We start from the raw sequence: 64,412 nt of genomic DNA on the forward strand, positions 1-64,412 counted from the left end.
CTTGTCCGACTAGGGTTGCTACCTGGCCGGTATTTAAACGGCCTGGCCGGTAAGAATGATGGTTGATCCCAATGTTATTAATAGGTAAAAAAGATAAATACATAGGAAGGCCGGTAATTTTTTCCAGAAAAGGTGGCAACCCTAAGTCCGACTAGGGTTGCCACCTGGCCGGTAAAAATGATGGTTGATCCCAATGTTATTAATAGGGAAAAAAGATAAATACATAGGAAGGCCAGTATTTTTTTCCAGAAAAGGTGCCAACCCTAAGTCCGACACTGCTGGAAAGAATCAATAGAAAAAGACAAACTATTTAAAAAAAAAAAAACATAAAAAATAAATAATGAAGACCAACTGAAAAAGTGCTTAGAATTGGCTATCCTATAACATACTAAAAGTTAACTGAAAGGTGAACCCTTTAAATGTTCAGAACAAGAATCTATCCTTGGAAACTAAGGACAGCTAGGTGGCTCGTTGCTTGCTGATAACCTACGAAATAAGCTGCCTATTCAGCCAACCAGCTGAAAAGACTCATTTGTGAAAGGCCCGCTAACCACTAAAACAACAACTTAATAGAGACAGTTCAAACAGACGCCTTGACATGTAATGTTGTGTAGACAATCCACCTTCACTTCCTCCTAGTGACAGGAAGTGACGCACAGAGTTGATCGCCGGCAAAGGAAGCGGGGCGAGGCAGTCGACAAGGGAAAAGAAGCAGACAGCTTGGTGCGAGAGGGGGAGATTCTGTGCCGGCTGCACCATGGGCTGCACATTGAGTGCCGAGGATAAGGAGGCTGCCGAGCGAAGTAAAATGATCGATCGGAACCTTCGGGAAGATGGGGAAAAGGCATCCAAGGAGGTGAAACTGCTGCTACTCGGTGAGAAAGATTGGGGAAAGGGTAGTGTCCGGTTGATGAGAGGGAGGGGACCCTGGGCAGCTGAAGGAGAGAGCAGTATATTGTTAAGTTAGCAATGGATCCCGTATGAGCAGTGTGTATAGTTTAGTTCTGCACAGACAAGACCCTCCTTTCTGACATTCTGAATCTATCGGGAAAGCACCTCAAGGCCATTCATGCCCCACTTGTCCTGCACTTTATTTGCTTCTCGCTGACAAACTGGACTGCCTGCTGTAAATCGCAGTTCCCCAGTATAAAGAGGAAGGATTACTATTGTCGTTGTACTGCTGCAGACACTTTTACCATTGTTTCGCCCAGTCGGATTTATCGTCCGTAGTTTTGTGCATAGTCTTCAGAAAAGTGATCAAACTACTACAAATGACTAAAATGTTCCTTTTGTTGGTTTGTGAACACTAAGCTTTAATGTGGATTAGTGTATGACCCTTGTTCCAGTCACTTCTATTATTTTGCTGCTTGTTGATTGTCAGGGGTGTAACTATAGAGGAAGCAGACCCTGCGGTTGCAGGGGGGAGGGGGGCAGGAGTGTAGAGAGCCCAGTGAGCCCCTAATTAAAGGGGAACACCACACAAACATAACAAGCAATTTGAAAAGTAAACATAATTGCAAGCAACTTTGCAATATACATCAATTAGAAAATATGCAGACTTTTCATGATTTTTAATAGTTTGGAACAGTTCCCTAAGCCAAGCCCCTCCTGCTGATCTGTCTGACGACTTTGTTGAGCTGGCTGACTACTGTTACTTTGTATCAACAGCCATCTGTCCTCAGCCTGCATCCTCCAAAACCCACAATTCCCTACAAATGTGATTTCAATAAGGATAGGAACATCACAGTGCAATGCATTGTGGGTTATGTAGTTCATGCATGCTGTCTGTAAGCTTCGGAGTAGTTTTTACAATTTATAACATCAGTGTTTAGTACTTCCTTCCCTGCCAGGATTTCAAATGATGCAGAAAGAGTTAAACAGCTGGATTTCAGCATAGAAAATGGCATTTATTCATGCTTTTTGAAGAAACTGGTAACTGTGATGTGGATATTAGGGGTGTCTGTGTTATGTGGGCCTCTATCAAATTTTGGTTTGGAAGCCAGGGTTCCCCTTTAATGAGCAATTTCAATATATCATAGTAGCAAAAAGTTCTTACCAATATTTGAGGCCCTAATTAAATCTGAATTGCTGCAGGGCCCAGTATTATCTATTTACGCCACATTGTTGTTATCGTAGCATAATCTTACATTTATTCTGCTGATTTGTACAACATTTAGGTTTAGGCTTAGCTTTGGTGAGCCAGCACATCTGGAACATTACCTTGCAAACACGGTTGATTTTAAGCTCATCAGCTGGCAAGTTTAAAAGGGCCACTATCTCCTTTCCATAATTGTATTCCCCACTGTTCTTGTGTAAAGTTTTATGAACCTCTTGTGTTATGGTTCTTAATCTTGTTTCACCTTTACACATTGGGTTAAACCATGGTGGGAGGTGCAGTCCAGCAGCATCTGGGAAACAAAGTTGAAAGAATGTGCTCTCACAAACTGGTATAGAACTGGTGCACCAGTGTCTATAACAGTTTACTTGTCTACCTCCATCTCTGTACAGTGGGTGAAACAATTGTATACTGGGACATCTGACCAACAAGATCATCCAGGACAAATATACCATGAGTGAAAAACCAACTTTGCCAACCCTTGTGTTGTCAGATGTTTCAAGCACACAGTAATAACATATGCAAGGTCTGTCAAATGCATTGTTATGCTGTTGGTTCCTTCTTTCACAGGGCTGTAGATTGTAGGGATGAACCAAATTTACTACTTTAGGATTTGGCGAAATCCCAAATCCTTGACAAAAGATTTGGCCGAATATCGAACCAAATCTGAGTCCTAATTTGCATATGCTGGAAAGTGAAAGGGAAAGTGATTTTTAGTATTCACTTTGGCCATGCACTTGGATTTAGCTGAATGATGGACAAATCTTGAACCGAATCCTGGATTTGATGCATCCCCAATAGAAAGACAATTTAGTTTTGTGTTTTAGCTATCCAGGAGGATTATAAAATAAACAGCAGATGACAAGTAGAATTTAAAGTTCCCTGTACTTTGTCCTTTATGGGATCCCAGCACCCAGTGAATGCTATATTACCTGTGCTCACATAGTAATGTGAATTAGGAAGAGGCACTATGTACAAATTTAAATAGTCATTCTCTCTGTTTCTAATGTATTAATTTAGCCTCTGATTATGAAAACTTGCATACAGATTGTTATACTTTATTTGTAGAGAGAAGTATCCTGTAAGAGGAAGGAAGGATTGCTTAAAAGTGTCTGAGTTTCCCAATGACAAATCTTTGAAAACTGTTTTTCTAGATGTTTTGTTTTTGTTTGTAGTTCCAGAAAGTGCAACGCGAGGGTTCAGCTACAAGTAAAATATATATTTATATATACTTGTAAAAATTAAGATGCAGTTTCCTTTGATCAAAGTACCTCCATAATTGCCTAAACATTTTTCAGGTTTCTTTTTACTTGCAGACATAGTCACTTTTAATTAATGAATAATGTGGTTCAATGTATAGAGTAGCGGGACATTCAGTACCAGTGGATATTAGGTGAAAATTTGCTTGACGGTTGTGTATTGTAATTTTATGTTTCTTAACCTTTTATTTCCCAGGTCATACTTAATTCTGGGTATCCTCTTTAGATATTTATGAATTGGTATAGAATTATATATAGCAGTCCCTTAATGGGGCTGCGTACCCCACTTATCAAAACTAGTTTAAGTAATAGTGCTCGTGCCAAACGTGCTTTTTGTCATTCTAATTAGGAAATATGTATGTTAGACTTGGATTATAGACCTCCTTCCTACTGTGTTTCTTACTACATGACACTTAAAGGCTTATTTACTAAAACTCTACTTTTTCTCAATCTAAAAAAAGGAAAATCAGCCAAGCTTCCAAACCAGAATCCCCTTAATTTGCCAATAATTATTCACGAAAAAATTGCAGCAAGAAAAGTTGCAGCAAAATGTTGCAACAATTTGAATCATGCAACGTTTTTGATTTGCTACTTGAATCATACGTCTTTTTCGAATTGTCACCTGAAAAACTCGAATTTATTGTATTTTCGAACAAAAACCAGCGCAAACTAAAACTATTGAGAATCCTGAAGGTTAAAAACATGTTCCAATTGTTAAAAGGTCCACCTGCCATTGACCTCTACATAATTTCTACAGGTTTTAGCTGGAGTTTTTTCGGATTCAAATTTTTAGCAACTTCAGGGCAGTTTGCGTCAGGCAGATTCAGCCCAACCTCTTTGCACATTTTGCGTCTCTGGGTTGAGCCCTTCTGCAGGGTGCGGGTCAAGAAAACCTTGACCCGCACATCACTAGTTCATTAATCATAATGCATTTATCCTTTAATGCACAGATTCAGTCCTTACCTGGTGTGACTTTTAAACCTACCCAATAAAGGCCCATGACAGATGCCTATTTATGGACAAATAAGCTGCCAACTTGATCTGGAGGTGCAAATGTGGCAGCTTTTTTCCGAATGTGGAAGCCGAGCCTAACCCGCAACAGCTAAGTTTATTATTTGCAATTATTTTAGGTCCATCTCATCAAGTCTTATGAATGGGTGACTTGTACTTTTTTTAAAATTCCTTTTGCATAATCTTACATTTATCAACATTGAGGGGCCTATTAATGAAGCCTCAAACTTTTCTGGTGAGTTTTAAAGGGAAAAAAATCTAATTTTTTTGAGGGAAAAAAAAAAAGCTCAAATCTTTGAAAGCTGCTAAAATCAGAATCTGAAAATTCTCCATCTAAAACCTGTTGAAATTATGTAGAAGTCAATAGCAGATGGTCACTTTAACAATTGGAACATGTTTTTTATCTTTAGGTTTCTCTACAGTTTTTAGCTGTTTGCTTTGATTTTAGTTCATATAATCTGAATTATTCGAGTTTTATGGGCAGCGACTCAAAAAAAAGAAAGTTTTGAAGTGCCAATTTGTAAACAGCGCAGGATTCGAATTGACCATTGGTTTTGTTGTTTTTATTGCACTGATTTTTTCGAGAAAAATTATTGTTAAATTAAGGGGTTTAGGAGTATCAGTCAGATGTTTTAAAAACAGAGTGAGAAAAAGTAGAATTTTAGTAAATAACTCCCCCCTAATCTCATCTGTCACTTAGCTACACATATAATCAGTTTGTCCAGATCCTGCGGCAAGGATTTCTTACCCTGGATGGAAGTAATCGTCATCATAGTTTTGTGTCATCTGCAAATACTGATACATTGATTACTTTGCCTTCCCCAAGTTATTAATGATCAAATTAAATAAAAGTGGAGCCAATACAGCACACTACTCTATATTCTCTGTTTCATGTGGCCATACTGATTACTACTGCCATTTTTCAGAACTTATTTTTGAATGCGCCTAGCTGCAGATGTGAAATGCAGGAGCATGTAAAAGCCACCTTGAATTCATAATCCCTTGTTTAAATATTGGAATTGCATCAACGATACATCGTTCACAAAAGATTTAGCCAGGTCCCTTTAAAAATAAAGATTAATTTGCTGTGCCGTTTGCAGTTGTCTCCTTTAACATTAGAAACTTAAATCCATTGTAAATAAGCCTTTTTTGTGAAATTAAGGCATAAGCCGTAAGGAGTATATGTTAGAGCACCTAATTATCTGCCCCAAAGGAGAACACTGTAAGATGGGCTTTGTGTGTCACATTGATTTACATTCAACCTGCTGAACTATACTGTGGTGAGGATGCTTTATGCTTCGTTTCTCCACCCTTTAGCTTGGAGGACTGAATTTGCTGCAGTGTAATAATGTATATTGGTAGAATTTTTGTTCATGCCCTTTATGTGTTTAACCTAGAAAGCTTCCCTACATGTTTTTCTCATCCAGTTTAACAAAATGAAAAGTCATGAGCGTTTTAATCTCTGCTAACTGGAGCAGAAATGAACAATAATGGTATTTCATAATATCTTGCCTCTTCCACACTCCTCTTGATAAATCCAATATTCCTTCTTCTCTAGGGTCTTCATGATATTGCCTCATGAACCCCACATTCAAGCTCTCTCCTTCTTCCCTTAAATTTATATTTGTTATAATTCCTACCATTCCTATTTGCATTACTGTATCTTTATATGTCTTATATATCTTTATATCTTTCTACTTGACACACAGAAAACATCACAGTCTATAAACAGTATCGACTTATCTCTGGTGTGAATTACTCTTTCAAGAAGTGTGCTTTGTTCCATGTAATGGGACTGGTTTTGTACATGGCAAATATTAATAGTTATTACCTCCCTGCAACTTCTCTGGGTGGCTGAGGAAGGCAGCAGCTCTTTGGCTAGGGACATATGGGGGGCTGAAATCTGCTAGCTGGAATCCACTGGCTGATTCCAGCCCTACTGCAGGCAGTAGCCTCCTCTCTTTTTCATGTTGAATTGGCTTGTCTTGGTTTGGCGAGTTTCAGCGAATTACCGTGAGTCTTGGCATTTTTAGTAGAAATCCGACAGCTTGTTCTCAACAAGTTGTTTCAATATGGAAAAGAGAGGAGGCTACTGCCCGTGGTAGGGCTGAAATCAGCCAGTAGATTTTTCTAGCCGATTTCAGCACTCGTGTGGCCCAAGCCTTTGACAATGTGTCAGTGAAGTCTTGCAGTATACTGCTGCCTCAATCCCAGAATACAGGGTGTTTACATCTCTTTCCAACTTTACAGAGGTGGCTATCAACTCTATGATAATAGAAAAATCTATGATTTGTTCTGGGAGTTCAAATAAATATCTGATAAAGGGACTTTATCAGGCCTTCTAATAAAAAAGAAAGGAAAAAGGCCTTTACCAGGAAGCAGAATGCCCATTATGGTTATGCTGCTCACTTTACTTATTATAAATATACAAAATTTGTATTAGTTGAGGTAAATACATAACAAAACCAATTTCTTAAGTCAACTATGGATAGATATTGTGAATGTTATGACATGCTAAATATGAATATATTGGGTTTGTATTGGACATGGTATTTTTGTTAAGGCTGTCTGATACCATTTCTGGGCAACATTGACAAGCATCGGAGGTTAATTTACAACATTTTCTTTATACCCTGTCTACTATAAAAAAAAAAATAAGCACTAATTAAGCACGGTGGGGTTGTTTTGCCTCCAATATGGATTAATTATATCTTAGTTGAGATCGTTTTTTTCCTGGAGCATCTGTCTGTCAGTGCAGACAATGTGCAGAATTCGGTGTGCATTTTCACACCAAAATCTGGCCTGTATGTGCATTGACAAAGCAGATGCTGTCTGCCTGTGCTTTCTAAAGACTGGGCGTAAGGAGCGTGATATGTTCCTGTACAGGAAGCATGACTAAAGTGTAAAGGGAGAGAAACAATAACAGGATGTGGGACTTTCAGGAAAGATGCCCCTTTAATATATATAATACATAGAAAGTGCTTAGCAAATAAATTGCATAGACTATAACAAGTATTTTAAAATAGTTTGGTCTTAGAACTGGGAAATAACAGTGTTCATAGTTTTATGGTGTCACCTGTTCAGGCTATAACATCTTAGGGAGATCATGATGTTTTGTCCGTGGCAAACAATTCGTTACTTTTTATAATGGATGCCCCATCAGTGTTCTTAAGCCACTCCTTTAAATTATGTCACATGTGGCGTCGAACATACAGTGTATGGAAAACAATGCTGTTTTCTATTAAACTCTGTTAGGGTCCTATCAGACAAGGAGATTAATCGCCTGTGATAAATCTATACTATCAAGGGCAACTAATCTACAGGTATGGGATCCTTTATCTGGAGACACATTATCCAGAAAGTTCTAAATTACAGAAAGGCCTCCTCCCATAGACTCCATTATAATCAAATAATCCACATTTTTAAAAATGATTTCGTTTTTCTCTTTAATAATAAAACAGTAGCTTGTACTTGATCCCAACGAAGATATAATGAATCCTTATTGGAAGCAGAAACAGCCTATTAGGTTTATTTAATATTTATATGATTTTCTAGTAGTCTTTAGGTATGAAGATCCAAATTACGGAAAGACTTGTTATCCAGAAAACACAAGGTCCCGAGCATTCTGGATAATAGGTCTCATACCTGTATATTCTTTTTGCCAATGCTGCATATTTTATGTATTTATTTGCAACAGTTGATTGTTCTAAAGAAACATAGCCTGTAATGTTTCACAGCTGACAATGAGGCCGTGACCACAAAATTCATACACATACAAGGGTAATCATTTGTCAACACTGGGCAAATTTGCCTGTGGGCAGTTACCCATGGCAACCAATCAAATTGTCATATTCATTGTTCTACCTTCAGCTGCGTGAAAAAAGCCAAGTACTGTTTGGTTGCTATGGGTTACTGCCCATGAGCAAATTTACACAATGTTAATAAATGAACCCCAAGACGTCCTCTACACTCACCCATATCTATATTTTTAGTATGTATGTAAGACATTTTATGGCTAAAGCTACTAAAAATGCTCTGCCTATTAGGGTGGTGGCACACAGCGAGATTTAGTTGCCTGCAATAAATCTTCGATACTGTGGGCGACTAATGGGACGATGGGATGGCACAAGCGTTGCTTTGGTTTTCCAAAGTTGCCTCACAAGGAAACTTTGGCAATTGGAAAACGGAAGCGACACGTATACCATCCCTCTAGCGATTCACAGTCTTGCTGGTGGGAAGGCATTTCAGGGTTCAGATCAGTCGCCCGCAGTAGAGAAGATTTAATGCAGACAACTAGATCTCCCCATGTGCCACCACATATATTGTATATTCAAGCTGACCAGCTGCATCAGTCATCCATGTATCTGCCAAGAGATTGCCCTTTTTATTGGATACCACAGGAATGACCTGACACAAGCTGGAATGATCAGAGCTAGTCTAGCACTGCTCTGCTATAGTCTATGACAGGAGCTCACCACTGAATTTAATGAATAGTCTGTAATCCAATGAGGGTGTGACCGCAAAATGCATACAGGCAGTATACTGTTAAGTTCTTTTGGAAACATTCTCACAGTGTTCAAATTGCATTAAAAGGTCCCCAGATTACATTTTATTTGTGCCTAATATCACACAAAAAATCTTAAAAGAATGTCCATATATATGGTTGTATATGGAGCATCTAAAATCATCAGTTCTAAATAAAGTAGCTTTGTGGTGTTGGGAAAAAATGTTATTTGGGCTTTCACCTTATCTGGGGAAACAGTTATCCTTGTACAGCATTGTCCCTTTTTCTGAAAAAATGTACAATCCTGCCAGACTTTGATGATTGACTAAGCCATATTAACAAACTGTACAGTTTTGTTCATTAAATAACAGATAAGAAAATACCAAGTTTAACATCAGTGCTGCCCTTCTTGTTAAAGGAAAGGTAACATCAAAAAAGAAAAGCATTTAAAGTAATACAAATATAATGCACTGGTAAAACTGCTTTGGTTCAGAAATACTACTATTGTTCTATAAATAAGCTGCTGTGTAGCAATGGGGGCAGCCATTCAAAGGAGAAAAGACTCGTGTTACATAGCAGATAAAGATGAACTCTGTAGAGCAAAATGGTGTTATCTGTTGTCCACTATTTAACCTGTGCCATATAGCCTTTTTTCAATTTCCACCATTGCTACACAGCAGCGTGTTTATATTAAACTATAATAGTGTTTTTGAAGCAAAAAGATCAGTTTTTTTAGTGCAGGTAACAGTATATTATATTTTCATTACTTTAAAACACTTTTAATTGTTTTGTGTTACCTTTAGTTCTGTCAGGGTTGTGGATTACTTACAAAAGGGGGCTATATTTGATCTTTATTTAGTAGCACAACCTTTGGAAAGAATAACTAAAATTAAGATATTCTAATGAGTTTCTACCTACCACTTTTTGCAAACTACTCCAGTTCTCCCAAGCTTAAAGAATGTCTTCTCCCAACTGTAGTTTTCCATGCTATTTAGATCTGAACTCTATTGCTGGCTGCTTGACAACAATCCAGAATTTAATCTTAATCGTTACTGAGTGCTTTATGAACTATGCTGTAGGTCATTGGCCTGGTTAAAGCCCTGTGATTTGTGATGGCGGTCCAGCTTTCTGGCACTGGATTCAATATTGCACTGCAAAACTCATTGGCAATCTCTTGATGCCATGCAGGGTTGGCAGGGCAACCCCCAACACATCAGCAGTGGCAAAGCTGGCATAAAAAGATGCCTATATTTTTGGCCACTGCTCAGTAGGAAAACATTGCTGCATGAGAAAATCTGATGATGGCATTCAGTCTGGGCTTCCAGAACAATCTAGGAGAACAAGCTGGCATCCATCAAAAATCTCAACCCATCCTAACACAAAATGATCATAAGTAGTAATGAGCAAAATATTTTTCCACCAAAATAATGCCTGAGTGACAAAAATTGTCACACAATAAAAAAAAAAAAAAAAGCATTTAGGCGAATTCTCACTGTTTGCAAATTTTTGACAAAGCGAACGGGTCAGATTCGACCATCACAAATCACAAGTAGAGTTGAACTGTTCTTTCGAAAATAAATGAAGCTAACCAGAGTTGACTACGCTTCCTCTGGCACATTACATTTGACTGACAGCATGAATTATTATATGCAGCCAGGCCTACTATCTGTCAGCATAGCACCACCCACTGCTTGTGCTCAATAGCAAGCTCCACCCTCCACACTGTAGAATATAGGCAAGGTTTCACTGTATGTGAGGGGAAAAAAACACATTCTACAAATTTGCTTTCTGGAATCTGTTTTTACGTTTGGGTGTCTGTGTAATGTAATTTCAAGTGATCTGAAATTAAATGAATCTTTTGTGATTGGTAGGAATGAATACATAATAAATATGGGACGATAAATGTTGCTATTCTGTAACCATTATTACCTTAGACATATTAGAAACAATTGCATTTTGTGAAAACGTTGTTTCCGCTTCATATAAACTTGTGAAATCATTAAGCCAGAAAGACCAGTAGTATAACAACTGTCCATTTTAACATTTTTCCTGTAGGTGCTGGTGAGTCTGGGAAAAGCACCATTGTGAAGCAAATGAAGTAAGTATCGATCTCTTTTAGGTACTGAAAAGTGCTCTTCTGTCCATGGGTTTAACAGTTTTAAGTTTGTCCTATTGATGAACTGGTTTGCTATGGTAGATGGGAAAAGTAATTTATTCGCACCTAGACTCACTGACACTTAAAGCTGAAGGCTCATTGTTTGTCAAACCCTGTTTTAAAGCAATCTGTCTTTCATTTTGGAAAGTACATTAGACCAGCAGAGTGCTATGAATATATGTAGTTCATCACAAGGCTTGCTCAGATCACTCTCAATATCTCTCAATGACTTGATGTGAGACTTAAGGACATATTTATTAAGTCGTAATAAGCCTCAGCCAGTATAAAATGTGGTATACTTTGGTATTGTTGTCCTTATGTATTCTATAATATACTGCAGTAAGATCATGGAAAATATTAAAGCCTGATTTAACCCTGGGTTAAAAGCCAATCGAACACTTTGTTGCGGTAAATCTGATGTAAAAATAATTTACACCTGCAACACACATCAAAATGAATTGTTTTTTTTAAAAACATGCATGGAGATGCATGGTGTATTTTAGTGATACTCGTTACCCAGCTTTTTGAATATGACTTAGGGGGTTATTTATCAAGATCTGTTTTTTGTTTTGTTTTAAAGGGGTGGTTCACCTTCAAACAACTAGTTGGTTTCAGATAGATCACCAGAAATAACAACTTTTTCCAGTGACTTTCTATTTTCTGTTTTTTAATATTGAAGTGTAAAGTGTAATTTTTCACCTTCTGAAGCAGTCCTGGGAGGGGGGGGGGGGTGTTGTGGACCCTGTAAACTGTTTTAAATTGATACATTTAGTTGATACATTTCTTATCTTTGTCCCTGCTGAGCAGAATCTCTGGGTTTCATTACAGGCAACTGTTTTGAATTGAACTGATACAATAGTTGCTGATACTCCAGAGATGCTGCCAAGAAATGTATCAACTAAATGTTGCAATATTGTAACAGTTCAGGGCCTGCACCTGAGTTGCCAGACAAACACCACAGACAGGAACATTCAACTTATATTTTGGAAAAACAGTAAAAAATAAATAATGGAGAGTAATTGAAAAAAAGTCTTTATTTCTGGGGAACAATCTGAAAGCAACTGAAATGAAAAAAGTGTTTGGAAGGTGAACAACCCCTTTAAGTAAAAAAAAGTCTGACCAAACTAGAATCCATGATTTGACTTTATTTATCATTGAAAAAACTCGATAAAACCTGTTCAGGAAAAAAACTTGAAAAATTTGGGTTTTATGCCCGAGATGCTTGAATTTTTCGTTAAATTGCTCTAACCCCCGTTTTTTTTGGGGGCGATTTTTGGCCAAAACTCTGTGCAGACCATGATATCTTTAAATTGCACTTCTACAGGACTCCAACATCTTGGAGAAGGAGTATTTTTGTATTCTGACTTTTAGCAGACTCTGGGTATAATAAATCGTGAAAGAAAATTCGATTTTTTGTTTTTTTGTTGTTGTTTTTTTTAATTTTTTGAGTTGTGGGCATTTGGACTTGAAAAAATAACCCCCTTAGCATGCTTCATTCAATTATTTTGCCTATTGCTTTATTACCCTGGTTTATATTAAAAGAGAACTGGAAGCTGAAATGTAATTGGATGTTAAATAAATAAATCATGCCTACAGAATACACATTTTCTCAAGCAGTGAAGAAAACACAATTCCAGGCTATTTCTTCTACATATCTGCACATTGAGAGCACTGCAATACCCTTGTGAGTGTGTACATGGAGTAGATCAAACAGAGAATGCACATTTCCCAGTATTGTTTTAGCATAAGAAAGCTCACTAATGAACCATTTATAGCTCAAAAAACTAAAGGAAACCTGTTTTTAAAAGTAATCCTTTAAAAACCATTACATAGTTAATGCAATGATAGTTCCATTTTAAGGTCTTTACAATTTTACTTGCAATTCAGCCTTGCGTAAGCCAGGGGAAGTTGTGCTTATCACTAAGCTTTTTAATTTAAAGTGACCCTGACTTGAAAAAAGCTTTGTGTTTCTGTATTATGTAGCAGCGTGAAAGCCAGGATCCAACATCTTATTTTTCCACTAAAGATGAGTTTAGAATTGTATTCAACATGTACGGTACTCTATAAATTAGGCTTGTGTTTGGAAAGGATTCTGCTAGTTAATTGAAGAAAAAATTATTTTGGTAACATTAAAGAAGAACTATAGGTGCAATACATACCAGTAATCAACATAAACTCCTAAAAGAATTCTGATTTGGCCCCTTTGAGGGCTGAGTCTGCTCTTATTGTATACAAAGAAAGTTATTGTGATTTATTAGCCTGTCAAAACCTCTCCAAATATATTTTTGGTAGGTTATGTGAATGCAGATCTACCTTTATATAAATGATTGTGTCACAGAACAGTCCATTCAGCTGAATATGGTAAGAGATTTGCTGGTCTGCACAAAATTATTATTGACAAACTACACTGACATTACATGTCAGCCCAAACACAGTACGAAGCCCCATACTAATCCTTGAGGCATAGGGCTCAGGATATGTCTTGCATTCATAGGTACAACCAAAGAAGCTCCTTGTAAATGACATTCAAGTAGATGGTGACCAACATTATATGGATTGTGTCAGCACACCTTTCACTGCTGTAAAGTTTTCCACACCATACCAGAGGTGGAGAGCAGGTTATACTGAATATGTCATGATGATGAAAATTGTATAGGCATATAAACTTTCTTTTTTTAATATTGTTTCTAGAATTATCCATGAGGATGGATACTCCGAGGAAGAATGCCGGCAGTACAAAGTGGTCGTATACAGTAACACTATTCAGTCAATCATCGCTATAATCCGAGCCATGGGAAGGCTAAGGATTGATTTTGGAGATGTGGCTAGAGCTGTGAGTGATGAACTGTTGATTCATAAGACGCATTTGAGGTTCCAGAAACACAACCCATTAACGGCAGCAGCACAAAAGTGTCAGGAGAGTCCATAACTTGTCAACACCTATGGATATATTAGAATAGTCTGCCACATTATGACTGTCATGTTGTTTTCCCAGCCACATAGCATCAGATGAAAGATAGGTGATTAGTGAGCAACCAATCTGGTAACCTGAAAACTTTGCAGTCCAAAGTAACATGTTCTTAACAAGTGTGTATTAGTAGTATGGAGTAGTACTTGGAATAATTGATATTTAATTATTGGTGAAAAGTTCCAGAGAATGAAGTTAGCTAACATTATAGTGTGTGTATGTCCACCAATCCGGTTCATTATACATGTTACTTTTAGTGTTTTGCAGCAGATAAATTGAGAATTATTTTTTTTATAAATGCTTACATTTTTTTCTTTGACAGGATGATGCTCGACAGCTCTTTGTGTTGGCCAGTAGTGCTGAGGAGGGAGTTATGTCTCCAGAACTTGCAGGTGTAATTCAGAGGCTGTGGGAAGATTCTGGAGTTCAGGCCTGTTTCAGCCGTTCCCGTGAATACCAACTTAATGACTCTGCTTCATAGTAAGTAAGAATAAGCAAATGCAGTTTAAGCAAAAAAAAATTTTTTGGCATAGGTTATTTATATGCAACCTACTGAATAATTTTGCAGCTATCTGAATGACATTGAAAGGATTGCCCAAGGCAGCTACATTCCTACTCAGCAGGATGTACTTCGAACGCGGGTCAAGACTACAGGGATTGTGGAGACCCATTTCACTTTCAAGGACCTGTATTTTAAGTGAGTTGCAGATTTTCATAGTATTCAATTTATGTAACTTCTCATGCCCTTCTCCTGCTAACTCATCCCTCTGCAGCTCTTGTGCCTCACATATGCAGTTCTGTACACTCCCACCACTTCTCTCTTGCCATCTTGATTTTGCATCTCTGCTTCACTAATATCTTCTATGGCCTTGTTCCTGTGTGCTTTCCCTTCCTTTTTTAAGGTTACCCAATGCAGACTAATGTGTGCTAGCATGGCCTACAGGGAGTGTCAATGAATAAGTACCCTTAAAAAGGAATCCAGTGGCACCACTGTTGTCATTTATTAGATAACAATGGTGGTAAAAATGCCTATGAGCCCATGATTAAGCACCCTGAGGGGTGCGAAATGCGAAGGATGGATGGAGATGCAGCTATATTTTTAACTTTTCTACCAATAAATGTATTTTTTAACTGAATATCTATGGTCTTGTGGATCCGTGAGTGTCGGTCAGCTCTGCTTCCTTATCTTCTGCTGTACCGCTCCCTAAAGCTGGGGGTCTGGGGCTGGTGCACCCGGACCACTTTCACTGTTTGGTGAGTTACTTTACAAATAACTCTGGAGCACCTTGTTCTCCCCTAACTATTTGAGGTAAAAATGCCACTGCCACATATCACTTCTCCTGCGGACAACTTATCTCCCCAAGAATGTCAATCGTCTGTATGTTGGCATGCGTGTCATGTTTTCTGAGATCGCCTGAAGTTTCCTTGTGAGACAACTTCAGGTGATTTCGGAAAACAAAGCAACACACATGGCATCCCACCTGCGATTTGCATTCTTGTGCCAACACCCTAAGAACACTAATGACTGAACAGCTGTTTCAGAAAAACAAATGCAGACCAATGTATTAATACATTGCTACTTGTAGGTGCCTAAAAACAGTAACAGCAAAAATTAAAGTGTTTTAAAGTAATTAAATATTATGTACCTTTACCCTACAATAGTAAATGTGTGTGTGAGGTTTAGAAAGAGTACTATATTTCCCAAGCCACCCATGGCAGCAATTCACCAATATGAGTATTCCCGCCCCACAGGCCACTGGACAGGAACGGGTTAACTTAATTAGCCTATAACATCGGCCCCACCGCCTTCCCCCGCTGGGTCATTTATTCACCAGGGTAGCCGATAGCTTATGTTGGCTTGGAGGTACTGCTGTGACTGTTTGGCGCAGAGGGATCCTTAGAAAGTGATACCCGGAAGTGCGCACAACACCCTTCAGAGCTTCAGGATCCGCTTGGTCTGCGGTCATTGCGGCTTGCGTCACATGGCAAACAGCACTTCCGCATTAGTACAAGGAGCGTCTCCTGCTCAATGCACATGGAGGACGTTTTGCGTTCTAGCTGGATCGCATGTTCGTTCCAAGGTGAATGTCGCTTCCGAATTCGGCGCTTTGAGAAACAACATGCTGGAAGTTACTGAGGATAGAAAGTGTTAAGGAAAGCTCTTAGGAGTGCCACAAGTGGAGCGTCCAAAGTGATTTGACTGCTTGCATTTTTTGAACAGCCTGGCTCTGGAAAGGGGGTTCAGCCTAAAGTCTCTGGGTAAGCTGAAGACAAGGATGTGTTTTTTTTTTTTTAATCGGCAAGAGGTAAAAAGGGGCTAATTAGGATTTTATTTATTTATTTAGTCTCTCTGCCCCTGGAGATATGCCTAAAGAGAAAAGTCATCAGAAAAAGGAAGTAGCCATCTACCGAACAGCCTTCTATTGCTGAACCGCAAACCTCTTCACTCCCTCAATTGGAGGCTTTAGTCTCTCTCATAAAGCAAGCGGTGGTGCAGGGGGTACAGGAAGCATCAACCTCTGGTGTAGCTCGGAAATCTAAATGAACAAGAGAGGTTCTTTATGACTCCCTGTCAGAAGTTTGTGAAGAAGAGTTGTATGACCCTCCGGATGTCCAGTCTGATCTGAGGAGGGAGAGCTTCTTTCGGAAGTGGAATCAAATTTTGATACAGCGGTAGTGGATGGCTTAATCAAAGCAGTAAGGAAAACTTTACATTTGTCAGAAGAGCTGCCAAAGAGTTCTTCAGCTGACAAGCTATTGCCTTCAGTAAAGAAGCGTGCAGCGATTTTTCCGATGCATGATTTCATTAAAGAGTTAATCAATTCAGAGTGGAAGAAAACAGAAAAAAGAGTTGTAATTCAAGGGAAGTTTTCTAAAAAATACCCAATGGATGAAGCTAATGCAAAACTATGGGATAATCCACCGAAAGTGGATGCAGATTGGCTCGGAAGACTACACTACCTGTAGATGATGCGGTTGCATTCAAAGATCCAATGGAGAAAAGAATGGAATTTGACCTAAAGAAAGGCTGGAGCCTCCTGTAGACCGGCAGTGGCATTGATCTCAACTTCAAGAGCCATGAAGATATGATATGGGTGAATAATTTGGAGGAGGCTGTGGCCACGAATGTTAAGACATCAACATTGCGAGAGATGCTGTCTGATCTTAAAGTGGCGGTTGACTTTGTGACTGAGGCTTCATTAGATCTGGTCCATCTGGCAGCAAGGTCGATGGCTCTTTCGGTGGCAGCAAGAAGGGCTCTGTGGCTGAAGCCCTGGCTGGCAAACTTGGCCTCAAAGACAAATTTATGTCAGCTCCCTTATGAAGGGGAAAGATTATTTGGTGAGAATTTGGATTCGATTATAAAAAAGTGTCAGGAGGCAAAAGCATTTTCTTGCCACAAGAGAAAAGATTAGACTAGACCAGAGTCACCCGGGAATACTGTAGATCCTTTCGGAATTCTAAACAATATAGACCTGGAAGGTCACAAGGGAGACAGACATCCTGGAGAGATACGAAAGGAGAGTCTCAGCAACCAGCCAGAAAGAATACCTCCTTTGGAGCTTCCTCGACCAGAATACTATGAAATCTGGCCGGCCCAAAAAATTCGAGATCATTGGGTCTTACAGATTATAAAGGAAGGATATCGGCTGGAATTTTCAAGGATTCCAAAGCTGGAAGTTTTTCGGATTTCATCAATTCCAGGTGTTCAAGGAGCAAGACGAATATTTCAGGATTATGTAGATCAGCTGCTGGAGATAGGAGCAGTGGAACCAGTGCCTCTTCTAGAGCAGTGGCGAGGTTTCTACTCAAAGCTCTTTCTATTCAGGAAGGCATCAGGAGACTTCAGACCAGTGCTGGATTTACGTCCATTAAATCAGTTTATAAATTGCAGAAAATTCAAGATGGAAGTAGCAGTTTCCCCGCAAGTATGGATAGTCAAGTTAGACCTCAAGGATGCATACTTTCATGTCCCGATATACAGCTACCACAGAAAATCTCTGCGGTTCATGTTTCAAGATCAGCATGTGCAATTCACATGTCTACCGTTCAGCCTCTCCACATCTCCGAGAACTTTCACAAAAGTTCTAGTGACTATAATAGCCCTCCTGAGTGTGGAAAGGGTGTCCGCTTTCCACTATCTAGACGACATCTTGTTGGTCGCCGATTCAAGGGAGGAGGCAGGATGAAGCAGGGACAGGGCGATTGCTGTACTTCAGGAGTTTGGTTGGGTAATAAATTGCCAAAAAAGCCAGTTAGTGCCAACACAAAACCTTGTATTTCTGGGTGCAGAATTGGACATGCTCCAGGGGACAGTGTCGCTTCCAGAACAAAAGACATCACAGATTATAGACAAAGTAGGATCCTTCATACGGAAGTTGGAGGTGTCTGTCAAGGAATGTATGTCCCTTCTAGGACTTCTTTCCTCTACGATACAGATGGTGCACTGGGCGAGATAGCACAAGACCTGTAGATATTTTTTCTGAAGTCTGGAGTAACCATTCCCCTGAAGTTGAGTCAGCGTCTTCTTATTCCAGAACAGGTGAGAGCAAGTCTGGAGTGGTGGTTGGTTCTGCAAAACCTAGCAAGAGGGTTGCCGTTAGCACAACCGAAGTTTATGACCATAACCACGGATGCATCTCTGACAGGCTGGGGTGCGATGCTAGACGATGTTTCCGCTCAAGGGCAGTGGAATCTGGGTCAACTTCCCTCCAATCTATTGGAACTGAAGGCGATAAAAATGGGATTGATGGCCTTAGCAGAAAAGATTACTCACAAATGGGTAAAGATTTGTTCGGGCAATTCTTCAGCAGTGGCATATGTCCGAAAACAAAGAGGAACAAGGAGTGGTCAGTTGCTCAAGGAAGTAGAGACCATCATATCATGGGCAGAAGTGAACCTAGGTCTCACCGCCATTTATGTCCCAGGAAGAGCAAATGTGCAGGCCGACTTTCTAAGTCGGAATAGACCCTGGAGAGTAGTGTCTGAAACCTGCAGTGTTCCAAGACATAGTACAGGAGATGGGAAACCCAGAGGTAGACCTGATGGCCTCGGATCAGAATTTCAAATGCAGGACATTCTTTTCAAGATACCCGTCTCTGAAGACCAGTGGAGTTGATGCGTTGATCCAGAACTGGAAAGAGATATTCGGGTATGTTTTTCCACCCTTTCCAATGATTTGGCGGGTCTTGAACAAAATAGACATGGAAGAGGCCTTCGTAGTTGCAGTGGTTCCGTATTGGCCGAGACACCCTTGGTTCCCTCTTCTGAGGCAGATGGCAGTGTATCCTCCAATGAGGTTGCCACTTCTAAGAGACCTGTTGATGCAGGGTCCGATACCCTTTCAGGATGTGGGCCGTCTGTCGCGGACGGCATGGAAATTGAAAGGCAGAGGCTCAAGAAGGCAGGATGTGGGGCTGAATTAACGGATTTATTGTTGAAATCCAGGAAAAAGTCTACGTCAAATCAATATTACCTAGTGTGGGCTTGTTTTGTTAAGTTTGCGGAGAATTCAGGATTCGATCCGAGGATACCGTCTGCAGTGTCAGTGGTACATTTCCTCTGTGCGGGATTTCGAAGAGGTCTGGGAGTAAGTACTTTGAGAGGTCAAATCTCAGCCCTTTCATCATTAATCGGCAAGACTTTAGCTGAAGAGACGATGGTAATACGGGTTTTCAATGCTTTGAAGAGTGAGGATTTGCCTTTGGTCTTAAAGGCATTAACATCAGCTCCGTTTGAACCCATTGAAAGCACCTCAGATTGGCATGTTACAATGAAAGTACTGTTTCTGGTGGCGATCACTTCAGCCTGCAGAATAGGAGAGAAACAGGCCTTGTCAGCGAAAGAGCCAGATACGGTGATCTTTCCAGATAAAGTTGTTCTAAGACTGGCATTTCAGTTTCTTCCTAAAGTGATGTCTCAATTTGACTTTTGGAATTGACTTTACCATCATTTTGCCCAAATCCAAGTAATAAGCAAGAATGAGAGTGGCATACTCTAGATCTAGTTCAAGCTTTGTCTTATTATTTGACTCGTACGAATTCTTGGAGGAAGACTGACAGATTATTTGTTTGTGATTCCTAGAGGTCCAAGAAAAGGAATGGCGCCTTCGAAATCGACGATTAGCCGTTGGATCGTTGGTTGTATGATATTCTCATACCACAAAGCAGGCCAGGGCTCCGCCAGAAGCGATTTGTAATGCAGCGAGATGGTCTTCCTTACATACATTTATAAGGCATTATAAACTAAATGTGCTTTTATACCAAGATGCTAGATTTAGGAGGAATGTCTTACAGTCTGTGTTGCATTCATAATAAAAAACACTTAAGCATTGTTGTCCCTCCCTTCTTTCTTAGTGCTATGGGAATTCTCATATTGGTGAATTGCTGCCATGGGTGGCTTGGGAAATAGAGAAATTTATTTTACTTACCATAATTTCTATTTCCAAGTCACCTTCCATGGCAGCATTCACCAATCTCCCTCCCTTCTGAAGCTAAGAAACATAGACAAAGGTGGAAGGCGGTGGGGTGGATGTTATAGGCTAATTAAGTTAACCCATTCCTGTCCAGTTACCTGTGGGGCGGGAATACTCATATTGGTGAATGCTGCCATGGAAAGTGACTTGCAAATAGAAATTACGGTAAGTAAAATACATTTCTCTATTTCATATAAACAAACCACTTTGATAATCACGGGGCAGCCATTCAAGATGAAAAAAGGTAAAGGCACAGGTTTACATAGAAGATCACAGATAATCTCTTTAGAAAACAATTGCATTCTGGTAGATTTTGCTTGTATGTTGGAAAGACCAGGTAGCATTCCACTCCTGTTTCCCACTATCTCTCATTTAGAGAGATGCTCTTGTTTTTGCCTGTTCCTATTGTTAAATTGTTGAAGGAAAAGTAAGACCGGTCTTAAACCATAAGAGGCATCCACAGATCACTCTCTGCTACAGAGCCAAGAGCCTCTCTAAATTGCCCCCCACTTTCTTGTGCCTTCTCCTGAAATGCTTAATTGTGCAGCAGGGCCGGTATGTCTGTCATTCAGTTAGAAATTCCACTGCTCTGACCAGCCGAATGAACACAGAAAACAAGGACCAAATCAGCTGTCAGTGCACATGCTCTACCAGGATTACAATGCTTTATTACGTCTGTTTAATATTCATTTGCATTCTTTATCTGATAATTTAAATATGTTTCTTGTATTTGTGTTTTGTTACAGAATGTTTGATGTGGGTGGTCAGAGGTCAGAAAGGAAGAAATGGATCCATTGTTTTGAGGGAGTTACTGCAATCATTTTTTGTGTGGCACTCAGTGATTACGACTTACTGCTGGCTGAAGATGAGGAGATGGTGAGCACAGTTTTTATGTATTGTTTCTTTTAAATCAATTTTTTCCTTTTATATTCCCTCCAGTAATAAGCAGTGCAAGTTTTCATAATATTTGTTAAAAGTTTGGAAACTTGTGTTTCTTATAGGAATGTTTGGTTACTTGTGTTTTTTTTTAATTATTGTTATTCAAGTAAAAGTCTTTTTTTTGGGGGAGATTTGTTGCCAGCAAGAGCACAGATGTAACCATGGGCAAAAAACACTTTTTTCATGTCTAAAAAAAATAGGCAACTCGCATGTTTGCATACGGCTTGATTTACTGAACTTCTGTTGAATATGGGGTTATACTGTCCCCTCAAAAGTAGCTATATGGTAAGTTGCATTTAATCTGAGTATTAACTCATTTTTCCAGAATCGGATGCATGAAAGCATGAAATTGTTTGATAGCATCTGCAACAACAAGTGGTTCATAGACACCTCAATCATCCTCTTCCTTAACAAAAAGGACCTGTTTGAAGAAAAGATCTCCAGGAGCCCCCTTACTATTTGCTACCCAGAATACTCAGGTAGACTTTCTCAAGTGAACATGCTCCTCCAGTAGTTTCCTGCATTGAAATCTATTTTTTTCAAAAGAGCAAACTTATTTAATTTTGAAATTTGATGCGAGGCTAGCCATTTTCTTACTTCCCATGTGCCCTCAGCATGTGCTCTGATATACTTGTCACTGTACTGCAAGTTGGAGTGAAATCACCCCCACCCCTCTATTTCCCTTCCCAGCAGCCTATCAATGGAACCAGAAGGTAACCAATCCTTGATGCTTGCATTGTTAAAAATGCTCACATACTTCAAGTGGTAGCTATGAAAATAGCACTCAATAATAAAACAGCAATGTCTGGCTCGTTCAAGTTATGACTTCTCCAATTATATTGAGATGGAGAAACAATAGCTTATCTGAAAAACGTTCCATTGTGAAGTGCTGGCTCTTTGTGAAAGCACAGGATTAGGCACAATGACCAGAGATGGCTGCTTATACCCTTATATTACAGCTAAACTAAAGTACATTTATTGGTTCAAGAAAAACATTTTAAACAGGGGCATTCACTATTTGGCATGCTCAGTGTAATTTAGTAATAACAAATTCACAGAATCCCTTTAAGGTTTTTTTAAAATCTTTTCTGGAACATTACTTTAGGGTCTAACACCTATGAAGAAGCTGCAGCCTACATTCAGTGCCAGTTTGAGGACTTGAACCGGAGGAAAGACACAAAGGAAATATACACACATTTCACATGTGCCACGGATACCAAGAACGTTCAGTTTGTATTTGATGCAGTCACAGATGTCATAATTAAGAGCAATCTAATGGAGTGTGGCCTGTATTAGTCCTGATGGTAAGTAAATTCATAATTTTACTTGCCATCATCTTTTACACGAAAGACTTAAATGTTTGTGTTTGCCAGACATTGTTGGGCTCATTGACTGGAATAATAAAAAAAGTTCAATATGTTTGGGGATGGTGTTTAAAAACAAATGCAGTAGTGGATCCTTATAACTAATTATTTTTTCCACTATAAGTTATTTATGCTGTGATAGCAGGGAGCTCTATCTGATGCAGCATTTAACTGTACTTCACAATCCCCACAGGCTGTATGAGCTCCTTAAAGTGCTGTAATACATGGAATTAAAGCAAAACCCTTTGGCACTAAGAATGACAGAAAAATATGATTTGTGATGCATGGTCCTAATATATTTTACATGATCACCCACTAGCTCCAGTATAAGCATACATATAGTTATGTTTAAGTGTTATTTTGATTTGGTCAGTATGTGGGATCAACACCTTAGGCTGACCATGGATAGGAATCATCTGGCAAGTTTCAAGTAGTGCGAAAGGCATAGTATGGAGATAGCAGATGAGACATTTAGGCCTGATTAGGCTATATGATTGATACTAGAAGCCAGGAAGTTTGCACTTTTTTGGCAAGTCCGTGTGGGTGCAGATTACTGGTATATTTTACTATGTGGTATAGTTTTAAAACAAATCCTTATTTCTGTAGCAAGCAAGAGGGCACAATATCCTCATAACTTTAAGAGAATATGCCTCCAAAGGTATCAGTAGTATCCATTCATCTCCCATAGCATTCAATATAAGCAAATAATTCTAATTTTAAAAAAAAAAAATTCCCCCTTATAATTAAACAATAGCGTGTAAATGAGGGTAACATAGCAACATGGCTCTACATTAGTAGCAAAAACGTTTTTTGAGTTGGTTTAATTTTAAAAACTCAAACTATGCTGGAAGAATCTGCGGCAAGGGGTAAGTATGGAGTACAGGGCATTGCCCCTGGGGGGGGTAGTTAGCCTGGGGGGAGGAGGGAGGGGGTCTACCTGGAGTGAGGGTACTGTTTTTTTTCCCCACACAGGTTGAATTCTCCTTTAAGGCATGGAGATTCAAATTTCTGAAAGATCCCTTATCCGGAAAGTCCCAGGCATTCAGGATAATAGATCCTATAGCTGTATAGATAAAAACCTTTCCTGGTTTCTTGGATTATGTAATGCTCAGTCTATGCTAGGCAGAGACCCCGGTGTGCAGCCTTTCCCCTTTAATATTAAATCAATCTAGTTACAGTGTTCAGTAGTATAGCAAAGTAGTATAGCAAACTGTGGTTTGTGGTATGATTCATAGATTATAATCTTCCATGTAGTGGGTGGAGGGAGGGGTTTTAGCAAGAAGAATCTTGTTCCACTTTATATAACTTGCAATAATATAGCAGTAAATTAAATATCATTAGTTAAGAGAGAATTTGAGATGCTGACAGCAATAAACGAGGCTGTCTGATACAGGAAAAGGACCACCAAAGTGGTTTTCAGCTATTGATCAAACTTTAGGAGGAATTTACGTCACTGTCCATGCTCTGTTGATTCTGCGCTGGTACAGTTCTAGTATCATTTTATTGTTCTTCAGTTCTTTAACTGATTTAATCAAACACTCGGTCCAGTTTTGACAATAAGGCCAGAATGGTTGGGCATGGATGGAACCCAAGATTGCAGCATATCTGTTTTAACTGAAATTGTGATCTACATTTGCCTCATTTTGCTGCACGTGGAACTGAGAGGAGCTACAGCTCTAGAATGAAACTTCAAAATGGTTCTATGTGGTTTTCAGAGTCTGCACTATGAAGAAATAGTAAAGTTGTGGGCCGTTGGCAAGATGATTAAACAAATGTATTTTGTTTCTATATACAGAAACATTGTTAAAAAAAAAAGTCTTAAAGGAGAAATGTCACTGTTTTCTTGTTTAGCTATCAAATAATTGTTTTTTTTGTAGGCGTTTTCATACCCTGCTTTCCCGGCCACACCAAACAAACACTGCTTGCTGTGTCGCTGAAAGATTTCACCTGCAGATTTAAAATAATATCTTACCTGATACTCCAGGCCGGTGCTCCTGTTCTTAGAAAACTGCACCAATCCTCTCCTTTTGCTTCTGCTTTCTTCTTTCGCTCCAGGCCAACACATGTGTAGTGGAGTGAAAAGGCTGGCTTTTTGCTTTAAAGGGATACTGTCATGGGAAAAAAATATTTTTTCAAAATGAATCAGTTAATAGTGCTGCTCCAGCAGAATTCTGCACTGAAATCCATTTCTCAAAAGAGCAAACAGATTTTTTTATATTCAATTTTGAAATCTGACATGGGGCTAGTCATATTGTCAATTTCCCAGCTGCCCAAGTCATGTGACTTGTGCTCTGATAAACTTCAATCACTCTTTACTGCTGTACTGCAAATTGGAGTGATATCACCCGCCTCCCTTTCCCCCCCAGCAGCCAAACAAAAGAACAATGGGAAGGTAACCAGAAAGCAGCTCCCTAACACAAGATAACAGCTGCCTGGTAGATCTAAGAACAACACTCAATAGTAAAAACCAATGTCCCACTGAGACGCATTGCTGGGAAATTGACAAAATGTCTAGCCCCATGTCAGATTTCAAAATTGAATATAAAAAAATCTGTTTGCTCTTTTGAGAAATGGTTTTCAGTGCAGAATTCTGCTGGAGTAGCACTATTTACTGATGCGTTTTGAAAAAAAACATGTTTTCTGATGACCGTATCCCTTTAAGCCTGGCTTTTAACTCTCCTGCCCTTTGCCTGCCTGTTGCAAAGATGTAAGAAGTGGGCGGAGCACTGTCCCAAGGTATCAGGTAAGTGATTATAATTACAGCAGGTTCCTGACATTTGGCACCCCCACCAGCTAGAACTTTCTTTCTGCAAAGAAACTGGCACAGCGGATGGCAGGACAATTTTATGTAGTGTTGCACAATTACAAACTATGTACGTCTCAAATTGAATATTTTTTTTAAAACAAATGATCAAACAGCCACTGCAACTGGCTGTATGTTTATATTAGCTACAGTTCCTCCTTTACTTTTTACATGTCCCGCAAACAGGTTCCGCTTTTATGTATGCTGTGTTAGGTTTCTTGGCAACAATCAGTGTGGCACTGAAAGGGTCAAATCATTGTAGTACAAAGATTATGTGTAAGAACCACTTCTCATTTTTTATTAAAAAAAAGGAACATTGAAAATGAAACCTGATACACTGTAGACACTTCTCGATTTAAGAAATGTAAAGTTTTCAATACATTTCACCATGAGGGTAGTGGTATTTACAGACTCTTCCTGCATGCTTACACAGGTATGGGAGCCATTATCCAGAAACCTGTTATCCAGAAAGCTCTGAATTATGGAAAGGCTGTGTCCCATTTTATCCAAATAATCCAAAATGTTAAAATAGATTTCCTTTTTCTCTATAATAATACAATACCTTGTACTTGATCTAAAGTAAGGTATAATTAATCCATATAGGAAGCAAAACCAGCCTATTGGGTTTATTTAATGTTTACATGATTTTATAGAAGAAGATCCAAATTACAAGATCTGTTATCCAGAAACCCCCAGGTCCTTTGCATTCTGGATAACCGGTCCCATACCTGTAGTATGTTTATTATAGTTTATTTTGTAATGGCAATTGCTGCTTAACTAATGAAATTAATCCCCCCCCATATGTAGATAAGTTCAGTGTAAATGAGGAGTCTGGCGTATGTGTGTGTAAATAAATAAAAGCAGGAAATGTCAAAACCGTTTTTTACACCTTCACACTCATTTACCTCAATGTGCATTAGGTCTGCAAACCATTTCAGCATTTTAGTGTTGTTCTTGCAGCAGAGATTTTAGATGTATAGAAAGAGCAGAAAGCTGCAGGTTTATAGGAGGAAATGTACAGACACAACATTTGTGTGTACAAAAAGAATCTCTAAGGCAATGTGACTAAAGTGAAACGCACATTAACAGAATGAAAACTATTTTTTGCCTGAATCTGTTCTTTTAATAAGATAATTTACCCGTGTTTTTTCTTTGCAGATGTTGCAGGGGAGACTGTATTGTCTCAGTTTGATTTCAGGACCATTTGCTTGAGTAAAGAGGAATCCCTGCAGTGCAAGATGTCCCTGTTTTAGTTTTCATTGGGAATCCTGTCTTGCACATCTAAGGTGTCTGACCCTGAGCTGTGAGCCCCATCTTTTCTATGACATTACCACTATCAGCACACCAAGCATTTCTCCCACCTTATGAAATGGACTGTTTCTGAACCTTTGTAAATGCAGCATCAATCCTTTCCACCTGTATTAGAATATCAGAAGAATCCGTATGATGACATCTTTTGTTAGGACCCCTCTGTTTTTAAAGTAGGCCGCAGTCAGACTGTTTCTTCTTCTTTTCTCTGTGGCCAGGATTTGTCCTTGAGCTATGCACTGCTCAGAGATCACAGCACCCATATGAATACTGGACTTTATAACTGTTTCTTGCACTCACCATGATTACTTAACCTGCTTTGTGCCATTGTTTTATACTAAAACTTCTCCTTAAAACGGAGGAGCAACTTTCATTCACAATAAGCCACGACTGGTTGGCGGCTGTTACATGAAATTCATTCTCTTGTTTACTATTGTGCCTCAGCAGATATCTGCTCGTACTTTCCTCTCCTAAATTTGTTTCAGTCCTTTCCTGCTTCTTTCTCTGTGTATTATTCTCTCACTGGGCTGCTATTTCAGCCACCACTGTTAACAATAATAATAATAATGCATCTCTATTTTCTGCCCCGTTTGTGCAGTGGGCACTTCCTTCCTGCTCTGCATGCTTTCCTGTCTTGTGCCAAACTCCCATGTGATGGTTTTTTTTTTTTTAGTTTTTAAATGTATTTTACATTCCTTAATGTGTGCACTGGCACACATACATTAATCAATAATATTTTTTCCCACTTGGCATTCATTAATCATTCCTCGGCCATCCATTCATTGTAATCAGTGTTTCATTTTACACTGTCACTCCTGTACATTGCTCTGCACTCCAACACTGTCTTGTACACAGTATTAAAATGGTGAGACATGCAACATGTGTTCTCTTTCTTTATGCTTTATTCTGCTCTTTGGTGTAGAAAGGTATCAGTGCAGTTTACATTGCTACTAGAATGTTTCTCTCTTTGCCTAAGAAATGATGGCATATATATTGTGGCTTTTGCTTGCTATTATTTGGGTCTAGGGAAGACGTACCATCCAATACTGATATAGGCTAGAGCCAGGAGTGCCCATTTACTAATGCAAGGTCTACTAATGTTTCATGGGAAATATTTCAATACTGATTTATGGCAAAATGTATATTGCTATATTTAACAAATAACTATTTCTTATGCAACTGTAAAATAATAAATATCTGAATGAAAAGCATGAAACAGGAGGGTGATTTAGACACACTGTTTGTTTACGGTGAGATCTACTGATCACCTGCTTAAGGTCTACTGGTAGATCCCGATCTACCTTTTGGATACCCCAGGGCTAGACTGTACAATTGGTTTATCCCTCTTTTCTAAGAATTTTGAAATTTTAGAATTAGAATTTTCTTCTTGTGCTAAAGCATTTGTTTCTATACTTAGAACTGTATAGGTGAAGTATATTCTATATAATCATAAATATTACCTAATTCTTAACAAAATTCCCAAGTATATGGTAAAAAAGAAAAGATAATAAAAGTATAGAGGCTTGTAACTAGGTTTAATGGGTTGACAAAGTTTCATACAAAGTCTGGGCTTTTCTGGCAAGCTGTGCTTAAGGGAACAACTGCACATCAACAAAGCCTGCAAACTGAGCCTGCAGAGAAACATGATGTATATATGCGTGTCATTTGCTTACATGTTTATTAGCATATTTATGGTGGAAGGTCATGTAGGATGTGCAGTTGCAGAGCAATCAGCCTTTTGCATCTGTAATGCCCAAGGATAAAGTCCTTATATATGCCTCTATGATTAAGCTGAAATGATTTGAGTAGGGTGATCTGCTTTTGTTCGGGGTTGTCAGTCATTTTCAGGGTCAAAAGGAAGTGTTTTTTTTTTTCTCTGAGCAGTAAGATATGGGCTTTTTATTTTTTGCCAGAGGCTTCAGAAAAGTCCGCAGTCTTTCAGGGTCTCCTTGATGATGATATCAGTCACTGCATCAAATACAAATTTAACATTCTGAGTATCTGTGGCACAGGTCATGTGGCCGTAAATTTCCTTGGATTCTTTTCGCATGTTCAAGTCCAGGAACTGCTGTTTGATGTAATTCCCTGCATCATCAAATGTGTTTGGACCTTGAAAATGAAAGCACATAGAACTTGAAAAGCAGTGTTCTGTTAATATTTTTTTTGCTAGAATGGGGCTAGCCCACACAATAGATGTGCCCCCCCCCCCCGGGGTGTTTCTGGGGGTTTTGTTGCTCCAGGCGGCCTTTCAGATGCTGCCACTCCCTCACACCTGCTGCTTACCTTTCCGAGTGCTGGAGTGGGTCGAGGGAGGCCGCATTGCTAGTGCTATTGCCCCTGCTAACCTGCAAGCTGCTGCCACCTGAGGTTAGTTTCTCAACTCGCCTCATGGCAGCAGCGCTCCTGCCCCCCCCCCAAAAAAAAATTTCTATACTTCATTTAAATCTGGCGCTCAAAGTTTCTGTATGGTAATTGGCCAATGGTGTGGCTAAATGTTGCTAATCATTTTTTTGGAATTAAATATTTGATTTACAGAGTTACTATGGATCTTTTTTTATGGCAGCTATCATTGACCCCTGCAACAAGAAGGTAAACCTCAAATAAAACTAGACTAGCAAGGACTTTCCTGTCAGTGGCATTTGTAGTAAAGTGTAACTCAAAAGTAGGGATGCACCAAATTCAGGATTCCAGAATCCTACGGCTAACATCACTCTACATTTTGGTGCAAATATATGGTGGTGCAGCCTGCACCGGTGTTTTTTATATAGTGACAGGAATGACTCTGATCCACCTGTCACTGCACTGCAATGCACTACACTACAGTGCTTTGGTTTTGGTCAGACAGTGCCATCACCAGCGGTATGGGGAAAGCAATCATTACTGTCCCTACAACACATATAGGGGGCCCATTTACTTAGCTCGAGTTAAGAAATGAATAAAAAAAAACTTCAAATTTCTAATGTTTTTTTGGCTCCTTCGACCATCGAATGGGCTACTTCGACTCGAACGATTCTAACTAAAAATCGTTCGGCTATTCGACCATTCGATAGTCAAAGTACTGTCTCTTTAAGAAAAAACTTCGACCCCCTAGTTCGCCACCTAAAAGCTACCGAAGTCAATGTTAGCCTATGGGAAAGGTCCCCATAGGCTTTGCTAGCTTTTTTAGGTCGAACAAAAATCGTTCGCTCGATGGATTAAAATCCTTCGATTTGAAGGATTTAACGTTCGATTGAACGATTTTTCGAATATCGCTAAATCCTTCGAAGTCGAAGAATTTAATTTAGGCAGTCGAATATTGAGGATTAATTAACCCTCGATATTCGACCTTAAAGGGGAAGGAAACCTCGTCGGCGCTAACCCCCCTCCCCCCTCCCGTGTATTGACCCCCTCCCTCCTCCCCCCTGGCCTACCCCTCCCGCTGGGCAAATGCCCCTAACTTGTTACTTACCCTTCTGCGCAGGTCCAGTCCAGGGAGTTCACAGGCGACATCTTCTTCCTCCTTTGACCAGCGTTTTGGCGCATGCGCAGTAGGAGCAGTTCGCCGGTACGGATCTACTGCGCATGCGCCAAAAGTCACGCGCATGCGCAGTAGATCGTACCGGCGAAACGATCCTACTGCGCATGCGCCGGTCAAAGCAGGAAGAAGATCGCGTGGAAGAAGATGTCGCCTGTGAACTCCCTGGACTGGACCTGCGCAGAAGGGAAAGTAACAAGTTAGGGGCATTTGCCCAGCGGGAGGGGTAGGCCACGGGGGAGGGGGGGCAATACACGGGAGGGGGGATGGGGGGTTAGCGCCGAGGAGGTTCCCTTCCCCTTTAAGTAAATTTGCCCCACAATATGGGTCACCCTTTTCTTCCAAAATGCAGTGTAATATTGTTTTGCACTCTGAGCACTGTCTGGTACACAGTATTAAAACAGTGACATTGGCATGTGTCTTCTGTCTTTATGATTCAGTCTGCGCTTTTAAGTGAACATATCTACCAAGGCATCAGCGATATACATACATTTTGTGCCCCTTTTTGCATTTTCTGGGCAAAATTTGCCCAGTTTGTGCTATGACAGACTTTTTGTCAGTGATACACTTGTGATAAAGTGGCGCTTTCTGTGGCAGTAGAGAAAATGTACAGTGTAACATTAGCTTACGTGTTGATATAAACCAACCCTTAAAACACAATTGTGGGGCTTTAAAGGTCTGGCCAATTGAATGAAAAAAAATTTCATACGTGATACACAATACAATTTTTAAGATGTGCATATGCAAATTAGGATAAGTATTCGGTTCAGTATTCAACCAAATTAAAAAAAAAATTTTTTTTTTTAAATTTTGTGTACAGTTTGATTGACTGATGTACCATAGATAATGGTTGCTTTGAAATTTATAAGGAGGGACACGGATTAAAAAAGGGTGGAAGAGTTTGTATTTATGTAAATCTTGAATTAAAGGGATTCATGATTTTTATGGCATAGTTTTTATTTGTAAATTACACTGCAAATAATTCACTCTACCATTTAAAATTGAATTCCTAACCCAACAAGTGTATTCGTTTCAGTTGTAATATTGGTGTGTACAGTATGTAGCCAGGTCATTTTACCCATTTCATGTGGTTTCATAAAGTGTCAGAGCTGCACTTTGGAACTGCTTTCTGACAAGCTATTGTTTCTCCTACTCAATGTAACTGAAGGAGTCTGTTCTTATATCTACTAGGGAGCTGGTATCTGGTTACCTTACCATTGTTCTGTTGAAGGGCTGCTGAGGGTGGGTTGGGGGAAGGGAAGGGGTGATATAACTTCTAAAGTTCATCGGAGCACAAGTCACATGACTGGGGGCACCAGGGAAACTGACAATATGTCTATCCCCATGTCAGATTTCAAAATTAAATATAAAATAATCTTTTTTGGATAGAGATTTCGGCTGAGCTAAAGGTTACAAAGAAAATTGTCATTGGTGTATGCTAAAAAACCACCACAACTAAGTTACAAGAATGAAGCCCGGCTACGTTTACAAATGGAGGCACCTTTACAACTAGGTCAAGTTATGGATTACTTAAATTATCCATTCATTGACTTGGGTAATGGGGTTTCCCAGTCAGAAAACTCTAGTGGGTTAGTTAATATGCTAAATTACAACTTTTTATATCAGCTAGTTCAAGAACTTAGGAACTGATAATACTAATAATACCAATTTGCATAAGTGAGCATTTAGGGAATAGTAATCATAACATGGTTTTCTTTGACATGTTGCAGAGACAACACCAAGGGAGTAACTAAAACGCTAAATTTTAGACATGCAAATTTTGCCAGTATAAGGGCATCTAGGCAACATATTAACTGGGAAAGGCTTTTCATAGGGTTAAACACAAAAGAAAAATTGGACGTCTTTAAAATGCTTCTTAATACAGTACATGTCCTTGTATTCCCCTTGTAAGCAAGAAAAGTCATCACAAAACCTTTGTGGTTTGACAGAAATGTTGTTGTTGAGGTTGGTAAGAAAAGATAGGCTTTTAAAGCTTTTAAGTTAGCTGGAACAGTTGAAACTTTATCAGGTATAAGGATGCTAATAAATCAGATGAGCTAAAATAGAGATTGAAAAGGGTATTGAAGTGAGAAGTAAATGAATCAAAAATTATATTTTTAAGTATGTAAAGTAGGAAGGGGTGCGCCCCTTAATAAGGGGGGGGGGCAGATGGCCGATGAGAACAGGGAGAAAGCAGAGATTCTAAACTTTTCCTTCTTAATAGTCCCATTTCTAGTGAATGCTGAGGCATGGTCCAGGCCCATGCAAAAGTTAATCAAAAAGGGACTAGAACACGGAAAATTAAAGAAAGGTCTGGGACCAGGGTCCTATAGAAGCTAAGGTTTGTGATTGCCAAACCTCTCTACTTAATTTTTCAGGTTTTATTAAAGCAACAGTAACACAAACAAATTCAAGTGATTTAAAGTAATTTAAATATAATGTATTGTTTCTCTGCGCTTTAAAAACTGGTGTTTGCTTCAGAAATACTACTACAGTTTTTAAAAAAAAGATGATGTGAAGCCATGGAGGCAGCCATTCAATGGTCAGGTTACATAGCTGATAAAAGATACATTCTGCAGAATACCATTGTTTTCTCTTACAGAGCTTATCTTTTATTTGCTTAGTAACCTGTGCCTTTTCTCCTTTTTCCAGCCTAAATGGCTACCCCATGGCTACACAGCAGCTTATTTACATAAACTATAGAAGACTTCATAAGCAAGCACCAAACTTTTACCGATGTAGGGCAATAGTACAGTATATTTTAATTACTTTAAAATTATTTTATTTTTTCGTGTCATTGTTCCTTTAAAGTCTGACATGGTATATATGGCACAGGATATCCTGTGACCTCACCTCTGATGAAGTGCCAGAAAGAGGCATGAAACGCGTCAGGTGACCTAACATGTCATAGGGTAGGAGTACATCTGTAAAGGATGCCTGTTTGTTGTTTTAATTATTCCAATAAAGCTGGACAGTGATTTTATCCCATGTGTGTGGAATGGCTTTCTTACCCACTAAATCCCCTACATATTGTTTCTCCTACTCAATGTAACTGAAGGAGCCGCAGTGGGACGCAGTGGGTTTTTTACTAGTTAGTGCTGTTGTTATATCTACCAGGGAACAGTTATCTGGTTACCTTCCTATTGTTCTGCTAATGGGCTGCTGGGAGGAAAGAATAGGGTAATATCAGTCCAACTTGCAGTGCAGCAGTAAAGAGTGACTGAAGTTTATCAACACAAGTCACATTACTGGGGGCACCTGGGAAACTGACAATATGTCTAATTTCAGATTTCAAAATTAAATATAAAAAAATCTGTTTGCACTTTTGAAAAACGTATTTCAGTGCAGAAGTCTGCTGGAGCAGCACTATTAACTGATGCGTATTGAAAAAAATCATGTTTTCCCATGACCGTATCCCTTTAATAATTAAATTAAGGAATGTTAGCCTGGAACATAGTATTTGTACCTGGATAAAGAACTGACTGAATGATAGATTACAAAGAGTGGTGGTAAAATGAACATTTTCTAATTGGATCATTGTTGTTAGTGGAGTATTGCAAGGGTCTCTGCTTGGTCCTTTGCTTTTTAACGTGTTTATTAAAAAAAACTTTTCTGGTGATGGGCAAAGTTTCTATTTTTGCTGATGATACTAAATTGTAGGTTCCATGCAGGATGCTGCCTCTTTGCAGAGTTTAACTAGATTGAAAAACTGGGCAGCAAGCTGGAAAATGAGGTTCAATGTTGATAAATGCAAGGTTATGAACTGAGTGGCAGTGGGTTGGGGTTTTCCATAATTGTGAAGGATTCAGGGATGTTTGTAGAGAAGTTGCCTTATTTCAGGCAGTGTCATTATTTAGCTAATAAAAGCAAATAAAGTACAGTCTTGCATGAAACAGGTGATGAAAACATACATTTGCTTCTTTATAGGTCTGTAAGGACTCACCTTGAGTATGCAGTACAGTTTTGGGTTCCATTAATAATATATTAATGAGGTGGAGAGAGCACAGAGAAGTGCAACTAAACTTGTTAAAGGGAGGGAAGATTTACCTTTATGTCAAGGTTGGAGTTTCTCCAGAAAAAAAAAAAAACGCTTGTCAGGGGACATGATTACTTACTAATGAAGTACATTAGAGGACATTATAGTATGGGATATTTTTTCCCATAAAGAGGATCACCGCACCAGAGGCAACCCCTTTATACTAGAGGACAAGAACTTTAATTTGAAGTAATGTAGGTAGGTTTTAACAGTGATGTTGTGATGGCTGATTCTGTTAATGGCTTGGATGATTTCTTGGACAAGCAGAATATCTAAGGGGCTATTATGATATAAAATATATAATTAATATAGATATTGGTACATACAGTTGTATACAGAATAATAGCAGTGGATTTAAAAAAAGTGAATAAAGCTCAAAATTGCTTATTTCCAAACATGCAAATGCAAAAATGTATCAAATTTGTTTTATTGCTTTACAGAAAGTGAAGAAGAGGGAATATTCTACTTTACAAACTCAAACATTCACTGTATAAACTGAAAAATGTTTCAAGATTTTGCTTTCGTTTGAATCACTCAACTAATATTTAGTTGTATAACCACTGTTTCTGAGACCTAAGGAACAGCATTTTTGATGTCACCCTACAAGTTTTCTATTGGATTATGCAATAAATAGACCCAACACCATAGTATGAGAAACATACACAGTGTACTGTGGCTTGAATTCAGTGTTTGGGGGTTGTCTGAGGTTAATGATCAGGTTAGTGATGTTGGACTGCTATTATTTTGAACACAAATGTATAATTTATATGAGTTTATGGAAGGGTTGTTGTGAGTGTGTGTGTGTGTGTACAGTGTTCAGATTAATAGCAGTCCAACATCACTAACCTGATCAATCACTTTTCATGTTTTTGGAAGAAATTATATTTCTACATGGCATATAATTCACTAGTAGGTGTAGTAGAGTAAAAGAAAACCAACAGACCCAACAGTCATGACGTGCATGCTGCTGATGCTGTGTAATTAAAACATTAAATGAGGCTTGTTCAAAAGAATAGCCTGTTCCAAATAATAGCAGTGTGGAGTTCAATTAGTGAGGTCATTCATTCTGTGAAAAAAAGGTGTCAATTATGGCCCTTATTTAAGGAAGGAAGGCCACAAATATTGTGCAGGCTGATACTAGTGCATTTCTCTCTGAAAATCTGAGTAAAATGGGTAGTTTCAGACAATGTTCAGAAAACCAGCGTACTTTGAAAAAGTTGATTGGAGAGGGGAAAACATATAAAGATGTCCAGAAAATGGATAGAAGAATAGCCAAAATGGCAGACTCAGCCAATGATCATCTCCAGGAGGATCAAAGGTCTAAAGTTACCTTTGAGTACTGTTACAATTAGAAGACGCCTATCTGAAACCAAGCTATCGGCAAGAAGCCCCCGCAAAGTCCCATTGTTGAAAAAAAGACGTGCTGAAGAGGTTACAATTTGCCACACTGACTGGCCTAAAGAGAAATGGAATAGCAATTTTGTGGACTGATGAAATCAAGATTGTTCTTTTTAGGTCTAGTGGCTGCAGACAGTTTGTCAGACGACTGCCAAACACTGAATTCAAGCCACAGTACACTGTGAAGATAGTGAAGCATGGTAGCACAAGTATCATGATATGGGGATGTTTCTCATACTATGGTGTTGGGTCTATTTATAGTATATGATCATGGATCAGTTTCAGTACACCAAAATGCTTGAAGAGGTCATGTTGCCTTATGCCGAAGAGGAAATGTGCTTGAAATGGGTGTTTCAACAAGACAACGACCCAAACACACCAGTAAACGAGCAACATCTTGGTTCCAGACCAACAAGCAGAGCCGGGCCAGGCGGGCAGTCGCCCTAGGCAACCTGGCCGGCTGTGGCGCCGAAGAGGGGCCCGGGGGGGCAAATAGCTGCTTGCGCGCACAGACGCTAGTGCGCATGGGCCAATCAACACAAATCAACATGAGTGGACAGTCCAGACAGGAGATAGAGGACCAGACTAGGGGGTAGGAGCCAGAGAAGGTACGTGCCTGGTGTCCCCCCAGCTATGTGCCCTAGGTACATGCCTACTCTATTCATTTTATGCTCTCTATTCTATTCAATATATCATTAATTGCATCCATATGTGTAGGGGGTGGATCCATCACAGTATTTAAAGGGGAGTTCACTTACTACGAATTTAGCTCTGAAGAAGTGCCGTTTGTTCTGGGCTTAACTGCACTATGATTGCCACTGTTTGTCACATTGTTTGCGTGAATAAAAGCCATATTTGATGAAGAGCTAACGTTCCCTATTTTGTCCGGCTGAGCGCCTGCAGTGATCAAGCTCATCTTGTATCACATGCCTACTCTGCCTACCCCTAGTTTCGGCCCTGCCAACAAGATTGACGTTATGGAGTGGCCAGCCCAATCCCCAGACTTTAATCCAATAGAAAACTTGTGGGGTGACATCAAACCAACATCTGCAAAACCAAGAAATGCTGAAGAATTATGAAATGTAACAGGTGCTAGAAGTTGGTCGACTCCATGCAACATAGATGTGCAGCAGTTCTCAGAAACAGTGCTTATACAACTAAATATTAGTTCAGTGATTCAAAGGAAAGCAAAATCTTGAAACATTTTTCAGTTTATAGAGTGAATGTTTGAGTTTGTTAAGAAGAATGCAGACACTGCTATTCTTTTGGAACAGCCTAATATTCCCTTTTCTAAACTTTCTGTAAAAGAATAACACAAATTTGATACATTTTTCTTCATGCTTTGATTTGGAATAGAATGTGCATTATTCCAAATGCATTTGTGTGTATGGAAATAAAAGCTATTATAAGCATTTTGAGCTTTATTCATTTTTTTAAACACACTGAACACAACTGTATATACAGTGGGCACTAGGTTTCTTTTGGAGCGGTTGAGCTTGATGAACTTTATTTTTTTCAACCCAACTTAACCATGTAACTATGCAGGGCTGCTAGAATTACTCACCATCATAATCTGGAAAACAGATGCTAAGATGAACCTTCTTTATTTTATGTTCAAAAAGATCTTTTTTGTTCAGGAAAAGGACAATTGATGTTGCAGCAAAGAATTTGTGATTGCAGATGCTGTTGAACAAGTGAAGAGATTCATGCATCCGATTCTGAAACGGCAAAATAAAATGTAAACAAACACGAATAATGAATGCTTATTTGTTGCCTGTATGTCACAGGAAACATCTATAATGCAAGCTTTATTAATGACTTGTATGTCACATGTAACGTTGAAAAGAATTGAATTGAATCCTATTTGTTGCCACAGTTTTAATAATGCATTTACCTTTCCCACAACAGTCATATAGACTGCACAAACCTCACAATCTGCCAAGGTAAGTGGGCAAGTGAAGGAAATGCAAGCAGTGGCTTACCTGAGAATGACTAACTCAAAGATCAAGATGCTGCAGACCACATCCGTGTTAAGCTGGCCATAGACGCAACAACCTCATCGCACGAATCGAGGATTCGTACGATTTTCTGACCGTGTGTGGAGAGTCCCGACATTTTTCGTCCAGCGGAGATCGGTCGTTTGGTCAATCGGACAGGTTACAAAATTTCTGTTGGCTGCCGATAATATCTCTGCATGTATTGCCGATCATACGATTTTCAGTGGGAGACTGTCACTAGCTTTGTACGATTGCTGTCAGGGGCAGAACATCGGCTGAACTGTTCTTTACTACTTTATTTGGTCGGAATGGTAAGACTTTGATCTGAATGCTTAGTGGCAGGTCGGGAGATGGGAAAGTCCGATCGTACATTGATCTTTGCGTCTGTGGCCAGCTTTAGGCTTTCAACTGCAAGTTGCTCACTTGTAGAACTTGTTTTCACCCTTGATATTACATACTGTGTTTGCTGCAACTTTTAGCAATTCATATCATCTTAGCATTTGGAAAGGACATTAAGGGTGTTATTTATTAAAATCTGATTTTTTCAATAAAAAAAGTCAAACCAAACTAGAATCCACGACTTGACCTTATTTATTATTAAAAAAGCTCAATTTAATCGGGTCGGGTAAAAACTCAATAAAATGGAGCTAAAACCTAATCGTACGCTTTTTCCTGAGTTTTTTTTTCCAGAATTGCCCAATTTTTTCGGATTGTTCAAAAAGTTTGGATAAATACTATAGGGACCTCTCCCACTGACTTACATACAACCTTGGCAGGTCTGAGATGGCGGATTTTGGAAATTCAGGGTTTTTGCTGCATCAGGCCTTACTATTTTTCCCATGCCTTTTCTGGTTTGGTAAATCCTGACTGGGTTGTCTAATATATATTTGCTTTTAAATTTCTAATCCAAGCACTGATTTATTCTTTCACCTTTGGTATGTCAAAATGTTTGTTAGATATTGCATGGGAGATTTTTCACAATATTACAGGTTTAACTTACCACTTCTTCATCTTCCACCAGTACCATGTCATAAGCACTAAGTGCTCCACAGAATATGATGCAGGTTACACCCTCAAAACAGTGAATCCATTTTTTACGTTCTGACCTTTGGCCTCCAACATCAAACATCCTGTTATACATAAAGAGAGCATTATGAAAACATGGGAAATCAGGAATAATATTTTTCAGGAAGAACAGCTAAATAAATGTAGATTGGAAATTGTAGGTAAAGATTTTCAGAATTAATAGACAGAGTTATTTCATTATTGAGCCGTGTTTTTAGGTAATTAAGATTCAGCGTGCTTAAAGGAACAGTAATGCCAAAAAAATTAACAATTTTGCAATAATGAAAATATAGTGTACTGTTGCTATAACTGATGACATCAATAAGAGCTGTAGGCTTCCTTTTATTCACCTAATCAACATTTTTTTTTACAATTATTCCCATTTTCTCTGTAATAATAAAACATTACATTGTACTTGATCCAAACTAAAATATAATTAATCCTTATATGAAGCAAAACCAGCCTATTGAGATTATAATGTTTACATGATTTTCTAGTAGCCTTAAGGTATGAAGATCCAAATTACAGAAAGTTCCATTATCTGATAAACCCCAGGTTTCCAGATTCTGGATAACAGGTACCGTGTGTGTGTGTGTGAATTATTTATTTGATATCCTGCTCTTTTCCATATGTTTTAAGTTTTGGCTGACAGATGTATTATTTTTTTCTTTGCTCTGAATGTTGATAGGCAGTGCTGAATATTAATCTGCTTTATCAGATTATATCTGGTATAAAAACAAATAAGGGAAGAGGGGGTCCTCAACCCCAAAACAGTGTTTTTAAATAATAAAAGAAAATTATTTTTTAGTGACTTTCTAATAAAGTACAGTAAATATAACAAGTGATGGGCAAATAAATTCACCAGGCACGAATTTGCGGCGAATTCCAGGGTTTCGCCGCCGGCGTCAATTTCCATTTTTCACGATTTGTTTGTGAAAAAGTTTGAATTGCTAGATTTTTTCGTGAAAAGGTTTGAATTGCTTGATTTTTATTGAAAACGTTCGAATTGCTCTATTTTTTCATCAAAATGTTCGAATTTCACTATTTTTTTCGTGAACTTTCAGATTTCAAGAAGCGGGAGAGATTCGCCCATCGCTAAATATAACATCAGCAACATGAAAACCAACTAATCCTTTAACTTCAAGCTCTACAGCAATGCAGACATGGCTGGTCAAATGTGGAAAGAGCTCTCAAGTGAGGAATGGGTAGAAAAATAAATAATAATAAAAGCTCTATCAGAATAGCACACTATTTTGGCGGTGGATTCAACAGATATGGCCAAAACATGTTCAAGAGCTCTAGTATTAATAGTGACAGCCTGTAGATTGTTGTGGCTTGGATGCTGGACTGCAGATAATGCTTTAAAGTTTAACTTGTGTAACATTTCACATGTTGAAGCCCAAAGCTGAACGATATGATTACAATATGTGACAGAAGGGAAATTTGTGTTTCTTTTTCTGGGCAAACGGATCAGGGTGCAAAATGCGTTTTTTGGCTGATTCAAACAAGCCTCAAGGAATGGAGTTTAAAAGTGGACGACTACTTCAAAAGAGTCTAAAAAAGTGGAAAGTATTCATGATGTGGCTTATGGAACAGTAAACCCAAAAAATGAAAGTGTTTTAAAGAAATGGCAATATAATGAAGTGTTGGCGTGTTTGCTTCAGAAACACTACAATAGTTTATATGAACAAGTTGCTGTGTAGCCATGGGGGCAGCCATTCAGGCACACAGTCTACACAGTAGTCTACACAACAAATACATGGTGAAGAATCCCATTATATACTACAGAGTTTATCCGTTATCTGCTCTGTATCCTGTGCCTTATCTCCTTTTTCCAGCGTTGAATGGCTGCCCCCATGGATACCCATCAGCTTGTTTAAATAAACTATAACATACTTTTTGAAGCAAACACACCAGTGCAGCACTACTATGCACTATATTTTCATTTCTTTAAAACAGTTTAATTTTTTGGTGTTACTGTTTAAGGACAAATAAGTTCATTTAACAAATCTGTTCATAGGTAACATTTTTGCATTTATCCAAGCAGGTCTGGAAAATCTTAAATTAAGGAACACTTCGAGGGGACCGTTTTGATTTATGTCTTGTTTTTAAAATGTGTAAAATACATATTTTTAAACACACAGACACACACACACAAAATTATGAAATCCACACACAAAAAAAACCCCCAACTTTAATATGAAAGTGGTAAATGTGTCATAAGTGTTAGATTCACTCCTGTATATTGTATACTTCAAGACTTGGCAGAGTCCTCTTTACTTATGCAGGGATTAACTAGGAGAAGGTATTGCTGGTTCCCTCTAGGAAAATCCATTGAGCTTACTAAAGGAAAGTCTTGAGGAATTTGGTACCTATTAAGTGAAAAACACTGGTGATTAAGATATTTAAAGAGCTTTGCTGTAATCCAAAAGAAGGTTTAAATATGTGACGGTCTGCCATACTGTAAGCTAACCTTTTACAGTCCTAATGGAACACAAAGTTTGCATGAGAGCTTTAACATGTGGCTTTTTTTTACTTTGACGTTTGAGATGCAGGTATGAACACACCTAAATGCATGGCTAATGGATTGCAATGGTTAATGGACTATATTTTATTCTGCTGTACCCAAGAGCATTCCAACTTTTTACAACAGTAGTATTTACACCATTTTCCTTAAATGTAAAAGGTCCTTTTTTTGGAGCTTTGGAAGTAAAGTGAGTTATTCATCATGGTGGATGTAAAGAAACATTAACGTTAATAAAGGTATTAAGAATTATGATAAGACAATATAATGTCTGTTAGAGTTTGAGTAGAGCAACAAGATTGAACAAGAATGGATAGATTGAAAGTGCTTTACGGTATGGAATATACTTTTGGCATATGCATATTTTCTTCTTATTAAGTAATATTGGATATTATTTAATTATTTGTGGGGTTTTTCTTACTCTCTTTGATGTTGTAAATTTGTATGACGCATCTTATGTTGTACATTTTTTTCTCCTTTTTCTCTGGAAATAAGTTAAAGATTTTTTTTTAAAAATTCAGTAACTTTGTATTTTGTCATTCATCCCTCTCGTGAAGCTGCCTCTGCCAGGCCTCATGGAGACTTTACGGCTCTTGCTTTAAACCTTTTTAGAATATGAATATGGAACCTCCTCTATTATAAAATTAGTGAATGTCCCTGCTGGAAGGACCTATTAGTGAAACGGAGAGTTTATTGTATCGTCCCATTTTATATTTATATAGTTATTTCTACCCCTAAGAGCTATTTTCTAGTCTAGTATGCTCATTTTTTGTAGGTGCTCATGTTTTACACATAAAAACTTCCTATTGCTGCTGACTGTGAAATTAATTTTCTTCTATCTTTGCAAATAAGCATTAGATGTGCATATTATAGAACATGTTTCCTGCCTGAATGGGACAGATAAGATATGTTATGTGTTAATGCACAGACAGACTGTTGCAGAACTGCTATCACAGTATGCTGATTTACAGAGGTACCTGAAGTGAAGATCTTTAAAGGAGAATTGAGATTCAATGATTCCTGTGGTTTTCACTCTGGAGCGCAGCACATCCTGCTCATTAGGAATGTAGTTTGGTGCTGTGATCCTGTCCAGTTCGTTCAAGTAGCTTGTGAATAAAATGGGAAGACAGAGGGGCACATTTACTTAGCTCGAGTGAATGAATAGAAGAAAAAATACTTCGTTTTGTTTGGCTACTTCGACCATCGAATTAGCTCCTTCGACTACGACTTCGACTTCTAATCAAACGATTCGAACTAAAAATCGTTTGACTATTCGACCATTCGATAGTCCAAGTACTGTCTCTTTAAAAAAATCTTCGACCCCCTACTTCGCCACCTAAAACCTACCGAACCTCAATGTTAGCCTATGGGGAAGGACCCCATAGGCTTTCTAACAAATTTGTGATCGAAGGAAAATCGTTTGATCGATGGATTCGAAGGATTTAATAGTTAGATCGAAGGATTATTCCTTCAATCGTTCGATCGAACGAATTGCGCTAAACTTTGATATTCGAAGTCGAAGGATTTAACTTTGACAGTCGAATATCGAGGGTTAATTAACCCTCGATATTCGACCCTAAGTAAGTGTGCCCCATAATGTTTAGCACTAGGAGAACTAAAGCCTAACTAAAGAAGTAGGCTACAAATGTTGTACATTATGTTTTGTACTTCTGTACCAGCCCAAGGCAACCACGGCCCTTTAGCAGGAAAGATCTGTGTCTCCAAAGATGTCCCAGTAGCTCCTCGTCTTCTTTTCTGCTGATTCACTGCACATGCTCTGTGCTGATGTCACTTACTGAGCTAAGGGACCCACTCACAATATACAATACACATAGAATGGAAATGTCACAATATAAGGCTGATTAGTAATTAATACAGATAATTAGAACATGTCAGCTCAAAAAAAAAATCTGTGCAGGTAGCATCAGAATTTAATAATCAGCTTTGTTGCATCATTTTATATTACAGACAATCCTAATTTTCTGCTTGATAATTTGTGACAACCCCTAAATTTAGCTTCTCAACAGCTGCTCAGGGCCCACTGAGCATCCAAGATGGTGACCCCCTGTGACAAGTTTGAAGTGCTGGATAATTGCTTCTATTGAGATGCTAAAACTTTAGGCTGGTGCAGTATGTAAAATATGGCGTTTTTAGGGTTTAGATACAGCCATCATATAATTACACCTTTGATAATTATAACCTCCATCATGTCTCCTTTTATTGACGTGAATTAAATGGTTTATAATTGCTTGTGACAGGTGGTATTGGGCCTAACTATTAAAAATTCCATGTCAATGACAAGATGAACAATAGAGTATTGGATATATTTTCACTAGTGGGAAAGCTTCCATTGACATATGTCAAACCAGACTGCTATCTTCCTAGGAAAAAGCAGTGGAGAAGAAAATACCTAAAGCCTCTTTAACAGTTTTGATTATTTTGTCTAGAAATAATGGGGTAATATAATAAAACCATCTAAAGCTCTTTGCTGCCCCTGATAACTTGTGGGGCCTTGTGCCATAAGCAGTATAACACCCGTACATTATAAAAGAAAGAAGCAGCCTGGATTGCTGGAGATACATGTGTTCAGCAACCCCATGAACAAGTTAATTCAGACTTTTTATGCCAAAACTGTCCATCAAGCTGTTGTGTGAACAAAAGAATTCTAAAATCTACATTCAAGTGACTCACTAGGAAGCAGAGTCATTGAGCTGGTATTCTGCAGCCCTTTCAAAGCAGGCTTGTACACCATCATCTTTCCACAATTTTTTAATCACGTCCACAAGCTCTGGAGGCATTGTACCTTCCTCAATGGAGTCTGCGAGGTGGGAGAGAATGCGCCCATCATCCTATGATGAGGTGGGGAAGATCAGGTAGGGATAGGGGAGCAAAGTTAGAAAAACATTAGTTCTGGAGACTTGTAATTAACGCTTGTTAAAATGTATATAAAGCTTTCATTCATTAAAGGTCATAATATACAATTTTAAATAGTTATAAGTCTAATGCAAATTCACTTGCAAAGTAATTATAAAAAATGTTTTAGCACTCCGAGCAGTTTATTCAGTTTGTTAAAATGTCATAGCATACAAGTGTTCAGTCAATCAGCAACATGCTGATCTGATTTTACTTAAACAGAGGACACATAATGGGAAGAGAAAACCAGCAGATGGCAGTGTCTGTATATAATGTAGATAGAATACATTTCAAAAGTAAGCATGCCTGTCTGGTTTACTGCACACTGCCATCTTCAGGTACAGGTTGTTTTAATGTGGGGTTCTTTGTGAAAAAATATATACCAGGAGATAAAACTGCCAAGGTTGATACTGACCGCTTTACTAGAGTCTCCATAATCAATTCCCAGAGTGGACATAGCACGGACAATGGCCAGGATAGACTGCAGTATATTTCCATATATGATAGATCTGAACTCAATACACTCTTGCTCTGTGTACCCATCCTGGTGAATAATCCTTTGGGTAAAAAATGAGAATACAAGGAGAGAAAAAAGCGAGATATGATGAAAATAGATGAAAGCATGACTTGATATAAGTCATCGTATCATTCTAACTTCAAAGTAGTTTATAGCAAAACTTATATAATAGCCAATGTTAAATGTGTGACCTGTGACAATATATACAAAATTGCATCTCCTTTTCAAACATGCCTTTAAATATGCATTTTTAAGGAGCTTTGCGCATGAGCATGAAGACAAGCTGCCACCCTGCTAACAGAAATGCATTTTTTAGTTATATCACATTCTATTTCAATAACTTTGCTAACAAGAAATCATTTCTCCTCATGACAAAAATCATAGAAATTCTACCATGCAGTTGGTTAGTTTTAAGATGTTTCTCAGAAGTAACTGAAAGTGTAAATAATAGTGCTATGGGCACCAGCCATCAATTAATTCAGCTGCAGGTTGCCACCAGATTGAAAATAAAAGACATTAAAGTGCTTCAATGCCAGATTGTAGGTACTTTTTGGAAAGGGTGGCCCCAAAGCGCTGATTTTCTGGTTCCTGACTCTTCTACCAATCTTTGACCACTCTGATTGCTGTCAGTCACAACCAGACTGCTTAAACTTTGTTTCTATAGGACTTTGGGGGCCTTTTCTTCAATGTAAAGCTTCTTAATAAGTCATGCTTTCTACTCTATAGGCAGTGTGGAATCAAAAAGTAATGGTTTTTGTAACTATGAAAGGCTCACTGGAGAGCAACATAATGAAATTAGTTTTTAAATGTATTTGTGATGCATAGCACTACATGTTTCGGACCACATAGGTTGCACCAGAGGAAGGACCAATGTGGTCCGAAACATGTAGTGCTGTGCTATGCATCTCAAATAAACTTAAAAACTAATTTCATTACGTCGCTCTCCAGTGAACCTTTTACAGTTACATGTAGAAGTGGTGAACCTACTACACTGTTTGAGGAGCTAAACTACACATACCTGCAGCATTACAGAGGACACCTATTGATTGACGTTTAAGAGAAACACTTAATTTAAATATATTTTAGTTGAGATGGTTGTTTGTGGGCCCCTGCCCTGGTGGATTCTGGCTTAATGGTACTTTGTTTACTTATTAAAGTGATCCTAGTTACTAACTATGCATGAAGGGTTTCCTGCTTGCATCTTGTATATTTATTATATACATTTTAAAGCCTATGCCAAAGGAGAGAAATAAGAAATACATTATATTTCTTTATGTATATATATATATATATATATATATATATATATATATATATATATTTCTATATGACACTTACTTCATCTGCTTGACAATTGTGCTTTTCCCAGATTCTCCAGCACCTGCAAAAAGGCCAAACAGCAGAGCAGGTTGATATAAAGCACTTACGGATGTCTAAATTTGAGAGAGGTTATTTTTAATGACAAAATAAGATAATAGCCAATACATTTTTACATGACAACTCATTGAACACCATTGTTTAGCTCTGATGCTAAAAGAAAGGGATGTTATATATATTTTTCATAGTGAGTGGAAGAATATAGAAAACCCCTCACAGAGTGTTTAATAAAAACTGTTAGCTCATCTTACTGTTAGTATGAAAAATTGTATTTGAAGACATTTTACGTCTCCAAATTCTATTTGTGATTTGTCAGTTATTAACTTTTTTTGTTCAGGTTAAAAAATTCAACTGGCATCTGGTTGCTAGGACTTTTCTTCAGGCAGGCAACCAGTCAACTGTTTGAAATTCAGAATGTAAGAAAAATTGTAGAGAGCCTGAAAAGATAGATAAGCAATAGAAAATAATAACAATATCACTAAACCATTGTTTTTAATAACTTTGTAGAGTCCAAACAAGTCACAAGACATACATTTTGATTATTTCTGGTCCATGTTCTGAACAATACCCTAAATGAAAATCATGTCGGCCTATGTCAGCATCTGTAATCAATCTGCACTTCCATAATGATCCTATTTGTAACTCTGTATAGCCAATATGGCAAAATCAATTACTACCTTTTAAATACACATTAATAATTATGAAGCTCAACCAGTTTATGGTTAAATTAGTGGGACTTATTTACTAACATGTGTTCAGACCTGGATTTGTGGGCAGACAACAAAGTCCTGGGCCTAGGGCAGCAAAAATCTTGGAGTGGCATGCCGCCCACTGGCTGCATTTCCACAGGGGTCTGGACAGGAGATTTTGTCATTTGAATCTTCCCTTGCAGTACCCAGTGGAGGCAATCACATAGAAAGAGCAGCGAAGGAGGCAGGGGCGAGAGGGGGACTGAGATGGTGTGCAAGGAGGCAATCAGGAGGAGATTTGGAAGCAAGCAGGGGAGATCTGGTCTGGGGCAGGGGGGGGGGTTGCAATAGGGCCATGCAGCCTATGGGTGCAAAATCTTTAAATATGTCCCTGCATGTGCTCAATAAGAAACAAGTATATTGTAGATGTATTTGCTTTTATAAGTGTTCATACATGTGTTATACCAGAAATAAAATTATTGTTTTAAGAATCTATTACGTTCATAACCCGGCGGTTATAGGCCCATAAATTTGACATCTGTGGAGGCCAAATTATTTGAATGTTTGTTGAGAGTTCACATTGAAGAGTATGTTTGGAAGACGTGAGAGGGTAATTGTCCATGGTGCTTTCTCTACTTAGGGTAGAATTCTCAAATGGAGTGGCACAGGGTTCTGTATTTGGCTAATATTATTTAATTTGCTCATTAAAGGGGTTGTTAACTTTTAGTATGATGTAGATAGTGGTATTGTGAAACAAATTTCCATTGGCTTTCATTTTCTATTATTTGTAGTTTTGGGTTATTTAGCTTTTTATTCAGCAGCTTGCAGTTTCAACAATGTGGTTGCTAGGGTCCAAATTGCCCTAGCAAACATGCATTGATCTGTATATGATACTGAAATATGAATAGAAGAGGACCTGAATAGAAAATTTGTGTATTAAACAGTAACAATGACAATACATTTGTAGCCTTACAGAGCATTTGTTTTTAGATGGGGTCAGTGACCGCCAGCTTGGAAAATCCTTTTTCTGGGGTATATTTATCAAAGAGTGAAGTTAGAGGTTGCCACAGTCCTCTAGAGTGAAATTCCGGCACTCTTCATTCATTTCTGTGGAATTTTGAAAGGCGTATTTATCAAAGGATGAACTTTCACTTTCACCCATTGATAAATACTCTTTATATATGTTAGGAAATGTCTGGAAAAAAACAGTTCCCCAAAAAAAGTTTGTTAGGACTTTTGCAGGCAATCACGCTGAAAAAGTAAAATATGCCAACGTTCTTTGAACTTTGATGCATTTTCGGCTCATAGGATATGATGTAAGTGACAGAGAATTGAGAAAGATCTCGATGCTTTATAGCACTTCGTCTGATCTGAGGTGAAGAAGGCAACTCTGGAGAAAGAGGTAACGGATTGGTGCTTTTTAGTAAACTGGCAATGTACCTTCTGGTGGCAACGCTGTAGAAAAGTCACTAGTGTTAAGCTGGCTGTAGATGTTGAGATTTTTAAAAGATCAGATCCTGATCGTGAGACCACGATCTTCTCAGAACGATCGTACGATCGTACGAATTTACTATCAACTAAAAAGACCGATTTGCCAGGAAAACAAAGGGGAGCTGCCTGCTTGGCCCTGCAAACATAGAGAGATTGCACTGGGACCGACAAAGATTTGATTTTTGACCTGGCCGATCAATTTTCTGACAGATGTCGGCCGAAAAATCATAAGATGTACGATCGTTCGAATCCCACTAACCGTACGATAATTTTGAAGGATCGTTTGGGCTTCCCTAAAATCAGTCGTTCGGCAAGAAGAATCATTGCGTCTATGGGGAGTTTTAGCCACTTCGCTCTTTGGTAAATATGCCCCATATCCTTGATATCAGGGCAAGTGTCCAACAAGACAAATCAGGATCAGTTACCTGTTATCTGAAAGGCTTATTAACATTTATTAAACTGCTGCCTGGAAATGCCTTTGGGCAGTGTTAAGATTAGCCATAGTAAAGTAAAGAAGCACTGAACTTAAAGTGATGGCAGATGAGGTGCTTTGTTGCCCATGGTAGAGGATATTCACCACTCTTTGTTTTCTCTGTTTTCTTTAAGCTCTAAAGGTTGTGCCAGTGGCATGATCTTTTTCATGCTCAGTCCACATGTCGTCTATGCAGAAAGGTTGGAGTTTATTGGTTCACTCAGAGCATGCAATGCAACCTGGTTTAGGCTGGAGTCAAAGGATTCAGGCAAAGGTTCAGTGCCCTTCTAAAGAAGCTTCCTGGAGCTTAACTGCACAGTCCCTCCATTGAATGGTTGAGCAACAGCAGCAAGGCAAAGACCTCTACTTATCCTAATCTGTGCCATCCTAGCGCATTGCTACTCAGCGACAAGAATAGTGAGCAGGCTGCCCTATTTAAGGCTTTATGTAAGTGGCTCCTTCTTATTTTAGTTCAATTCAGTGAAAAAGTGGATGAAAGGATTTGGCCCAACTAAATTGAATAAATGTGTATTGGCTGAAAGAAGGTTAAAAAAAGAAAACAAACAGAGTCGTGTAAAACCTACTGACCTATACTATGTTACATGATCTGGCAACAGTATGGACAGCTCAAGCAGAGCCAGCATGCAAAGGGTTAAATACAGTCAGAATGAGGGGTAAAACAACATGTTAGGGCAATTGCACATTGACCATTTTGAGCATTTTGCCCTCATAGTAATGAGTAACTTGTGCTGGGCATATGAGTGAAATGACATCATTCAGTCGTATGTCAGATATGAAACAATGACATGATGTGCACTTTGCAGGCTATGTGCACAATTGGCAAAAATTTGCATGAACATTGTTCTTTGTAGCAAACAGGGAAATACTTGGCACTAGTGTAAACTAAAGATGCTTTGAGTAACACGTGCTTTTCTATCTGTGTAAGCCTTCTTTTACAGCGAAGGCTAATTTTAGAGTTTGCGTAACTGAAACAGATAATGTTCTTTGCATCCTTCTCAGCTCTGGACTGACATCTCTCATCTCCTGCTAATCACCTTCAGAAAATCATCAAGCTAATGAGCAGCAGCTGCTGGTGCAGTAATATTAAAGGATTTACTGCATCAGAGATCAACTCTTTGCTCGAGAACATCCAAGCTTTACACCACTATTCACATTTTCATACTGAATTGGGATACATTTTATCTGCCATCTCTGTGCCTTAAGCTGATATGTTGTTAGTTATAGATACTTCTGTTGTATTCTTTTAAAAACCGTTGTATTCTTTTGATACATGTGTAGATCACAAAAAAATGTAGAATATTTTTTTTTAATTTTTTAAGGACACATGTAGACTGACAGTATAAAAACTAATTACATTTCTGTTCTTTCAGTTCCTAGTGCAATTACATTTCTGTTCTTTCGGTTCCTACTCTATTTAGTGCATCCTAGTAAGGATGCAGTAAATACAGTATGGCAGCAGGCAGAAATACCAAGTTCATATCCCTTTAATTTGTAATCTAAAATCAATCTGAATCTCATTAGAGCATCTTTGGAAGAAACTTAAATAAAACACCCTGAATGAAACATCTTTGTTGAATTTTGGAATCAATGAAGGGCTTCTAAGGTTTGCATAATTCTCCACTGTACATATTTCAAGGGGTTGTTGGAAAGTGTAAGCAACACTGTTAAAATAAACCTCTGCTACATCAGCAATATCACTGATTATATTGTAGATAATGGGACAGAAACAGGTTCCAGTTCTATATAGTATTTGTATTAAAAAGGTATCCTGTTCATTACACCTATTTTTGTTATATCATTATACTGTTTGAAATAAACAAGTATATACACACAGCTACTCTCTCTACCTGCTTATTCATATCTATCTGACTAATGCTTCATCAATCCTTTAGATTCTGACCACTATATAATACACATACTGCACTGGCAGTGACTTCAGAAAGATGCTAAACATTTGTATTCGAGTAACTGTACCAGAATACAGCTCTAGGGCATTACCAAAAGTCATCTAGCAGGTTAAAGTGACCAACTGGCCATTTTAGCCTAATTCTCAAACCTCTACTTTGTTGATTTTCATGTCACAGTCTTGTTTCAAAATGTAAGAGTAACCACACAGAGCTATAGAAAGTCTTGGACACTGCAAAGCATGTGATGCAGGTTTTTTTTTACATCTAAGCATGTAGTTTAGTTAATCGAATTCCCTCCCTGATACATTACTGCAGGGACTTGAATAGATCAATCCATTTTGAAAAACCTTAAACCAAAACTGCACTTGAGTATTTAGGAGAATAGAACCAAGAAAAACATACTGTCAGCACTGACCCCCACCATTGTTCATTTCCCCTTCTCACCCAGCAGTAGAAGTTTGACGGTCTTGGCATCAATTGCTGCATCTTCCTGCAGTTTCTTCTCTAGCTCCTTTGATCTTTTTGCAAGCTCCTTGTCTTCTGCACTTGCTCCACTCCCCATTTCTTCTAATGCTGTAGAAATGCTGAGGATCTCAGTGTCCTCGTTACTTTGAATAATTACTTCTTGGCCCTCCACCTCTGTACTTAGTGTGCTTAAGTTATCTATTTTTGATCTGAAAAGGGTGCTTGCGCGCCCTAGGAATTTAGACTACTGAATACCACTCTTCTGAAGATACTTGAATACCTTTTCCTTCACTATCGTTTTTATTAGTTTAAGTGGACAAGTTATCTTCCCAGTGCAGTGGCCTTAACTGCTTTCTGTAGATATTGCCCCTTTCTCTCCTATTCCTATTTTCTCTCTCACTGGCTAATGTCTCCTCTTTCTTTTCAATGCCTACTTTCTATCCTACTCATGGAGCCTCTTGTACTGCCTTCTGTCTTGATCTGCTCAAGAGTTTTCAGGATGAAAGCTTTTCAATAATTACCTGACCTAGGAAATCCCATTATGAGTATTTTAGCTTAGAGATGGGTGGGGATTTGACTAGAAGGATAGGCGTATTAGGGAACATTGACATTTCTTGAGGGACAGGTAGAGTATCATTGTTTTTATTTAATCTAGTTTTTGAGTACTGAAATTCTTTAATGCAAACATGAGCACAGAAGAAGTATAATAATAAAACTAACCCCTTTATCACCAATACAAAAAAGACCAACAGTAAGCAGTGGGAGTTATTAGAGTGCTGTTAAAAGGATAGTTTTGTGTGGTAGGCATAGTCCATTGCCAACAACCTGAATGCTTTTGCTTATCTCAAGTTCAAGTATTCTTTCCTTACATACCAATTAATTGTCAATCTTTGTTTGTAGTTATGTATGTGCAGTCACTGCTGACACAGAAAGCATGTTACTGTTGTTGTAAGTATTACATCAGTTGCTATATTGAGGACTTAGTGTCAATAAAGTAGTATCTTAAGTGTGATTAAACTGAAACTAATAGGAAAGCCGATACTTATTTACGCTGTCCGTCTGTATATTATTGCCAGGCACAGGGCATTCTCTGCAATACCATCTAATTTTCTATCTGGCATACACAATGCCCTGCCCCCTAGCAGTTGCTTTGAGATCCTTTGAGATGTGTTGATTCAATGTGACAAGTAACAACTGTTTCTAATCCTTCAGCTCTGCTGCCACAATCTCCTGACATAGGAATCAGATGCCCACTCTAAGCTCTTAAAAGTGGGGGATTTCAGATTTAATCCTGAATCTATCTGTCCTTCCCCAAGTCTTCATACTGCAAAAAAGCGCTGGGGTCACACACACTAAACTGTGTCCTACAGTTCTTGGCTTCATTCCATTTCACTATATTCTATAAAATGCCTCTCAGCACTGCTCATAGTTTACTTTGTCCTAAATACTAGCCACAGCAATTTTTTTTAATTAGGCCAATTTTCTATTTTAAATGTCTTTGTTCCTTAGGAAAATTGTTCTATAAAAAACAACATACTTCCAAATAGCACTACAATAACAATTTACATATTAAAAAAAAAGACTCAAAATAAAGCTTTGCAAGTGAGAGACAAGCCTTGCTCTTTTGGCTTAATTAATCAAATTATGGACATTATGTTATATAAATCAATGTACAAGTGCCAGGCCAGACTCTGCATGAGCAATTACACAAGTGGTGACAGAGACAGTTGGAGAGGGATAGCAATGGCTACTTGCCTACCTATATGGGTGCCTGCCTGCTTATATATGCCTATATGAGCCCTAGTGTGTTGAATTTAAAGGATTCTGTCATTCATGTGTATATTGCAAAGAATTCATTCTACCAGTTACAATTGTATTCTTAAACAATAGATGTATTTTTTTAGTTTTAATATTGGGATATAGGCAGCAATCTCAGGTCATTGTGCCAGCACTTCACAATGAAACTTCTTTCAGTGAGCTATTATTTCTCGTATTCTTCTTTCTTTCCCAAGTCATATTTCAACATGGTTTGTTGGGTGCTATTCTTATATCTACCAGTAGGTGGAGTACAGGAGTATTTTTAGCAATACAACCGATTTCTGACTTGCATTTACTGTGTGTGTGCGTATATATGTATATGTGTGTGTGTGTATATTATTTTTTATATATATATATATATATATATATCTATATATATATATATATATATATATATATATATATATATATATATATATATATACACACACACACAGGTATGGGACCTGTTAGCCAGAATGCTCGGGACCTGGGGTTTTCCGGATAACGGATCTTTCCGTAATTTGGGTCTTCATGCCTTAAGTCTACTAGAAATTCATTTAAACATAAATAAACCCAATAGGCTGGTTTTGCTTCCAATAAGGATTACTTATATCTTGGTTGGGATCAAGTACAAGCTACTGTTTTATTATTACAGAGAAAAAGGAAATCATTTTTAAAAATTTGGATTATTTGGATAAAATGGGGTCTATGGGAGACAGCCATTCCATAATTCGGAGCTTTCTGGATATCGGGTTTCCGGATAAGGGATCCTATACCTGTATATATATATATATATATGATTAATTTAAAAATCATAGTGGTAATGTACAGAACCAAAATTAGAAAAAAATTGTCCCTGTCCAAATATTTATAAAATTCCCAATTACTGACCTAAAGCTGGCCAAAGACATTAAGATTTTTAAAAGGTCTTTTCATTATGGCAGGACCAAGCTTATCCTGACATGATTGCTTAAATGTACGATTTGTCCATCAACAAAAAAGACTATTTCTAGCAATATCGTCTGGTTAAAGCCAGGAAAACTGTGGGTAGCCGCCTGCTTGGCTGATTTGACCACCAACAAAAAAGACTATTTCAAGCAATATTGTCTGGTTGAAGTTAGGAAAACTGTGGGTAGCTGCCTGCTTGGCCCTGCAAACAATTGGACAATGAATAGATTTCACTGTGAATGATGAAAATCTTTTAACCTGACTAATCAATTTTCTGATCAATGCCGGATGAAAAATCGTTAGGTGCACGATCGTTCGGTGCCCACTAACCTCACGATAATTTGACAGGTTTGTCAGATCGCACTTATATCGGTCGTTAGGGAGAGAAAAATCTTAATGCCTATGGCCACCTTAAATCCTGGACTCAATGCATTCCTAATCTATCTATCTATCTATCTATCTATCTATCTCTATCAATCATCTGTCTAGCTAGCTTACCTATATGCCGTCACCCTAAAGTGAATGGAAGGCAGTATGGGTACCACTGTCTTAAGAACTAAACCCATTGTATTCTACAGAGATAAACTGTTATCTGATATGTAAACATAGGCCCCATAGCTACACAACAGCGTATTTATAGACTATAGTAGTGTATCTCAATTTCTTTATCAGTATAGGAAAAATAATATAAACAGAATATGAGCATTTTCAAGAAAGTAGAAGATACAGAAAGGGAGAGAAAATCAAAGTAGAGGACACATCAGGTTCTCCTTGCTCAACCCAGTGAAACTCAGAGTATCCATAAATGGACAAACCCTCCTAGTTGATTATAGCTAAAAGATAACTAGTTATTACATTTCAAATTGCCAACAGGTTATCTTTGCTAACCTAACAAACTTATTGAGGTTAAAGATTTTATTGGGCACCTGCCTAGGGCACAACAATATGGGGGTGCTGGGCAACTACCTTCTAAAGGTCATCTGCCTACCCCCAGTCTGTGTTCGGTCCCCTCTGCCGCTTTCCTCCCTCCTCTCCATTCCTCCCCTCTGCCACTTTCCACTTCACTCTGCTGCTTTCCCCTCACCACTGGGAGCAAGATGGCCGGCCTGGTATCCTAGGGCACTTGGCCCACCCATATGACCAAAACATTCTACAGGATAGTGGATTGTCCTAACACCCATGCATACATCATGTCTTATGCAGCATTTCCTGTGAATGAGCCTTAGCCCTTATTTAGACTAATTTATCTAGGAAGTAGTGGTAGTTGAACTTCAGCTTTCACGATTCTCCGTTTTTATGAATGTAATAGCTGGTCTAGAGTACCAGCAATATTTTGATCTCTTGCACTTAAAATACTCTAACTATCTTGCTGTTGCTGATTATTAAACTTATAGCAGAAGAGAAAGGTTTGCTCCTGCTGCAACATTTTCTCTTAAAACATTTTTAAGACACATTTTAAAGGTGTGTCCTTAGAACTGGGCCTGAATTTTAAAAAGTGGTCATGGTTTGCCACACTTAAGGGTTAAGTAGGCACACATATTATTAGTAGTTAAAACAAGCTCTATGGAAGTTATGTTGCAGATGCAAATAACTGTGAAGTTATGCCTGCACTACCATAAACTGAGCACTACTGCATTAGGGATGTGCTAATCATTCTATTTTTACATTTACTATTTTTTACATTTAATGGTATGCTTCATTGTAATTTTAAATTACAAGAAATATCTATTTATAATGAAAGTTATGAAGTGTTTGGTTGTTTTGAAATCTGCACAATCCTGTTTGCGTCACATCGCTACATGTTCTAATACGACAACATGCAAAGGCCTAGCTACAGTAACAAAGCACTGACAGATAACGACAGGCATCATGATTTCACATCAGTGTGGCAGGTCATAATGGAAAACAATAAACCAAATTACATTTGCATGAGATATCACAACAGTAACAGTATGTTATGCTCTTAAAGTCATGGTGGAATCATAAAGTCCCTGGTATACAATTCTATCATGTTTGTTCCTTATCAAGGAATAACTTGCAGGTGACCAGTAAGAACTAATGCTCCTCCCCCATGAATGTCCTTAACAGCACTACATATGGATAGAGGATAAGAACAATAAAAGTCATATCTTGGCAATCTTCCATGAGTTTAATATGGACACTTTATATCATTTTTGGGAGCTATGTTATGCAAGAGTATAACTCAATAACATACTAATCTTTCTGGCTAAACTGGTTTATTATCACTAGCATGTTTTCCAGGGATTCTTTTATTTACATCAGAAATATCTCTATGCTAAAATGGTAAATTTTAATGAAAGGTTAAAAATAAAAAAGCTCTAATTATTGGTCATTACATGAATATGTATTAGGAGAATTTCTTCTAGAATGTCATGAATTATTCCAAAGAATTGAACATCTGTAAAAGAAGTTTGATGCCGTTGTGCATAGTCTATCTTTCTTGTATTCCAGAAATAAGATGATTCAGGGCTCATGCAAGTGCACAAAATGTCTAACGATGGTGCTTGGATCACGTGACCTACCTGAACATCACAACTAACCTCTCTGCCCTGCCTTCCTTATTCGTTTAGTTTTATGAGGTCCTGTTAATATAGAGAGGTGTGTGGATTATGAAGTTGCAGGGTCAGAGGGAGGCAATTGCACAGTAGCAATAAAACGTTGGGGAAAAGTAAAGTGCCTGTAGAAAAGACTGATATACTGACAATGTTCATGCTACATTACAGGAGGGTTTGTATTACGGAACATTTTGGTGAAGTTTCATTATGACAGGTTTTGTTTTCTATAAAAAAAAAGTCTTTGCATATGCATCTAACACCCCAAAACATCTGATTGGGAAAGCACTAGATTTGATGCACGCATAATAATTTAAAAAACAGAGATATGTCACATATTAGCACAAGTAACAATCAAACAAAAAGGTGATCCCTTGTTAAATAAATTTATCCTGCGGTAGAAGCGGAGGTCTGACCTACGTCAGTACAGGTTAATGATTTGAAAAGGAAAAAGTACCCCACTAGCTTCAAACTCGCTCAGCAGTCTCTAGTAATTAAAAATACCTAATTAAGGTCTCAATTGTATGCAATTTTACAAATTACTTTATATAACTCCCAAAAAAAAGTGCTTGTGCTAAGATAAGACTGGTTAAATCCAGTGATTATAAATTCATTAAGTAATTGTGATACAGTTCATCTAATTATATATACAGGGGTTAAAAAATTGGGTACGCATATACCCTTAGCTGTAATCAATTCTTATTCCACGATAGTGTATATCCTTTTACTACAGGATATATAATAGTTAATAGTAACCCCCACCAATCACTTTAAGTTAAAAAACTTTAAAGTGCAAGTGCTTAATAATTAATGAAAAATAATTTCATCCGGACTGACCAAAATTCATAAAATTGAAAGTGCTCAATAGTGCTTAGCAATAAATTAATTAAATAGAGACCGCAATAAATAGGATAAATATTAAAAAACACACAATGCTCAAGTTCAGAAGATAAGTCAGAAATGGAAAAATTGCCAAATCTACTACCTAATTGATTCTATCCCTGGGACACCACAAAGTCAAAGAAGGCAGAGTACCCGGGACTGTGGTCTCAAATTTTAATCTAGTCCTAGACTGGAAGAGATCTATGTAGGCCTAAAAAACCACAAATCCACGGGCTCTTGTGAGGTTTAGTATCAGATAGATTAGGCAAGAACCGAGCACTGGTTGAGGTTTGCAACCTCCCCACCCCCTCCACTACTTTGAAAACCCAATTGACTTTAAATAAATAGTTTAAGGTTAAAAAGGACTCGAAACGCCGACGCGCGTTTCGCAATACTGGCTTTGTCAAGGCGTAAAGGTAGTATTAGGTAGTAGATTTGGGACAACTCCACCTCCTCCTCTTTTCCATTTCTGACTTATCTTCTGAACTTGAGCATTGTGTGTTTTTTAATATTTATCCTATTTATTGCGGTCTCTATTTAATTAATTTATTGCTAAGCACTATTGAGCACTTTCAATTTTATGAATTTTGGTCAGTCCGGATGAAATTATTTTTCATTAATTATTAAGCACTTGCACTTTAAAGTTTTTTAACTTAAAGGGGACCCGTCACCCAAAAAAATTATTAAAAATCTTATTTTATCACATTAGTCAAGCAAAATTAACTTAAATTACACTATATAAATTATTTGAATCTTGTTTCCTTCAGTCTGGGAATTCAAAATGATAGCAAACAGGCAGCAGCCATTTTGTGCACACTGTTATTTAGGAAAGCCTTGGATCATCTCAGAATCTTGTTTGTGCACCAGAATGGGGGACCCGATGTCCATTCCCATGTCCTGGCTACACAATTAAATGGTTAAGAGAATGGGGGAATGTGGGGAGAGCAGTGACATCTAAGAAGTGCTGAATGGAAAGTGAAAGTAATTGTCTGCCCCTCCTCTATGCCCATGGCATAGAGGAGGGGCAGACAATATTTGATTGACAGCTGAGATTTTTAAAAGCGTTTACAACAGCTATGAATGCTTTAATAAAAAATAGAAATTGGATTTCATGTTTAATTTGAAAAGGACTTTTATTATACAGATTTTTGTGTCTGGGTGACAGGTCCACTTTAAAGTGATTGGTGGGGGTTACTATTAACTATTATATATCCTGTAGTAAAAGGATATACACTATCGTGGAATAAGAATTGATTACAGCTAAGGGTATATGCGTACCCAATTTTTTAACCCCTGTATATATAATTAGATGAACTGTATCACAATTACTTAATGAATTTATAATCACTGGATTTAACCAGACTTATCTTAGCACAAGCACTTTTTTTTGGGAGTTATATAAAGTAATTTGTAAAATTGCATACAATTGAGACCTTAATTAGGTATTTTTAATTACTAGAGACTGCTGAGCGAGTTTGAAGCTAGTGGGGTACTTTTTCCTTTTCAAAATATTAGCACAAGTGTCAAATACATTTGTATACATAAAATGTGTTCTACTCTAATCAATGTAGTATTAAAGCAATGTCCAGCTATCCATTGCTCAGTCTGTTGTGTGCCAGTAGGTTCCAGGGCAGGTCTAAACAAGCTAAATGCAAGAAGTCAGGTGGTAAATCACCATCAATTTACGGTAAATAATCTCACAGACAAATTAATGTACATTTTATAATAGGTGCTTGCTACCTGTATTTCTAAAACATTATTATTCTTGCTAGGGGTATATACTGCACCAATGTTGTTCTAAGCTCAACTATATGTAATACAATGATTTGGAGTAAAGCAAACATCATTTGAGAGTTACCCTCATTTTTACTTGAACTTGGTAGGAGAACCTATCTAAGAGCCATCAAAGTAGAGAGAGGAAGTCTAAGAAATAAAAAATAAAATAAAAAAACAAATTCTATGCAGGGTTATACATTTATAGTTATTGCTACTTTTTATTAATATTTTTTCTACTCTGGCCTTTCTTATTCATATTCCAGTCTCTTATTCAAATCAATGCATGGTTGCTAGAGTTATTTGGACCCTAACTATCAGATTGCTGAAATTGCACAGTGGAGAGGTGCTGAATAAAAAGCTAAATCAAATAATAAAACATTAAAACCAAGTGCAAATTGTCTCAGAATATCACTCTGACTACATTGTACTAAAATGTAATTTAAAGGTAAACAACACCTTTAACTTAAATATCTGCATAAATATGGCAGTGTGTGCTCAACACTTCTCGTCATATTTAAAAAAAAATCTAAATCTTAAAAGATAATGTGTGCCCATATGCCATGTCTATGCAGGGCCAGATTTACATAGTAGGAGCCCCTAGGCCCACTGCCGTTCGTCGCCCATGTCCCATCCCCTTTATTTGTGCAAATTTTCATCATCTGAACTGGAGCAGTGGTGATTGGCGCATGGGAAATTTAAAAAATGATTGTATCTCCAGCGCATCCTCAGTGTTTTTGAACCAATGTGGGAGTGGTTGGGCAACAGCCGCACCCTAAAATCCTGCTGTCCTAGGCCCGGGCCTAGGTGGCTTTTCCACAAATCCGCCTGTGTCTATGGTGCTGGCCTGAGCATCAAACCTCAGCCTGTTTCTTCACATGGTGATTGACACAAGTGCAGATGGACCTGCTTTACTGTGTATACATCAACCACAGCCTCTTGGGTGCCTATATGATAAATATAGGTTAGGGACCTGAGGAGTTACTTACTTTCTCTGTGACTCAAATAAGCATGAGATAGGGTATGCGGAAATTATGAAGAATTGCTGTTGAATAGAATATTGATACTATGCTGGACAATGTAAGTGAAAACCAGAACCCACACTTAGAATTTTAAGTTCAGTTAGTACAGTCAGTTCTGCTGGCAGAAGAGCAACTTGAGTACTGCATGCTATTGAGCTAGATCTGAATGTCTGGACTGCAAATCTGCTCCATTTGGGATCACCAATGAGTTGCTTTAAATATTCTACTTAACATCAGAAGCAGAATAAAAACCCAGAACTTTAGAGACTTTTAATAATGTGCTATAGAAAATGCTTGAGTCAGCCTACCTAAAATATATTTACAAATAAACATGAAATGCAAGCCTTAACATCACCGATGCACTTCCAAATTTGTGCGTACTCCACGGATCATCAGACAGTGAATTTTAAAAGCAGCTTATTTTCCAAACAATCCTCCTAACGCACATGTGATCCCACATGTACTCATACCCATGCCTATGAGTATGTGTGGGATCATATGAAACAAGTTAGGAGGAAAATAAAGCTGCTTTTAAAATTCACAGCTGTCTGATGATCCGTGGAGTGTGCTCAAATTTGAAAGTGCATCGGTTTTTAGGTCTCCCCAAGCTGCAGGGTACTGGGACACTGCACCCTGATATAGACCTGTATATTAAATGCATATTAAATGCATCTGAATGTAATATTCTAAGCGATAGGTTCGGGTCATCTGCACCCGGACCCACCCAGTCATATGGTGAGTGTTGCAGGGAATAGAGTCTTTATATTGTGATTGTATTCATGAAGTCAGTAGGGTTTGAGTGCATCCAATCTGGCGTGCCTTGTTACTTAAGCCTCAACGTCACAACATCATTTAAAAAACTGACACATCCTGTTGCTATAGCATATCAGACTTTCAAATATTCCTACACAATTTTTTTACAGTAAACATAAGTCTATTTACAGTATATACAGCATATTAAGCAGGTTAATTGGCTTGTGATAAAATTCCCAGCAGTGTGTGTAAATGTCATAGGGACCTTAGATTGTAAGGTCCATTGTGGCCTATTTCAAAACATGCTGTATATTCCTGTCTGTTATGTGACACATAGGGGCCAAGCTTAGCAGTTAGTAATCTTGTTGCTTGTTGCAGTAAGAAGAACAAATATTCCTGAGACTTCATGCCTTAGACAAGGGTTAAATTAAAATACATAATACATGTATTTCTATTAGATTAAGGGGGTTATTACTTGTCGGTAGATATAAATAAAGGTGTTAGTTTAGATACAGTATGAGGTAAATGTTACCCAATAATTCATCATGCAATGCTCCATGAATTATTTTTATTAAGTATTTACCTTCTAATTAAATTATAAGTTTATGGAATTATATCACATAATACCTTTGCAACACCATATTTATGAAGCTTAGGCCCCTGAAATAATACTGTTAATTAAAAGTAATTTTTATCGCTTTTTAAAAAATTATTTTTATCACGTTCTGGAAAATAGTAACAGTATAAAATTAATATCATAGGAAAACAACAGCACCATAATCTTCTACTTAAAGGTTCCTATTTCTATTTCAAAGGTGGAGTGATAGAGTTTTTTTTTTTACCTCAAATGAACTCGAATGACCTCGAAACTCGAATGATATCTTATTTAAGTCTAAAATTCGATCAAATTTTACAGACCGAGTTTTTCTCGGTTATTAACTTCTTCAAATAGGTCAGCTGACCTGTGCCACTGGCTTCTACATGAGCTCGGCAGGTTTTAGGTGGCGACCTCAAATTCCAGTTGCCTCCAGGGTAGGGGAATGATAAATCTCGGATTCGATTTCAAATATGGTGTGAGTTGGTGGCTTTATACTCGAAATTGTAAATTTTGATTAAAAAACTAACTTTAATAAATCTGCCCATAAGTAGTAAGGTCAGCTTAGAGCTCTTAATTAAAAAACAAAACAAAAACAACCCAGTTTTTAAGTGTAATAAAAGAAAAATTCATTTGAAGCAACTTTGCAATATAAATTAAATAACCTTTTGGTTTTAAAGTTGTATGTAAAATGTTATTGCTAATGAAAGCAGTATCTGTCTGTCTGTCTGTTTACATTTCATCTGCTGATGCTGCATGTTTGCTAGTGTTAGAGAAGACAAATAAAATAGTGCCTGAAAAAACGGCTGAGGACTATTTCACATATGTGATAGCCAGCATTCCAAAAGTCCAGGTTTTTTTTTTTACCGGTGCAAAGCAATGAGCACGGTAGAGCTTTATTAACATTAAGCAGTTCACTGGCAAAGTGATAATGCTTTATGTATTGTGTTTTAAACTAATACAGATTAGTGAATATCAGAATTTTAATCAGAAGTTTGCCAAGTAAGAACAGCCAAATTCAATACCATTACTCAATTTTTTTTCTAGTAAGGTTTTTAAACACCTTGTTTAGTCTTTTGCTAAGTCTAACATTTTCTCTTCTTCAAGGCCACAGTAACCCCTTCCACAAAGGCTTCACTATGGACATTATATCATGATTTGTATACCTCTTCTATATGTGCACTTCCTACACCTGCTCAGTAAACTTTACTATTCAATAAAGACTTATCATAGTTGGCCAATGTAAGGTGCCTTAACTACTGCACAACTTCACAGAAGTTCCCTTCCTTCACGCTATCACCATGCAAACCAGAGACAAATTAAATATGATGAAATGATCCTGACACAGGTTCAAGAGGTTATAAAGAAAAAAATACATAATTGCACTATGCCATATTAAACAATGTGACAAAATAAACCAAAAAATTCTGCCCCCAAACTCATTGCTAACGGTCTGCAGAATCAAAGACAAAATTAGCTGGATGGCACTGAAGCACATAGAACTGGGAGGGATAAAATCAAGGCGTTTTTACTATAACCAATATAATGTAGGTGCCTGATACTTTTAGACATGTGTTTCGAAGTCATGAAATCCATTGAAATTTGTGTTGTATATTGCAAAGTAATTTAACATGGCATAAGAAGCACAGATCAATTATTATGTTTTGCCTTTAGAACTCCCTTCCCCCAAGCTGCTGAGTCCTTGGTTTTATAAGGTCAAATGACACAGCTAAAGACGAATCTGGCTTATGGTGCTTTTGTAACCCCAAACGCTGGCCATGAAATGAAACAGTAATTGCACATAGCTGGGAAAGCACATGGATACTGTGCAAGGTTGGTTATGGAAAGGACAGTGCTGCTATAATAATATAATAATATGTGACTGTTTTAATCAAATTCCATGCATGAGCTCATCTTTGCATGCTTCACAATTGCTCAAAATTATTCCTCTTACTGCATATTCAACTCTAGCACTGCAGACTAGGCAAGGGAAAAGACAGGAAATATCATTAGATTGGCAAACTAATGGATTTGCCATAAAAAAAGCTTTGAACAGAAGGCTCTTTTATAAGTGCCTGGTCTGGCACTATTCAACCATACCCATGTGACAAGTCAAGTTTACATTAAATTATTGGGAGATTATAGATAAGATTCCCTAATAGTTTAAAGGCACATGCCCAGACATTCAGCTGACAGACAGCGGCAGGGGAAACAGATGTAAGGAATAAGGTATTTACATGATAGAGGCATTAATAAAAAAACAAACAAAAAAAGATTGGTGCAATGGATAGGGAGTTTACAAGAAATGGGCCTTTGGCCCAGTGGGCAGTTTTTACCTAGTACAAGTATGGGCTCTGTTATCTGGAAACCTGTTGTCCAGGAAGCTCCAAATCACATGAAGACCACCTTCCTTAGACTCCTCATCCAAATTATTATTTTTACAAATGATTTCCTTTTTCTCTGTAATAATAAAACAGTGCCTTGTACCTGATCCAAACTAAGATATAATTAATCCTTATTGGAAGCAAAACCAGCTGTAACGGTTGGCACCTTAAATCTAGAACCGATGCCAAGCACCCTGGTCTCGGCTCGTGCTTCTGCCTGTAGCAGCCTTTGGCTTCGGGAGGAGCCCTCAGCTACTCAGATGCCACCAGGTCTTAAAACGAAAGGTGCAAGGCGAGGGGTTCTAGACAAGCAGAGGGGCACAACTGTAAGGCAAGAAAGAGTCTTTGAGCTGAAGGTCACAGTACAAAACGTGAGAGAAAATCGTAAGCAGAA

At 38.1% G+C, this 64,412-nt stretch overlaps 2 protein-coding genes across 2 annotated transcripts; one reads left to right on the forward strand and one right to left on the reverse strand.

Annotated features, from left to right (window-relative positions):
• Window positions 1-697: 697 nt before the first annotated feature.
• gnai3.S (G protein subunit alpha i3 S homeolog) lies at window positions 698-27,777 on the forward strand. The gene is made up of 9 exons (NM_001086080.1): window positions 698-875; window positions 10,946-10,988; window positions 13,737-13,878; window positions 14,336-14,493; window positions 14,582-14,710; window positions 21,235-21,364; window positions 21,753-21,906; window positions 22,533-22,731; window positions 26,753-27,777. The coding sequence occupies exons 1-8, from the start codon at window positions 758-760 to the stop codon at window positions 22,721-22,723; spliced, it is 1,065 nt and encodes a 354-aa protein (NP_001079549.1). The 5' UTR covers window positions 698-757; the 3' UTR covers window positions 22,724-22,731; window positions 26,753-27,777.
• Window positions 27,778-28,421: 644 nt separating this feature from the next.
• On the reverse strand, window positions 28,422-51,743 carry gnat2.S (guanine nucleotide binding protein (G protein), alpha transducing activity polypeptide 2 S homeolog). The gene is made up of 8 exons (NM_001092925.1): window positions 51,268-51,743; window positions 46,205-46,247; window positions 44,765-44,906; window positions 44,128-44,285; window positions 42,414-42,542; window positions 38,848-38,977; window positions 37,415-37,568; window positions 28,422-29,011 (listed from the first exon to the last, which is right to left on the reverse strand). Exons 1-8 carry the CDS (start codon window positions 51,383-51,385, stop codon window positions 28,821-28,823), a joined length of 1,065 nt encoding a protein of 354 aa, NP_001086394.1. The 5' UTR covers window positions 51,386-51,743; the 3' UTR covers window positions 28,422-28,820.
• Window positions 51,744-64,412: the final 12,669 nt, after the last annotated feature.

The sequence above is a fragment of the Xenopus laevis genome, chromosome 2S (genome assembly GCF_017654675.1).
Source record: "Xenopus laevis strain J_2021 chromosome 2S, Xenopus_laevis_v10.1, whole genome shotgun sequence".
NCBI classification, from domain to species: Eukaryota; Metazoa; Chordata; class Amphibia; order Anura; family Pipidae; genus Xenopus; species Xenopus laevis.

Coding starts and splice junctions, on each gene's coding strand:
- gnai3.S (NM_001086080.1), top strand. CDS start 758: ATGGGCTGCACATTGAGTGCCGAGGATAAGGAGGCTGCCGAGCGAAGT. Junction 876..10,945: donor GGTGAAACTGCTGCTACTCG/GTGAGAAAGATT, acceptor TTTTTCCTGTAG/GTGCTGGTGAGTCTGGGAAA. Junction 14,494..14,581: donor CTTAATGACTCTGCTTCATA/GTAAGTAAGAAT, acceptor ATAATTTTGCAG/CTATCTGAATGACATTGAAA.
- gnat2.S (NM_001092925.1), bottom strand. CDS start 51,385: ATGGGGAGTGGAGCAAGTGCAGAAGACAAGGAGCTTGCAAAAAGATCA. Junction 42,543..44,127: donor CTCAATGACTCTGCTTCCTA/GTGAGTCACTTG, acceptor TTTATTCACAAG/CTACTTGAACGAACTGGACA. Junction 38,978..42,413: donor TTTAAAGATCTTCACTTCAG/GTACCTCTGTAA, acceptor TATGTATAACAG/GATGTTTGATGTTGGAGGCC.